The sequence below is a fragment of the Vulpes vulpes genome, chromosome X, assembly GCF_048418805.1.
Source record: "Vulpes vulpes isolate BD-2025 chromosome X, VulVul3, whole genome shotgun sequence".
Taxonomy (NCBI): Eukaryota; Metazoa; Chordata; class Mammalia; order Carnivora; family Canidae; genus Vulpes; species Vulpes vulpes.
The window spans coordinates 72718540-72790628 of NC_132796.1; the positions used below are offsets into that span (position 1 = coordinate 72718540).

General features: G+C 38.9%; 2 protein-coding genes and 1 pseudogene across 2 annotated transcripts in view; 1 reads left to right on the plus strand and 2 right to left on the minus strand.

The window, feature by feature from the left end:
* Positions 1–16280: 16280 nt before the first annotated feature.
* On the minus strand, positions 16281–54411 carry LOC112925705 (nuclear RNA export factor 2-like). The gene is given in 22 exon segments (XM_026006499.2): positions 16281–16325; positions 16464–16524; positions 25639–25821; positions 26352–26424; positions 26996–27038; positions 27327–27442; positions 27540–27598; positions 27719–27826; positions 27975–28030; positions 28634–28670; positions 30355–30460; positions 30547–30550; positions 30627–30702; positions 30704–30732; positions 30850–30938; positions 31067–31136; positions 31257–31337; positions 31455–31559; positions 31669–31752; positions 32325–32454; positions 53639–54090; positions 54304–54411. Coding segments are annotated over 22 exon segments (2115 nt in total).
* On the minus strand, positions 22467–24124 carry LOC112925677 (aspartate aminotransferase, mitochondrial pseudogene; annotated as a pseudogene).
* Positions 54412–66138: 11727 nt separating the features above from the next.
* Positions 66139–72089, plus strand: part of LOC112911548 (breast cancer metastasis-suppressor 1 homolog) — a 16791-nt gene continuing 10840 nt past the window's right edge. Inside the window, exon 1 of the mRNA XM_072743510.1 lies at positions 66139–66150. Within this exon, the coding sequence (XP_072599611.1) occupies positions 66139–66150 (12 nt within the window). The remainder of the gene's footprint in view (positions 66151–72089) is intronic.

Here is a 72089-nt window from a genome sequence, read left to right on the forward strand (position 1 = left end):
TAACGGAATTGAAGAAATGCTTCATCTTTTCCCCAGTCTCTGTCCTAGCCCAATCTCAAAAGCATTTTCTGTGGTGAACCATTTATCTAAATCAGTGATTCTTAAACTTGTTTATGCATTGGAATCACCTGGAAGGCACGTTAGAGAACTAGAGAACTAGACCATCCCCCCTGGTTCTAACTTAGTAGGTCTAAGATGGGGCCTGGAATTTGTATTTCTAAGTTCTCTGGTGAAGCTGATGCTGCTGGTTCAGAGACCACACTTGGAAAACAAGTGACCTAAAGTAAAACTCCTAGAACCTAATTACTCCATCAAGACATCACTCTTCTCAAGACATCAATAATATTTACCTATATCCAGGAAAAAAAGATCATACATGAAAGAGACCCAGAAGACAGATGTTGGAAATAGAAAAACAGAGAAGTGGTCACATTTACACTCTACCTTTTTAAGACTATGACATAAGAACATCCCTGGACTAACTGAATCTGAATTTCAGTGATCAGGGCCCAGGAATACTGATTTATCACTAAGGATGATTCTCAGGCTCCTAACTCAGGGACCAGACTTTAAAAGTTTCACAGTATATATTCACAAACAGTTACCAAACACCTGAGTAAAGTTCTGTACATTATCCTAAATTACCTTCTTTTCTCTGCTGTGTGACCTAAAAACTGTCTCTTTTCCTGAGTCTGTTTCTTCACTTGCCAAACGCAGCTCTACCATGCAGCATGCTCTAGTTCTGCTCTAGTCCCTGCCATCAGGTAAATTCCCATAGAAGTGACTGCTTTGGTGAGAACTTAAGGATGTTGATTTTTCAATTTTTCCAGATTTATTGAAATATAATTGACATGTAACATTGTATAAATTTAAGGTTTACAACACAATAATTTGACATATCTATATATGGTGAGATAATTACCACACTAAAATTAGCTAACACATCTATCACCTCAAACGCTTATGTTTTTAATATAATAACTTTTAAGATATTTAATAACTTTTAAGATCCACATCCTCAGCAACTTTCAAATATACAATATGGTATTATTAACTAGAGTCATTATGCTGTTTATTATATCCTCAGAACTCATTCATTTTATAAATGAAAGTTTGCATCCTTTGATCACCATTTCCTCCCACATGCCACCTACCCCCCTGGGGCCCTAGCAACTACCAATAGGCTCTATTTCTATGAGTTTGTTTTTTTTCAGATTGCACATATAAGTGAGATCATACAGTATTTGCCTTTCTCTGTGCCTTATCTCACTTAGCATAACGCCTTCAAGGTTTATCCTTGTTGTCACACACGGCAAAATTTCCTTCTTTTTTAAATAACAAAATAACATTATATATATATATATATATATATATATATATATATATATATATGATTCCATTATATGTATATCACATTTTCTTTATCTATTCATATGTCAATAGACACTTAGGTTGTTTCCCTGTCTCGGCCATTGTAAATAATGTTACCATAAGCAAGAGGATGCTGCTAGCTCTTCTTTATTTATTTCCTCTGGATATATACTCAGGAACGAAATTGCTGGATCATTGGGTGGTCCTACTTTTAATTTTGGGAAAACTCCACACTGTTTTCCATAGTAGGTGTATCAATTTACATTCCCACTAATGTAATCAAGGTTTCCTTTCACTTCACACCCTTGCCAAGACATGTTATCCCTTGTCTTTTTTATAATATCCATTTTAACAGGCGTCAGGTAATTTATTATTGTGCTTTGATTTGCATTTCCCTAATAATTGGTGATATTGATCATCTTTTTATGTGTTTGGTAGCCATTCAAATATCTCCTTTGGAAAAATGTCAATTCAGCTCCTTTGCCCATTTTAAATCAGGTTATTTGCTTTTATACTATTGAGTTGTATGAGTTCCTTACATATTTTGGAATATTGACCCCTTATCAGATATGTACTTTGCAAATACTTTTTTCCAACTTTGTAGGTTGCTTTCTCATTTTATTATTTCTTTTGTTGTGCAGAAGCTTTTTAGTTTGATGTGTCCTACTTGTTCACCTTTGCTTTTATTGCTTGTGCCTTGGTGGCATATCTATGAAATTATTGCCAAGACCAATGAAAAGAAGTTTTTCTTATATTTTCTTCTAGGCAGTTTATGGTTTCAGATTTTACATTTAAGGTTTAATTCATTTCAAGTTATATTTGTGAATAGTATACAATATGGATAAAATTTTGTTCATTTACTTGGTTATCAATTTTCCCAAAGCTACTTATTGAATAGACTATTCCCAATTTAGTGTTCTTGGCTCCCTTGCCAAATATTAGTTGACATATACACGGGTTTATTTCTTGGGTGTCATTCTATTCCATTGGTGTGTCTATATTTATGTAAGTCTAACTGTTTTGATTGCATAGTTTTGTAATACAGTTGGAGATGAGGAAATGTAATATCTCCAGATTTGCCTTTCTTTCTCAGGATTGCTTTTGCTATTTGGAGTCTCTTATGGTTCCATAGAAATTTTAGGATTTTTTTCAATTTCTGTGAAAAATGGCATTGAAATATTGATACAGATTGGATTGAGTCTGTAAATGGATTTGGGTAGTATGGGCATTTTAAGAATATTAATGCTTCCAATCCACGAACATATCTTTCCATTAATTTGTGTCTTCAATTTCTTTCATCAATGTATTATAGTATTAAATGTATAGTTCTTTCATTTTCCTCATTAAATTTATTCTTAAGTATTTTACTGTTTTTGATGCTATTATAAATGGGATTTTTTCAGATATTTTACTGTTAGTATTTAGATACAAAACCAATTTTTCCATGTTGATTTGGTTCTTTTTTTTTTTTTTACAGATTTTACTTATTTATTCATGAAAGACAGACAGAGAGAGAGAGAGAGAGAGAGAGAGAGAGGCAGAGACACAGGCAGAGGGAGTAGCAGGCTCCCTGCAATGAGCCCAATGTGGGACTCGATCCCAGCACTCTGGGATCATGCCCTGAGCTGAAGGAAGATGCTCAACCACTGAGCCACGCAGGCCTCCCATCCATGTTGATTTTGTATCCTAAAACTACTGAATTTGTTGATTAGTTCTAACAGTATTTTTTTGTTAGATTTTTAAAGGTTTCCTATGTACATGTGCACATTAGGGTTTTCTATGTAGAAGATCATGTCATCTGTAAACAGGGACAACTTTTCTACTTTCTTTCCAATTTGGATGTCTTTTATTTCTTTTTCTTGCCTGACTTCTCTGACTAGGACTTCTAGTACTACTGTTGAATAGAAGTGGTGAGAGTGGAAACCTTGTCTTATTCCTGACCATAGAGGAAAAGCTTTCAAATTTTCACCATTGGATATAATGCTATGTGGGCTTGTCACATATGGCTTTTATTATGTTAAGGTAATTTCTCTATACCCAGTTTGTTGAGAGATTTTCTCATGAATGGATGTTGAATTTTGTCTGATGCTTTTTTGTGCATCTATTGCAATGATTGTTATTTTTTTCATCTTTCATTCTATTGATGTGATTTTTTTTTAGATAATTGATTTGCATATGATGAACAATCCTCACATCCCTGGAATGAATCCCCTTGACTATGGTGTATTTTAATGTGCTGTTGCAAAAAAAATGTGCTGTTGACTTCAACTTACTGGCATTTTGTTGAGCTTTTTTGCATCTATAATCAACAGTGATATTTAGGTTCATTTTCTTTAATTGTCTTTATCTGGCTTTGGTGTAATGATAATGCTGGCCTCATAAAACAAGTTTGGAAAAAAACTAAAAAATAAAACAAGTTTGGGAGGGCCCATCATCTTCAATTTTTGGAAGAGTTTGAGAAATATTGGTATTAATTCCTTTTTAAATGTTTGGTAGAATGAATTAATGAAGCTTTCTGGTCTTTGGCTTTTCTTTATTTATTTTTTGTTTCTAGGAATGTTTCCATTTCCTCCAGGATGTCCAGTTTGTTGGTGTATAATTGTTCATAGTAATCTCTTGTGATCCTTTGGATTTCTGTGATAGCAGATATATTGTCTTTTCTCTAATTTATAATCTTCTTTATTGGGACTCTATTTTTCTCTTGGTTAGTCTAGCTAAAGATTTGTCAGTTTTGTTTATGTTGTGAAAGAACCAATCTGTTTTGTAAATCTTTTTGTTGTTCTTTTATTCTCTAATTTATTTCTGCCTAATCCTTATTATTTCCTTCCTTCTTCTAACTTTGGGCTTGGTTTGTTCTTTTTTCTAGTTCCTTGAGGTGTAAAGTTACATTACTTGAGATTATTCTTTCTTCTTGATGTATGCATTTATCATTATAAATTTTCCTCTTAGAACTGCTTCTGCTGAGTCCTGAAAGTTTTGGTATGTTGATTTTCCATTTTTCTTTGTCTTAAAATAGTTTTTTATTTCATTTTTCGATCCATTGTTTGGTCAGTAACATAATGTTTAATGCCCATATATTTGTGAATTTTACAGGTTTACTCCTGTCATAGATTTCTAGTTTTATACCATTATGATTGCAAAAGTTACATAATTTCTTTCTTCTTGAATTTGTTGAGATTTGTTTTGTGACCTAACATATGATCTAAACTAGAAAATGTTCCATGTCCACTTGAGAAGAATGTGTATTCTGATGCTATGGGATGGACTGTTCTATATACGTCTTTTAGGTCCATTTGGTCTATGGTGTTCAAATTTGCTTTTTTCTTCTTGACTCAGTCTGGATGATCTGTCCATTGTTGCAAGTAGGGTATTGAAATCTCTATTATTGTATTGATGTTTATTTCTCCTTTCAGTTCCATTAGTATTTCCTTTATATAATTTGGTGCTTCAATGTCAAGTGCATAAGTGTTTATAATTGCTATAGCTTCTTAATGAATTGACCACTTTATCATAACATAATCACCTTCCTTTTCTCTTTTGATCATTTTAACTTAAATCTATTTTGCCTTCTATATGTAAGGCTACTCCTGCTTTCTGTTACCATTTGCTTGAAATATCTTTTTCTAATTCCTTCACTTTCAGTTTATGTGTGTCCTTAAACCTAAAGTGGATCTCTCATAGGCAGTATTTCGTTTGATCTTTTTGTATTTTATCCATTCATCCATTGTATGTCTTTTAATTGAAGAACTTAATCCATTTACATTTAAAGTATTTATAGGCAAGAACTTACTACCATTTTGTTGTTTCCCAACTGTTTTGTAGATCTATTGTTTACTACTTCCTCTTTTACTGTCTTCCTTTGTGATTTTTTTAATAATAAATTTATTTTTTATTGGTGTTCAATTTGCCAACATGCAGAATAACACCCAGTGCTCATACCATCAAGTGCCCCCCTCAATGTCTGTCACCCATTCACCCCCACCCCTACCCCCTCCCCTTCCACCACCCCAAGTTTGTTTACCAGAGTTAGGAGTCTTTATGTTCTGTCTCTCATTCTGATATTTCCTACCCATTTCTTCTCCCTTACCTTCTATTCCCTTCTATTCCCTTTCACTATTATTTATATTCCCCAAATGAATGAGAACATATAATATTTGTCCTTCTCCGATGGACTCACTTCACTCAACATAATACCCTCCAGTTCGATCCACGTTGAAGCAAATGGTGAGTATTTGTCATTGCTAATGGCTGCGTAATATTCCATTGTATAAATAAACCACATCTTCTTTATCCATTCATCTTTCAATGGACACCAAGGCTCCTTCCACAGTTTGGCTATTGTGGACATTGCTGCTATGAACATCGGGGTACAGGTGTCTTGGCGTTTCACTGCATCTGTATCTTTGGGGTAAATCTCCAACAGTGCAATTGCTGGGTTATAGGGCAGGTCTATTTTTAACTCTTTGAGGAACCTCCACACAGTTTTCCAGAGTGGCTGCACCAGTTCACATTCCCAACAACAGTGTAAGAGGGTTCCCTTTTCTCTGCATCCTCTCCAACATTTGTGGTTTCCTGCCTGCTTAATTTTCCCCATTCTCACTGGTGTGAGGGGGTATCTCATTGTGGTTTTGATTTGTAGTTCCCTGATGACAAGTGATGCAGAGCATTTTCCCATGGGTGTGTTGGCCATGTCTATGTCTTCCTCTGTGAGATTTCTGTTCATGTCTTTTGCCCATTTCATGGTTGGATTGTTTCTTTGGAGTTGAGTTTAATAAGTTCTTTATAGATCTTGGAAACTAGCCCTTTATCTGATACGCCATTTGCAAATATCTTCTCCCATTCTGTAGGTTGTCTTTTAGTTTTTTTGACTGTATCCTTTGCTGTGCAAAAGCTTCTTATCTTGATGAAGTCCCAATAGTTGCTTTTTTCTTTTGTTTCTTTTGCCTTCGTAGATGTATCTTGCAAGAAGTTACTGTGGCCAAGTTCAAAAAGGGTGTTGCCTGTGTTCTCCTCTAGGATTTTGATGGAATCTTTTCTCACATTTAGATCTTTCATCCATTTTTAGTTTATCTTTGTGTATGGTGAAAGAGAGTGGTCTAGTTTCATTCTTCTGCATGTGGATGTCCAATTTTCCCAGCACCATTTATTGAAGAGACTGTCCTTTTTCCAGTGGATAGTCTTTCCTTCTTTATCAAATATTAGTTGACCATAAAGTTGAGGGTCCAATTCTGGATTCTCTATTCTGTTCCATTGATGTATGTATCTGTTTTTGTGCCAGTAACACACTGTCTAGAAGACACAGCTTTGTAGTACAACCTGAAATCTGGCATTGTGATGCCCCCAGCTATGGTTTTCTTTCTTAAAATTCCCCTGGCTATTCGGGGGCTTTTCTGATTCCACACAAATCTTAAAATAATTTGTTGTAACTCTCTGAAGAAAGTCCATGGTATTTTGATAGGGATTGCATTAAACGTGTAAATTGCCCTGAGTAACATTGACATTTTCACAATATTAATTCTGCCAATCCATGAGCATGGACTATTTTTCCATCTCTTTGTGTCTTCCTCAATTTCTTTCAGAAGTGTTCTGTAGTTTTTAGGGTATAGATCCTTGACCTCTTTGGTTAGGTTTATTGCTAGGTATCTTATGCTTTTGGGTGCAATTGTAAATGGGATTGACTCCTTAATTTCTCTTTCTTCAGTCTCATTGTTAGTGTATAGAACTGCCACTGACTTCTGGGCATTTATTTTGTATCCTGCCACACTGCTAAATTGCTGTATGAGTTCTAGCAATCTTGGGGTGGAGGCTTTTGGGTTTTCTAAGTAGAGTATCATGTCATCGGCGAAGAGGGAGAGTTTGACTTCTTCTTTGCCAATTTGAATGCCTTTAATGTCTTTTCGTTGTCTGATTGCTGAGGCTAGGACTTCCAGTACTATGTTGAATAGCAGTGGTGACAGTGGACATCTCTGTCGTGTTCCTTATCTAAGGGAAAAGGCTCCCAGTGCTTCCCAATTGAGAAATATATTTGCTGTGGGCTTTTCGCAGAAAGATTAAAGATGTTGAGGAATGTTCCCTCTATCCCTACACTCTGAAGAGTTTTGATCAGGAATGGATGATGTATTTTGTCAAATGCTTTCTCTGCATCTAATGAGAGGATCATATGGTTCTTGGCTTTTCTCTTGCTAATATGATGAATCACATTCATTGTTTTACAAGTGTTGAACCAGCCTTGTGTCCCGAGAATAAATCCTTCTTGGTCATTGTGAATAATTTTCTTAATGTACTGTTGGATCCTATTGGCTAGTATCTTGTTGAGAATTTTTGCATCCATGTTCATCAAGGATATTGGTCTCTAATTCTCCTTTTTGGTGGGATATTTGTCTGGTTTTGGAATTAAGGTGATGCTGGCCTCATACAACGAGTTTGGAAGTACTCCACCTCTTTCTATCTTTCCAAACAGTTTTAGTAGAATAGGTATGGTTTCTTCTTTAAACGTTTGATAGAATTCCCCTGGGAAGCCATCTGGCCCTGGACTTTTGTGTCTTGGGAGGTTTTTGATGACTGCTTCAATTTCCTCCCTGATTATTGGCCTCTACAGGCTTTCTATTTCTTCCTGTTCCAGTTTTGGTAGTTTGTGGCTTTCCAGAAATGCGTCCATTTCTTCTAGATTGCATAATTTATTGGCGTATAGCTGTTCATAATATGTATTTAAAATCGTTTGTATTTCCTTGGTGTTGGTAGTGATCTCTCCTTTCCCATTCATGATTTTATTAATTTGAGTCTTCTCTCTCTTCTTTTTAATTAGGCTGGCTAATGGTTTATCTATCTTATTCATTCTTTCAAAGAACTAACTCCTGGTTGGTTGATCTGTTCCACAGTTCTTCTGGTCTCGATGTCATTGAGTTCTGCTCGAGTCTTTATTAACTCTCTTCTGCTGGGTGTAGGATCTATTTGCAGTTTTTTCTCCAGTTCCTTTAGGTTCGAGGCTAGCTTGTGTATTTGAGGTTTTTCCAGTTTTCTGAAGGATGCTTGTATTGCAATGTATTTCCCCCTTAGGACTGCTTTTGCTGTATCTCAAAGATTTTGAATGGTTGTATCTTTAGGTTCATTACTTTCCATGAATCTTTTTAATTCTTCTCTAAGTTTCTGGTTGACCCATTCATCTTTCAGCAGGATGCTCTTTAACCTCCACATGTTTGAATTTCATCCAAATTTCTTCTTGTGATTGAGTTCTAGTTTTAAAGCATTGTGGTCTGAAAATATGCAGGGGACAATCCCAGTCTTTTGGTATCAGTTGAGACCTGATTGGTGACCCAGTATGTGGTCTACTCTGGAGAAAATTTCATGTGCACTTGAGAAGAATGTGTATTTAATTGCGCTCAGATGCAAAGTTCTGTACGTTTCTGTGAAATCCATCCTGTCCAGTGTATCATTTAAAGCTCGTTTCTTTGGTGATGGTCTGCTTAAAAGATGCGTCATTTGCAGAAAGTGCCATGTTGGAATCTCCTACTATTAGTGTATTATTATCTAAGTATGTCTTTACTTTGGTTATTAATTGATTGATATACTTGGCAGCTCCCACATTAGGGACATAAATATTCATGATTGTTAAGTCTTCTTGTTGGATAGACTCTTTAAGTATGATACAGTGTCCCTCTTCATCTCTTAGTACAGTCTTTGGGATAAAATTAATTTATCTGATATGAGGACAGCTCCCCTAGATTTCTTTTGAGGACCATTGAATGGTAAATGGTTCTCCAACCTTTCATTTTCAGGCTGGAGGTGTCCTTAGGTCTAAAATGAGTCTCTTGTAGACAGCATACATATGGGTCTTGCTTTTTTATACAGTCCAAAACCCTGCATCTTTTGATGGGATCATTTAGCCCATTCACATTCAGAGTAACCATTGAAAGACATGAATTTAGTGTCATCGTAATACCTATTCAGTCCCTGTTTTGTGGATTATTTCTTTGGGCTTCCTCTTTCTTTTACAGGGTCCCCCTTAATATTTCTTGCAGAGCTGGTTTGGTGGTCACATATTCTTTCAGTTTCTGCCTATCTTGGAAGCTCTTTACCTCTCCTTCTATTCTGAATGAGAGCCTTGCTGGATATAGTATTCTTGGCTGCATGTTCTTCTCATTTAATACCCTAAATATATCCTGCCAGCCCTTTCTGGCCTGCCAGGTCTCTGTGGAGAGGTCTGCTCTTAACTTACACAGGGAGAAATATTAGGTTAAGAATCTCTTGTCTCTCACTGCTTTAAGGATTTTCTCTTTACCTTTGGAACTTGCAAGTTTCACTATTAAATGTCAAGGTGTTGAATGGTTTATATTGATTGCGGGGGGGTGGGGGGAGACCTCTCTATCTCCTGGATCTGAATTCCCGTTTCCATCCCCAAATTAGGGAAGTTCTCAGCTATGATTTGTTCAAATATGCTTTCTGGCCCTCTGGCCGTCTTCGTGCTTTCTGGAACCCCAATTATATGTAGATCTTTCCTTCTGAGGCTATCATTTATTTCCCTTAACCTTTCCTCATGGTATTTTGTTTTTGTCTTTCTTCCTTGACATCAACTTGTCTTCTATGTTGCTCACGCTTTCTTCCACCTCATTAACCCTCATTGTTAGGACCTCCAATTTGGATTACATCTCCTTTAATTGATTAATTTCGGCCTGATTAGATCTAAAATCTGCAGTCATGAACTCCCTTGAATCCTTTATGCTTTTTTCCAGAGCCATCGGTAGCTTTATACTTGTGCTTCTGAATTGGCTTTCTGACATCGAAGTGTAATCCATATTCTGTAACCCTGTGGCAGAGAGTACTGTTTCTGATTCCTTCTTTTCTGGTGAGTTCTTCCTTCTAGTGATTTTGCTTGGTGCAGTGTGGCTATATGAGTGGGCTGAGTCAAGCATATCCACCCTGACCTGAGTAAATTTCACCCTAGATGATTCTGACAAGGTCAGAGACCAGAAAATATAGATCATAGCAAAAGAAACAAAAGGACCACTAAAGTGAAAAAAATATTTTAAATAAAGTAGTAATAAATAAAAGGTGAAGAATCCTAAAGAAGAAGAAAAAAAGAAAAAAGAATAAAAAGAGAAGAAAGCAAAAGTAAAGAGAAAAAAGAAAAAAGAGAAGAAAAAAGTGGGGAGGACTGGGAGATGGTGGTGGTGATGAAGTTGTAGTGGAGGGAGAATGTAGTCTACCTGAGTCCTAGAGGGCGATCCTCTTGGTTCTGAGTATATTAAGTTCTGTATGTTAGAAGATGCTTAGTCCCAAATTTATATAAACCAGCAGTACTTGTAGAAAGCCCGAACATTGAACCACCAAAACATAAACGAGACAATAGAAGGGGGCCCGATGGGAATGAAGAGAGAATATAATCTCACAGAATGAACCAGCACAGTATACCACATGGTTCTGGGTGCATGCTGGTCATGTTTCAGAAGGTATTAACCTCCGCCATTGCAGAACAAAATGAGGCAGAGGAAACAAACACAAAACAAACAAAAATCTCGTATATCTCCCAAAATTAAATTGAGTATGTTGAAGGGAATCTAGAAGTGGAAAATATATCTAAGACATGTAATTGTAGACATATGAAAGTCAAAAAGGAAGAAACTTAAAAATGAAGAGCTGATAAAATATTGTAGTTAAGGTGGGAATAGAGAAAAAAATATTGGAAATTTTTAGTCTGATATAAAAACGAGTTGTACTGTATAAAGGGAAAAAAAGAATAAAAGAAGGGTTGCTCTCTAGTTCTATATACTATAAATCCCTCGACTTCCCCCTGGAGCTTTCCAGCGCTGCTTGGTCAATAACTTGCTCTTCCCGTGTTCTTCCAGCAGGTCTTCTGGGGGAGGGGCCTGCTGTGCTGTTTCTCTGGTTTGTGCACCTGGGGGAGCTGCCCCGCCCCCTGCCAGGTGCCAGGCTCAGTTGGAGCTGTTTGCCCAGGAGGCCTCTGCTCCCTGGCGTCTCTGCCCCTCCCAGGCACAAGGTGAAACAGGGAGGAAAAACAACAATGGCGACGGCCAGGTCTCCAGCTCTGGACTCAGCTTCCTGATAGTAACTAACGCAGTCTCCCAGTCCGCACTGGCCTAGATGCTCCCAGGGCGGTTGCAGGTGCTCTGATCTGCACAGCTTGCAGGGCACCCAGTGGCAGGAGAGTCCTCGCTGTCCAGTGCCCCCCCCCCCCGCTTCTGTCTGTCCTGGAGGGAGTGCAGGATCGTGGTCTGTGCCTGCTCGTTGCCCTGGAACCGGGGCCTGTGCTGCTGGAATTACGCTCCAGGGGCCGGGGCTCCCGAAGGCAGCAGGGCGCAGACACCTCCATCTGGAGCTGCCCACCTAACCGACCAACTTTTCCCCTATGCCCCGTCATGCGCACTCCAGACCTTTACTGAGATCTGCCCACTGTGTGTGGTGTTCTTTCCCCGGGGCAGCACTTCTTCCATTAGTGACTCCGGGAAACTGGAGGCTTCACTGCCCCTCCTGTGATTCTGCCCGTTTTCCCTGCTAAGCACTTTTCCGTGGGAGAAGAATCTGGTGCAGATATTTAAAGTTCCTGGTTCTCCGTGGCTGGGTTTTCCTGTCCCAGAGGCTTTCGCCACCGGGCTTTATCCTGGCTCCTCATGGTGCCCCTCCCCCACTGGATTTTTTTTTTTCTGCCTTCCTACCTTGCTAGAAGCAAAAACCCTTCTCTCTGTATTGTTGTGGCTGTTCTCTATTTAAATCTCAGGTTGGATTCGTAGGTGTTCAGGATGATTTAAAGTTATCTAGGTAAGTTGGTGGGGCCAGGTGAGTTGAGGACCCCTACTCCTCTGCCATCTTGCCCTGCCCCATCTCAGTTTTTATATGCATTTTTAAAACCTGTATATTTTTAAGAGTCAGCATTATTTATTTGAAATATATAATGGCTGGCTATGGGCACCATTTTTTTTAGCTTGTCACAATTATTTATATGTAAATCATAGTAATCTTCTGACACTAAAATATGTTACAAATGTTTTTTCCAGGCTTTTACTTGATATTAATTACTGAAGTTTTTTTTTTAGGGATAATAGAATACATCTCTTGAACTTTAATATTTCTAATTAAACTTAAAGCAATTCGCTGTAAGAAAAAATTGAACCTAGCACCAGTGTTCATTTATCAGTCACTGATTGCCGAAGGCATTGTCATGAAGAAAATTTGGTGACCCTTCAGAAATTCCATGGAAACTGAGTATTTTGCCTAGAGTGTACATGAAGATATTTAGCTTGTAATCAAGCTTTGAAGGGAAAGAAGATGTGAAAAGGCCCCTCAAATTTGGAGAAAGTTAGAGGTATCAGGTAATGGAAGGTTAGTGTGACAGCATTAATAATTAAATGAAATATGGAAAACCATAGGAACAATTAATCTTGGCAGTGTCTATCTGGAAACCTTCAGTTCATTTATATTTTTTCCTTTCTCTGCCACTTCACCCTATAGCTGAATATAAAAGTAGCAGCTTTCCTGTTATGCCCAGAAATGAAGAGACAGTACAGAGGAACTGAAGATCAAAGTAAAGAAAGAGATATTCCAAGAGCATATCCATCCTGGACCACAGGAACATGGCTGAGTTACTCCCCGTATTCTCCATAATTTTTTAAAAGTTTATTTATTCATGAGGGAGAGAGAGAGAAAGAGAGAGACTCTGAAGCTGACTCTGTACCTGGTGCAGAGCCCAATGAGGGGTTCAATCCACAAATGCAAGATCATGACTTGAGCTGAAATCAAGAGTCAGACACTTAACTGATGAAGCCACCTAGGTACCCCACTAAGTATAATTTTTATACTGAATATGAATCTATATTAGAGTTGAGGTACAGGGGAAGTAATGATTTACTAAAATCCTGAGCTCTATTAACTACTTCACTCATTTCAGCCAAATTTTTCTTTTCCTTCAGATGGAAATAACACTAATACTCATGAAATATATTATTTTGGAGGTTAAGTAAAGGACTAGTGGTTAACTGAGTGTGTAGCCATTTTATACTCAGACGTTGGGCCTCAATATCAGATTGAATATCTCCTTTCTGATACCAAGAAACACTGTGACCATGAGTATACAGACATGTTTATGAGGAAGAGCATTTTCCCATAATCAGGGTACCAAGGGATTTGAGGAAATTAGCAGAAGAAGGAATAATTGGAAGACTGTGACATCTGAACTGGATAGAGAAGGAGGCTAAGGATGTGGAATCCTGGTGATGTAGGGAGAAGAAAGAGAGAGGCCATGTGATGGGTTCTGTGGTCTCTTCCCATGAAAGAACTCAGTTTGGAGAGTATAATTTCAGCCAGATACTGCAATTGCACACCAACATGTGAGACTGCCTCTATTCCTCGTGATGTGACTGGGAGTGTGCCCTGTGGTCACTGTTCTCTAGGTGAGGAGACTGAGACCTGGCTTTTATCCATTGAGCCATTACCACTGAGCCACCTCATGGAATGGCATGGAATTACTTCTTATGTAATGGCAATTATTCCCTTAATTAATTTTTCAAAGAAATTTACACACACCTGTATGGATTCCTTGTGTACATGTACATAAAGAACTGAAAAGTGGCAAGTGGCAAGAAATAACTTATGTGAGACCTGTTAATAGCATAATTTCTAAACTGGTGGTATCTCACATGTGCCATCATTTATAGGATGGTAACTTGAAATTTTGTACTGCTATTATTTTAACTTCAAAAATTCTGCCTGCTTATGGTCTAAAGTCCAAACATACAGAAGGCATGGAAAATAAATTGCACAAGTGTCCCTTTCAACTCTTGCCTGTGATTCTGAATTGCTAATTGCTGATCATTGAAAGAGGTCCCACAGTACTGACCATAATGTGAGATTCTGTGCTATTGTTTGCGTGGAAGTGAAACTAAATGTTTGAACCTCCTCAAGCACATGGACCCTTGTCAGCTCTTTGACAAATGCACTGGGCCATTCTCTTACATCATACACAAAGATGAACTCAAAATGGTTGAAAGATCTAAATATGAGACAAGAATCCATCAAATTCATAGAGGAAAACACAGACAACAACCTTTTGAACCTAGCCACAGCAACTTCTTGCAAGATACCTCTGTGAAGGCAAGGGAAACAAAAGCAAAAATGAACTATTGGGACTTCATCAAGATATGAAGCTTCTGCACAGCAAAAGAAACAGTAAACAAAGCTTAAAGCCTACAGAATGGGAGAAGATATTTGCAAATGACCTATCAGATAAAGGGCTAGTATCCAAGATCATAAATAACTTACCAAATTCAACACCCAAGAAACAAACAATCCAATCATGAAATGGGCAGTAGACATGAACAGAAATTTCTCCAAAGAAGACATACACATGGCCAACAAGCACATGAGAAAATGCACCGCATCACTTGCCATCAGGGAAATACAAATCAAAACCACAATGAAATACCACCTAACACCAGTGAGAATGTTGAAAATAGCAAGACAGAAAACTACAAATGTTGGAAAGGATGTGGAGAAAGGGGAACCCTCTTGCACTGTTGGTGGGAATGCGAACTGGTGCAGCCACTCTAGCAAACAGTGTGGACGTTTCTCAAGAGGTTAAAAATAGAGCTACCCTATGACCCAGCAATTGCACTACTGGGTATTTACCCCAAAGATACAGATGTAGTGAAATGCCGGGACACCTGGACCCCAATGATCATAGCACCAATATCCACAATAGCCAAACTGTGGAAGGAGCCATGATGTCCTTCGACAGATGAGTGGAAAAAGAAGATGTAGTATATATAAACAATGGAATATTACTCAGCCATCAGAAAAGATGAATACCCACGATTTGCTTCAATGTGGATGGAACTGGAGGGTATTATGCTGAGTGAAATAAGTCAATCGGAGAGGGACAATCATCATATGGTTTCACTCATACGTGGAATGTAACAGTGAAAAGAGATTACAAGGGAAAGGAGAGGAACTGAATGGGAAAAATTAGAGAGGGAGACAAACCATGAGAGACTCCTAACTCTGGGAAACAAGCAGAGGGAAAATGGGTGACAGGCAATGAGGAGGGCACTTGATGGGATGAGCACTAAGTGTTATACTATATGTTGGCAAATTGAACTTAATTTTTAAAAAAATTTTTTAAAAAAAGTGTACCAGGCAAACAGGCTGCCTCTTCCTCACTCTCAGGAGCTAACGTGAGATCCCTCCCACCCACAGTGCACCTTCAGAGCCAGGGTGCAGGCAGTACAGTAGATGGATGAGAAGACAAATGCAAGCATGGTGAGAGGTGTGAAAGGCCCATTTCCCATTCACCTGTGTGCAAATCATAAAATTGTTGGTGGTATGCCTTTGAATGAATTTAAATGATTAGGAATAAAAAGTAAAGTATGTGAGTCCTTATCTTCCTTTCCACCACCCTCACTAGCAGGAAACCCTTGTAAATCCCCTGTTGTTCCAGGTCACATATCTGCTTCTAGAGACCACCAAATAGAGCATGTGACTGAGTCACACTCTTTCCAAAGGCCAATCCCTGGGAACAGCATGTGTCCCCTCTCATCAGAATTTACTGAGATACTACCTATGGAGTCAAGCCTGGTGTACCTGTCAGGGACTGCCAGGGTGAATAATGTGGGAGAGAGGGCAAGGCCTTTCAGTCTCAGACCCATTAGCTCATGTTGGGACAGGCGACGAGTGATCTAGGACACACAACATTTAATCTACAGCATCACTCTTTATTATGAAAATAAACAGCAAACATGAGTGGGGAAAATACATGGAACAACTGATCCTGCAGGTGGTTATGATACCTGGCCTGCAAGGTAATTTTGGCTTCTTGGTCAGCCAGGCCTATATCCCCAGTTATGGGCATGGCCTTAGACTAGAGAAAAGAGAAACAAAGATGATATGAACATCCAAGGCTTCTTTTAGGTAATTTGTTTGAAGGCCTCCTCTGGGATCTTGCTTTCCTTCTGGAGGGAAGGAGTTGAGACATCAGAAGAGCCAGATCCCAGAGTTTCATCCCCAAGCCAACCAGCCTCCATCTTCTTGGCTTTTCCATGGCCCAGAAACACCCTCCTCTAGCCTGCTTAATGATTTCCACACCTCACCTTGAGCTTTGTGAAGACCTGACCAGCTTTGGTGTAGTCCCACTCATTGTCCTCAAGGTAACTGGAGTGGGAGAACAGGTGATCTCCATTAGTACTGCAGCATAGACATGCTGACCACGCAATGCTTAATCTATGCTACTTTTTTTGATGGGATACATATACTGGTATGAGCACAATGTGTAAGGATGAAGAAAGACCTAGTGAAAATGACTATTACTAGCTTCCATACCCACTAGAATTAAAAAGTAGAGTTGTTAAATATGTATATATATATGTATATATAAATATACATATAAATGTATATATGTTAAATATGTATATATACATATATACATTTAAAACTTAACAAGTCATTTTAAAATACAATCATTTTAAATTGATTTTTATTTTTCTTTTAATTTTTTTTTTAATTTATTTATGATAGTCACACAGAGAGAGAGAGAGAGAGAGAGAGAGGCAGAGACACAGGCAGAGGGAGAAGCAGGCTCCATGCACTGGGAGCCCGACGTGGGATTCGATCCCGGGTCTCCAGGATCACGCCCTGGGCCAAAGGCAGGCACCAAACCACTGCGCCACCCAGGGATCCATAAATTGATTTTTAATATACATACCAAAGTATTCACCATTCTAAGGTGAATCAACTGCATTTCAGTGGCTTTCTAGTATATTCAGAAGATTTTGCGATAATCACAAACCCACAATCTAATACCAAAGCATTTTTTGTCACTGTAAATAAAACCCATTACTCAGTAGCAGTCACTCCCTAGTCTCCCTTTTTCCTTGACCTTGATAATAATTAATCTGATATCTGTCTCAATGGATTTGTCCATTTGGATTTGAAATATTTGGGTATTTCATATAAATCGACTCATACAATGTGTGGTCTTTTGTGCTTGCCTTCTTTTACTGAGCATAATAATTTTAAGGTCTATGCATGCAAAAACATATATGAGAGCTTCATTCTATTTTATTGTTAAATAATATTCCATTGTATGGGCATAACACATTTTATTCATCCATAAATAGTTGGATGTTTGGTTTGTTTTCAATTTTTGGTTGTTATAAATAATACTGCTATAAATATTTTAATATGTTTTTGTATGAACATATTTTTTTCAATTCTCTAGTAGTAGACTGGCTGGGTCATATGGTAAACATATGTTTAATATTTGGAGATACTACCAAACTTTTTTAAAGTGGATATACATTTTCCACTTCTACCAGCGATATATGAGGGTTCCAATTTCTCCACATCTTTACCAACATTTATTTCCAGTTAAAAATTATAGCCATCTTAGTGTGTGAAATGGTATTTTGTGAAATGATACAATGGTATCATTGTATTTTGATTTGTATTTCCCATATGACTAATGAACTTTCCATGTGCCCTTTGGTCATTGACATGTCTTTTTTTTTTTTTTTTTGATGAATGTCTTTTGAGATTTTTGATCATTTTAATTGAGATACTTTTCTTTTAAAAAAAAAAATTCTAAGAGTTCCTTCAATCACAAAAGGAAATTTGGAAGGAAATAAAATACTTGGAGATTAAAGAGCATCCTATTAAAGAATGAATGAGTCAACAATGAAATTACAAAAGAATCAAAAAATTCATGGAAACAAATAAAGTGAATACACAACTGTTCAAAATCTTTGGGATACATCAAAGGCAGTCTTAAGAGGGAAGTACATAGCAATACAAGCCTTTCTCAAGGAACAAGAGAAGTATCAACTACGCAATCTAAACACACACCTTTAGGAGCTAGAGAAATAACAGCAAATAAAGCCCAAACCAAGCGGGAGATGAGAATTAATCAGATTAGAGCAGAAATCAATGAAATAGAAACCAAAAGAATAGTAGAACAGATCAACAAAACTAAGAGCTGCCTCACTGAAATAATTAATAAGATCAATAAATCCCTATCCAGACTTATCAAAAAGAAAAGACAGGATGGAGATCCCTGGGTGGCGCAGCAGTTTAGCGCCTGCCTTTAGCCCAGGGCACGATCCTGGAGACCCGGGATCGAATCCCACGTCGGGCTCCTGGTGCATGGAGCCTGCTTCTCCCTCTGCCTGTGTCACTGTCTCTCTCTCTCTCTCTCTGTGACTATCATAAATAAATAAATTTAAAAAAAAAAGACAAAGGACCCACATTAATAAAAACATGAATGAAAGAGGAGAGATCACAACCGACACCAAAGAAATACAATCTGGAAGAAACGAATGCATTCCTAGAAACATATGCACCAAAACTGAAACAGGAAGAAACAGGAAACCTAAATAGACCCATAAGCAGCAAGGAAATTGAAGCAGTAATAAAAAATCTTTCCCCCAAAAAGAGTCCAAGGCTGGATGGCCTCCCAGAGAATTTTACCAAATATTTAAAGAATTCATACCTATTCTTCGGAAACTGTTTCAAAAAAAATAGAAATGGAAGAAAACTTCCAAACTCTTTCTATGCAGCTAACATTACTTTAGTCCTAAAACCAGACAAAGACCCACCAAAAAGGAGGATTACTGACCAAAATTCCTGATGAACATGAATGCCAAAATTCTCACCAAAATACTAGCCAATAGGACCCAACAGTACATTAAAAAATTATTCAATCACAACCATCCTGGAATGCAAGGCTGGGTCAACATCCACAAATAAATCAATGTGATATACTACATTAATAAAAGAAAGGACAAGAACCATATCTTTTCAATAGATACAGAAAAAGCGTTTGACAAAGTACAGTATCCTTTCTTGATTAAAACTCCTCACATTGTAGGGATAAAGGGAACATAACTCAATATCATAAAAGCCATCTATGAAAAGCCCACAGCAAATATCATTCTAAATGGGGAAAAAGAGAAAGCTTTTCCCCTAAGGTCAGGAACACGACAGGGATGTCCATTCTCACCAGTGCTATTCAACACAGTACTAGAATTCCTACTTTCAGCAATCAGACAACAAAAAGAAATAAAAAGCATCCGAATTGGCAAAGAAGTCAAACTCTCACTCTTTGTAAATGACATATTCTATGTGGAAAACCCAAGAATCCACCCCCAAATTGCTAGAACTCACACAGGAATTCAGCAAAGTGGCAGGATACAAAATCAATGCACAGAAATCAAGTGTATTTCTATACATGAACAATGTGACATAAGAAAGAGATATTGAGGAGTCAATCCCACTCAGCACTTGGGTGCCTGCCTTCGGCTCAGATCGTGGTCCTGGGATCTGGGATCGAGTCCTGCATCGGGTTCCCTACATGGAACCTACTTCTCCCTCTGTCTGTGTCTCTGCCTCTCTCTCTCTCTGTCTGTGTCTCTCATGAATAAATAAATAAAATCTTTAATTTTAAAAAAATGTTTGATGAAGTCTAATTGGTCTAAATTTTCTTTTTTATTTTGTACTTTTGGCATTATACATCAGAAAATGCTGCCTAACAAAAACAGACACATAGATCAATCGAACAGAATCCAGAATCCAGATGTGGACCCTCAACTTTATGGTCAACTAATATTCGACAAAGGAGGAAAGACTATCCACTGGAAAAAAGACAGTCTCTTCAATAAGTGGTGCTGGGAAAATTGCACATCCACATGCAGAAGAATGAAACTAGACCACCCTCCTGCACCATACACTAAGATAAACTCAAAATGGATGAAAGATCTAAATGTGAGACAAGATTCCATCAAAATCCTAGAGGAGAACATAGGCAACACCCTTTTTGAACTTGGCCACAGTAACTTCTTGCAAGATACATCCATGAAGGCAAGATAAACAAAAGGAAAAATTGGGACTTCATCAAGATATGAAGTTTTTGCACAGCAAAAGAAACAGTCAACAAAACTAAAAGACAACCTACAGAATGGGAGAAGATATTTGCAAATGACCTATCAGATAAAGGGCTAGTATCCAAGATCTATAAAGAACTTATTCAACTCAACAGCAAAGAAACAAACAATCCAATTATGAAATGGGCGAAAGACATGAACAGACATCTCACAGAGGAAGACATGGACATGGCCAACAAGCACATGAGAAAATGCTCTGCATCACTGGCCATCAGGGAAATACAAATCAAACCCACAATGAGATACCACCTCACACCAGTGAGAATGGGGAAAATTAACAAGGCAGGAAACAACAAATGTTGGAGAGGATGTGGAGAAAGAGGAACACTCTTGCACTGTTGGTGGGAATGTGAACTGGTGCAGCCACTCTGGAAAACTGTGTGGAGGTTCCTCAAAGAGTTAAAAATAGATCTGCCCAATGACCCAGCAATTGCCCCGCTGGGGATTTACCCCAAAGATACAGATGCAGTGAAACGCCGGGACACCTGCACCTGATGTTTATAGCAGCAATGTCCACAATAGCCAAACTGTGGAAAGAGCCTCGGTGTCCATCGAAAGACGAATGGATAAAGAAGATGTGGTCTGTGTATACAATGGAGTATTACTCAGCCATTAGAAATGATAAATACCCACCATTTGCTTCGACGTGGATGGAACTGGAGGGTATTATGCTGAGTGAAATAAGTCAATCGGAGAAGGACAAACATTATATGTTTTCATTCATTTGGGGAATATAAAAAAATAGTGAAAGGGAATAAAGGGGAAAGGAGAAAAATTGAGTGGGAAATATCAGAAAGGGAGACAGAACATGAGAGACTCCTAACTCTGGGAAACGAACTAGGGGTGGTAGAAAAGGAGGTGGGCGGGGGGTGGGGGTGACTGGGTGATAGGCACTGAGAGGGGCACTTGACCGGATGAGCACTGTGTGTTATTCTATATGTTGGCAAATTGAACACCAATAAAAAATAAATGTATATAAAAAATAAAATGTCTAATTCAAGGTCACAAAGAATTTACCCTTATATTTTAAGATTTTTTTTTAAAGTAAGCTCTATACCCTATGTGGGGCTTGAACTCATGATTCTGAGATCAATAGTTGCATGGTCTACTGACTGAGTCAGCCAGGTACCCCTCTTTTAAGATTTTTTGGGGGTCTGCAGTAACTTTAACAGAGAAACCAGGCTGCAATAAGTCTATGTGTTTGGAGCAGATGGTGGTTATCTTTTCAAAGGGTGAAATGTTGTTATCCCAGTTGCCAGCACACAAAGATCAAAACCAATGCTCAGATATCCTCTTTCTTGGTTCTGCCCTACATCACCAGCTCATGACATGAGATGAGAGACTACACAACCTCACTGAATTAAGTAAGAGGTCCAATTGGGTAGAGGCGACATCCTGACAGGAGACAATTAAATGATCATTGAAGAGGATGCTGACTATAAAGTACAGTTACCTACTCTCTGATACTCTTTGATGAGGAAGGTGAGGATATTGGATGAGAAGTAAATTATATTCTTCATTCTTTAAATAAGTTAATCCTATAGGATTGGGTTGATGGTTAATCAAGCAGTAGAATAGGATGAAAATCTAGACTAGTTATATAGATCTCTGTGCTTAAAGAAAAGAACAGCAATGATAAAGAAGAGAGGAACATTAAAATGCCTGAAAGTATTAAAAAGAAGAGCACTTTTTTCTTAAATAAGACAGGAAACAGCATCTTTTATTTTCCTCACTGCAATGGCAGCAGACTTACTGGTTTTCATGAATCATGATTTCTGAAAGTTTGTTGATAAGATTGCTCAATCACAGGAGGACAAACATGAGGCTGACTGCTAAAGTTAGAACTACATCTTCCCACAAAGCCTCTTGTAGGTGCTATTCTCATGCTGGCTCTACAGAGGTACCCTCAGCACCATAAGGTGCTTCAGTTAAAGCCTCTGCAATGACATGATTGACAGTTTTTTTGTGGGCTATGTCTTTCTTGTACATGTAAACTCTTTTGGTTCAGCTGGAGTTAAAGATGAGCAGGAGTTTGGTTTTGAGAGACAAAGTTTCAGACACCAGCCACACATGCCTCTGCCCTATTTCATTACATGTTCTTTTCTGAGAAACACATTCAGTGATTGAGTGCTAAGTCCTGTGGTGAGAGAAATGACCTGCTCACCACCATCCAGCCCCCGTTTTTCCCTCCAAGTGAATCTCACAACAGTGAAGGCTATAGATAGGAAAGTTGTCTGTGTTTCCTTTTAACCAGGGAAATAACTTGGTGACCTTGTGAATGGCATGGGCAAGATAGTCCATGTTCCCCAAAGTGACCCTTGCCACAGAGATGTAGATCCTTTGTCATGTAGATGGGAACTCCTTGGTCATCCCCTCCACCTGTTCAGGCTTTATTCTTATGAAACAAAACCTGCCAATCTGGTCAGTGATGTGCTGTCAGTAGTGGGGGGAGCCTTCCTTCTTGAGGTTGGAGACCAGCTGAGTCCACATGCTAATGATGTGTTGGGCTATGCCTTTTACTTCCTGAAACTATTATTTTGGGGATCCCTGGGTGGCTCAGTGGTTTGGCGCTGCCATCGGCCCAGGGCGTGATCCTGGATTCCCGGGATCAAGTCCCATGTCAGGCTTCCTGCATGGAGCCTGCTTCTCCCTCTGCCTGTGTCTCTGCCTCTCTCTCTCTCTGTGTCTCTCATGAATAAATAAATAAAATCTTTAAAAAAATATTGTTTTCACAGGTCAGGGCTGATCGGATGGTCAAGGCAATCCAGGCTCCGTTGATTGGAGAGTTGGAATACATGAGATGAAACAAGATCTTCAACTGTTACTCCACCCTTTTGGCTTCATCAGTGTCTTTGCAGACCACAGTAAAGGCTCCCACATGTTTACTGTATAAGCCCAGGTTCTTGGTATAGGTTTGGTAGAGACAAACATTAATGCCCTGCTCAATGAAGATGAAGTGGCATATAGCCCAGGCTTCCTTGTTGCAATCACCACTGGCAAAGTCTTGGCAGGCCATGCCAAAAAATGCAAAGAGATTATTTTTCTTCATGATTGTTACTACTTCCTTCTATTGCCCAGGATGAAGTCCACTCCTATGTGATTGTGGGCACAGGCATGCAGGAGAAGAACATTTTACTGTAGCATTTTTGAAATGTCCTTTATAGTGCCTATGAAGTCACAGATGCATGTCTTGGTTCTTAGTGTTGATAACCATGTAGCTGCATATCAGTGTCCCTAAAGAATGGATGTATGATTTCCTAGAATTCTTTGGGCAGAAAGACATCTCTGCTGAACTTAAAAAATCTTTGCAATAAACTGTCTCCAACCTTCAAGTTTCAGGTTCCAGAAACGATCTGCATAGTGACATATTGTCTACTTTTCAACACTTCATTGTTCTCAACCAGAGCTAATTCTGCAGATGCCTTACAAAATTCAGCTAGTTCCATAATGGGCAGGTATTCTTTGTCCAAAATTTTTTCAGCAATGTGGGTCTTTGCCTTCTGTACACTAAGGAGCACATAAGGCTTTCCATTATCATCCTGGTAGGCACCAACTCCCAGATTCTTTTTTTTTTTTTTTTTTTTTTTTTTGCTGTTGGTGTCTCTCTTAAAGGCTTCTGTGACTCCCAGGATGGGCTCTGGGGGCACAATCTCCATATGGATTCACCGGGAGCTGGCTCTGGCAGAAGTCATGGCAGTGAGGCCTGGGTAGAAAGCAGTGATGATCCCAGAGAGGATGTAGCTGGGGTTTGTAGGAGGCCCATAGTGGGTGGTGAGAAGATAGTGGGTAGCTGAGAATGGAGCAGCAGGCACAGACATCGTTTTAAATATTTTTAGTAATTTGTTTGTATATGGTGTGAGATAGGGGTACAAATTAATTCTTTGGTGAGTGGATGTCCAGTTGTACCTTAACTAGTTGTTGAAAAGACTATTCTTTACTCTGAATATTTTTAGTCCTCTAGTTGAAATTAAATTGTCCATAAATGTGAGGGATTTTGTGTGTGTGTGTGTGTGCACATGTGTGTATACTTTAATTTTATTACATTAATTTATATGATATCTTTAAGTCAGTACCATATAGTGTTGATAATTTTCGCTTTGTAGTAAGTTTTGAAATAGGGAAGTATGAGTCTTCCAACTTTGTTCTTCAAGAACATTTTGTCTATTCTAGGTCCATTTCCTTTTCATATGAATTTTAAGATTAACTCATCAATTTCTATAAAGAAATTAGCTGGGATTTTGATATGAAATACACTGAATCTGTATATTAATTTGCGGTATATTGCCATCTTAACGATATTAAGTCTTCTGATTCAGGAGTATGGGATTATTTCTACTTACTTAGGTCTCTTAAAATTTACTTCAACAAGGTTTTGCAGATTTTGGAGTATACATTTGGTATTTCTCTTGTTAAATTTGCTTCCTAAGTATGTTATTTAAATTTTTTATTGAAGTATGGTTGACACACAGTGTTACATTAGTTTCAGGTGTACAACATAATGATTTGATAAGTCTATACATTATGCTATGCTCACCATAAGTGTAGCTACCATCAGTCACCATAAAATGCTACTATAATACCATTGACTATATTTCCTATGCTGTACCTTTTGTCTCTGTGACTTATACATTCCACAACTGGAAGCCTGTACCTCCCACTCCCTTTCGCCCATTTTTAAAAAAGATTTTATTTATTTATTCATGAGAGAGAGAGAGAGAGAGAGAGGCAGGGACACAGGCAGAGGGAGAAGCAGGCTCCTTGCAGGGAGCCTGACATGGGATTCGATCCCGGGACTCCAGGATCACATCCTGGGCCAAAGGCAGGCGCTAAAACATGGAGCCACCCAGGGATCCCCCCTTCACCCATTTTGACCACCTCCCCACTCCCCTCCCCTCTGGTAACCATCAATTTGTTATCTGTATTTATGGGTCTTTTTCCTAAATATGTTATTTTTCAGTGCTGTTATAAATGGAATTATTTACTCAATTTCATTTTTTGATCATTCATTACTAGTGTATAGTAATAAAATTTATTTTTGTATATTGATTTTATATCTAGAAACAATGTTGAACGTGTTTATTAATTCTAATAGTTTTTTATTTTCCTTAAGATTTTACATATATATGCTCATGTCATCTGAACATTATATTATTTAAAAATTATTTACATATGTCACAATAAAATTAATATGTATTTTTCATGAGATTATTTTTTGGAAGCACAACATCCAAATAGTTATTTTGTTCAAATTAACTACAGTTCCTATTATTCAATCCTTCACTTTTTCATTCTTCCCAGCTCCCTCCTATCCCTAGAGACTCTAAGCACTCACTTCTGAGACCACTGGAGGTTTGTTCCAGACTGAGCAGAGAAAGCCTGCACCATTTCCTGATGCTTCTGGGAGAAGGTAGGCATGGAGCTTGTGGAGGGCATGGGCACTGGAGTGGAGAAGGTGCTTTGTGTTTCTTTGGTCCTGGCATTTCCCACAATGAGTTCATCATTCACGATGCGCAGACTAGAAGAAAGTTGGGTCCTCAGACAACTGGAGAAATGGATAAACTCCATCCCCAACAACCCTCCTGCTCCCAATGCCACTCAGCAACCAGATTCCTTCCATATCCCTACTGTGCCTGATCCCTGGATTCCTTGGTTGATACCTCTGGCCTCCCACAGAGCCCACTTTTGGAGGGACTGTCTACCAGATTCACCAGATTTATAGATTTAATTCTAATGTATATGCCCTTTATAGCAGCACAAAGAATGGTCACTCCAATCCCTATTTTCAGAACAATACATTGAGTCACTGAGGTATTATAACTTGACAAGATCATTCAGCTAGCTAGTAAGTGTTGAGGTCAGGAAAAGAATCTGGTATTCTGACTCCAGAGTCCACACTCTTAACCACACTCTTAGACCTTTCCTTGGGTCTGCCTGTTGGCTTTCCACTGAGGAAACCTCTAGGCTGTACCACTATATTCCTACGCCATTGTCCTCAGGCTGGGATGGGTGTTTGTCCCCATGCTGTACCCACAATACAGCACTTACCTGGAATTGCTATCAGAAGTCAAGATGAAGGTCCGAGTGAAAGCATGGACAGAACCTTGAGAATTTCCTTCTACTTCAATGACAACAAACAGCAACATCCCTTTAGAGTTGTACTTTTCACACAACCAGTATTCCCCTTTCAGGGACTTACTTGATAATCTTGTAGCACCCTTATGGGAGCCAACTTTTCACTGGGAGGTAGAAGGGGGCTTTAAGGACTGAGAGGGCAACAATAGGGATAATCAACTCCCAGGGATAGGACCCCCAATATGTATCAGATCCTCTGACAAATACATGTTCACTTGATTCATTTATTTTAGAGCAGCCCAAGATAAGGGTATTATTAGCCTCTTTTGCAAATAAGGAAACTGAAAGGTTATATATTTGACCCAAGGTCACAGAGTAAGGAACTGAAATGAGAGCTATAAAATGCCACAGCCTGTGCCTCTAACATGTGAGCTGTGTTGGGTCAGAAAGGCATGGATGTATGTCAGACCAGGATAGTCTGTGGGCAAGGTGGGATGGAAGAACACAACGGGAAGGGATGAAAAGGAAGCAACTTGGAAAGCTGGGAGAATTGGGAGGTAGTCCAGCCAGGAGAAGGACATAATGGGGGATCTGGGGAGGACTCTACAGATACTTACCGTCCTTAAAAACCCCATTGACAGAAAAAACGAGCATTGTTTCCTGAAAGGGGAGAACAGTTACTAAGGCTTTCAGTATCCTTCTTTTTTTTTTTAATTTATTTATGATAGTCACAGAGAGAGAGAGATAGAGGCAGAGACATAGGCAGAGGGAGAAGCAGGCTCCACGCACTGGGAGCCCGACGTGGGATTCGATCCCGGGTCTCCAGGATCGCGCCCTGGGCCAAAGGCAGACGCCAAACCGCTGCGCCACCCAGGGATCCCCTCCTTCTAAACCTCCTACCCACTTCTGACTTCCTTGGTTGGCCCAAGGTAGGAAACCCATGCTCACCGTCTGGACGCTCAGGTCGACCACAAAGGAGTTAAGGTCATGCTGAGTTTTGGGCAACATATTGAGGGAGTCAACAATGTCGTATTTTGTATGCTTTAGCAGTAGAACTCGCAGGACTTTGGGGGAAAGAAGGAAAGGTCAGGCCCATGGCCCCTATATATGTTCCCTTCACACCCCCTTTCCCATGTTGATCTTTTTGCTTTTCACATTTACCAGGGTCCTTGACCTTCTTAATATCCCTGCTATCCTTGAAGTATTCTTCTAAGCCATTTCTAGGAAAAATAGAGGAAAAGGTGGTGGTGGCCCAGGCAGTGTAGATGTTTACAGGAACTGATATGTGTTTGCTAGGGAGACACATGGCCCAGGAGCAGAGTCTGAGCTGTGATACTCACAAGGCTGCATCTTCAGGGTTTAAGGGAGTGGTCAGGGAGAAACAGGCCTCATCATGGTAAGCATTGAGGAGACCCTGTCGGTCTCCAGAGTCAAAGATCAAGTAATACCTGAAGAAAAACAAAGATAATAGGCTATTTCTGTGGTCTGAGCACCCAAAGGGACTTGAAAGCTCCTCTTAATCCATTAGCATACCTATGCTTGGGTGGCCTGTCCCATTCCAACCCTCTTCTGCCTCATGGCCCCAAGGGTACTTACTGAAGCAGGAATTGAAGGATTAGATTCTTAAGAATCTCGGATCCTTTATAGCTTTCCTGGAATCAAAAGATACCTTGAAACTATGTGGTAGACAAAGCTTCCATTGTAATATCCTAAATCATGCTTGATCCATCCTCACCTTACAATGTTTTATTATTTAGGGGGCTTCAGTGCAAATTACAGTTCTTGCTGGTAACACCTGGCCATCCTGAATAAAGGAAGAGGAAATCAGAAGTGCAGACCATGGAGATTGCAATGGGTGAAAAGGGGCATATATAGGTGCAGGGGAAACAAGAGCTAGGGTCAGGTGTGAAATGGCCCCCAAAATTCTATCAGCAAGACTACAGTAGGAGCAGTAGGAGTCTTCAAAAGAGGGTCAGTCCTGTAAGCCTCTATTATTACATGCAACTTTGGGTAAATAAGTGAATGACAGAAAGTTTGTGAGTAAGAGTGTGTGTGTGTGTGTGTGTGTGTGTGTGTGTGTGTGTGTGTGTGAATGGGCATTTTCTAGGAAGAATGGTCATGCTTTTTTCAGGAGTCTATGCACCCCAATGGGTCAGACACAAAAACATAACCTATGTAAGTCCGCCAAAGCTTCCCGCTGGTGTGAAGGTCATCACTGTTAAAAAGAGGAGACAATGATGAATGTAGGCACTTACCAGGTGTAACAATGTGGGGAAACAATCCCTGATAGCACTGTTCAAAACCAAAAATAGAAAGAAATGAATTGCAGCTTAATTTTAAAGGTTTTCTGTCTTTCCTTCCTCCTAGGTAACTCATACCTAGACTGCCCTTACTCTCTTCCCAATATCTCAAGAAGCAAGATTTGGAGCCCATGCTCTAGGGATGCCTTCCCCTCCTGGCCTCCCTTCCCCTCCGCAAGTTCCAAGTCCCCACTAAAGGCTCAAGAGAGAAGAGGGAATGGGGTGGGAGCCCAGGGCTCTGTTACCTCACTAGGGGTCCAGCATTCTGCAGGACCATGATCTGCCAGCCCCAGTGATGGTCCTGGATGTTGGGCCAGGTTGGTGAGTGAGGCAAGACCCAGGGTACAGGGAGAGAGAGGGAGGGGGAGGAAGACAGAAAAGGTAGGAGGACAGAAAGGTAAAGGTAGGAGGGGAGAGGTAAGAGAGACATAGGGGAGTAGAGACAAAGGATGAAGAGAAAGCAAAGTAAAGGGAAAGGAAAGAAGCTCTACCATGGTGGTAGGGGTCAGGAAGGAAGGAGAATGAGAAGAAGAAGAAGGAGAAAATGGCTCCATGGCTGCATCCCTTTCCTTCATCTGTCCTGGCAGGCCCTGGAACCTGAGGTAGGAATGGAAAGCATGCCAGTGTTGGCTGGGGGCCCATTGGTGCTGTCTGAAACTGTTACCTATGTGAACTCAGTGTGAGCTGGGCATGGGGAATGAGTTAGCTATTTGGGCAGACCTTCCCCAGGAGTAGAGGGTGAAGTCCCAGATCAGTATGGTGATGAGGGTCTGTGGCCCTGTCTTATGATCACTGCCTTCCTTCCTGATGGCCCCACTGCAACTGTGCCAGGGGACACATTTTCCCACATTGTTCCTGGCACAATTCATGTCCAATTCCTAGACTAAGGGATTATACCTGTGTCAGGTTATCTAGGGCTTCTCTGAAGGACCAGTCAGGATTATGTGATGTGTGGAGGGAAGAAAAGGGGAAGTACTTCTGAGAGGTTTGTCTTCTCTCCTTAAGCACCTCTGCCATCCACCCTTCATTTATGCCTCAGGAAGCCCTCTGCTCATTGGCAGTCACCCACTTCTAGCCTCTCGACTCAGGGAACCCTGGTTTCTCTCAAGGAGAGGCCAGCTCCTGACATTGGGCGAGAGGAACATGACCTTGAAGAACAGCCCCCTAGGATCTTAGCCCTCAGCATGAGGCAGAAAAGCCATCATGGCAGCCTGGAATTAGAGAGTGGACCCATTTGTTTCAAGGGAAAGAGGGCTCCTCTTGGGGATGAGGAGGGAACCCCATCTCAGCAGGGAGTAGGAAGGCCTGTATCAGCATGAGGCCCTGGGCTGGAGGACCCTTGTCAGTTCAGGTCACAGTATCTGGCTCAAGGTGGTCACTTCTGGTCCTGGAGAAGATGATCCTTGCTTCCTGGAGCATTCTCATGGGAAAGAATGCTAGAGACAGCTGGGTGCAGAGTGAGGAAACAGAGCCCAGGCCAGGAGAACAAGTGAGTAGGTCATAGGAAGGAAAAGACCTCTAAGCACAGGTAAGGGACACAGAGAGAAGTGTGAGGGGGCCTATGATCCTCCTAGAGGACCAGGGCTGCCACCTCCTGCAAGGGGGCACTGTCAAGGGTAATTTAGGCTCCCAAGGTAAAAAGGTCCCCAGGAGGGGTGACAAAAGTTACCACAGACCTTACATAGGTGTACTGGTTTGGGAAAGTGTTGCACAGAGGGTTCCCTTTCGGCCACAGCTCTTCAAGCTTCAGCCCTTTTATCTTGCATAACTCCCAGACTGCACCTGAAAAATATGGGAAAGTAACTAGAAAAATGTTCAGGAAATAGACACCCTTGAACACCTAGTCTCCACCCTCCTACTCAGGTAACTTCTCTTGACACCTGTCATCACTCTGATGAGCATTACCACCCACTCTCAACCCCAAATTTAATATGCACCCCCTTCCTACCTCATTTTTTGAGAGGTTCAGACTCTTGATTGTAGGGGACATCTCCACAATGTCAGACAAGCCATCCAGCTGGTAGTTTGTTCTTGCATAAGTTCAAGGACAAGAGCTTTGGGGGAGGAAGTTAGAGTGACATTTACTATCTAGGGATTCAGAGACAAATCTTCTCTCCACCTCATGTGTTCCATCCCATATCATAATACCAACACTGGGCAAAATGCCTCACCTCGGAGAAATTCTCTTTGATGATCTGCACGGTGGCAGCCATGCAGTTTCTTCGATTCAGGATTATATCCATATCATGGTCCATCAACTCTTCAAAAAGGTGGGAGGAGGCATCAGAAGGCTGAGAGGGGTCAAGGGCCAGTACCCAACTTACCCTCATTACCATCCCTAAGTGTCACACCCAAGAAGACCCCTAGAATTACTGCTGTCATTCGTACCTGGGTCAAAGCGGAGTTTATGGATGTCAAGAGCTTTTTGGGAGATATCATAGTGTTTGCTCATGGTCAGCTGCAGAGAGGGATGGTAGGAGCCACTGTGAGTCTGTCATGGTGATAGGGAAACTGGGGGCTGGGAGAAGAAGAGGTAGGTCTGGGTGTTTGCACACAATGGGCCTTGTGTCTTAATTACCTTTAGCTACTCCATTTCTTCTGGATCCAATTTATTCTGTACAGAGTAGGGCACAGCAGAGGGACTGACATGTATAGATAGCTACAAGAAGGAGAGGTGGGATAAGCACTAGGAATTCTCATTTAAGGAAGATGATCAGCCACTTTGGTCTATGTTCCTGCCTTGGGACCAGGTATGGGTAATATCCTCAACACATACCTTTTGATTTTCCTCATCAGAAATCTTGCAGCTGATATCCTTCAATGCAGAGGCAGCACAAGCATCCTGGATAAAGAACTGGGCCCCGTCTTTTAAGTAATGGAACTACAGGGATTGAAGGCAACGGCAATAGTGTCAGAGGCCAGTGGCCTCTGCTTAGCTGTCTCTCCCCCTTCCCTGAGCCCACTCATCTGACTTCACCATTCTTTCTTACATCAACCACGGTGAAGGGGACACTGCAATGGCTTTGTATTGAATTTATTATCCATGTCTTGTTATACTTTATTCTGTAAGGAATCTTAGGATAAAAAGAAGGGATGGGAGAGAAGGGAGACAACAGGGCATTAAGACTGTAGAACAGACTCAATCTGGTGTTCTATTCTGACCTTCTACTGAGCTTTAAAAAGGCTTCCAAAGTAGGAACTATTGACATGATTTTAATTTTTTCTTTTGCTAGACATGGATTTTCTAATTTTTCCGTTCCCCCTATTTGAATATTTAACTCCCAAACAATCAAATTTAGATATATAAAATGATATTCCTTTAATAAGTTTCCAGGAAATCCTGTTTATCCAACCAGGAATTTAGAGTCTACACCTTCACACTCATCCTGAGCCAAATTGTGACATCTGGTGAGGAGTTGCTCCATATCCTTGGCAGTAGTCTCCACCTTTGCCTTTAGTCAACTTCCTGTGACCTTCCTTCAGTTAACCTGTTCCCTTTGTATTGTTTGTGTGAACCTGCCCTCAGGTCAAGGATGTTAACTTCTCTTGTCCTCAACAAAGTTCCCAGCATCTCTATATGAGACCAACACAACTCTCCTTGACCTGCTTCTCCTGCACATTCCCTATTTTTTGTCAGGATACTTACTGTGACCCTGAACCAGCCCCCTGAGTTTCCATCCTACTTGTTCTCCATATCTCTCTCTGGAAATGCTCTGTCTTGGCATTCATTATGCCATTTCACACTGCTATTGTTGGGATGGAAGGTAGAGACAGTGCTGTGGGGAAGTGGATAAAAGGGAGTGTCCATAAATATATAGAAATGCAACGAAATCTTCTATATAATTTCACTTCAATAATACCAGGTCTACAATTAGGATTACTCAGTTGTTATTCCAGTCCTATCACTCTTCACTTTCAGTGAGAGGAGAAAAAGACCATGGAGAACAAAAACTTTGCAGAGTCCCAGGGGCTGCTGCATGCAAACCAGGCTACCTGGTCACTTATTGTCTTATTTAGGGGTCCTACTGGGAACCCCTCATTACCATGTTTCTATCATCCTCCTGAAGGTGGAAAGGATGAAGCTCATATCCACATGTTCATAATTAAAGTTCCCTTTGCCAAAATTACCCTGGGAAGAATCCCCACCTTTATTTTTCTTTGAGGAGAGCTACCACCATCAATTTTATTTTAAATAAAAAATAAATTTAAAATCAAATTTATTTTAAAATTGAGAAAAAATAACACTTTGAAGACACATTAGTGGTCTCATACCATTTACTTCATCTTGGCCTAACATCATGGTAGGGCAAGCAAACTGTCAACCTGCTGGATAGAACAATCATACAAATAATGTATCAGTTGGTAGTAATACTAGTGGTTCTGCAGGGAGGGAGGATTAAGGCAATTAGATGATTAGAAACCAGATTTTCTTTTGGTTTTAACATTTAAGGTTCTCTAGGCTTATGTGTTGTACATTGTACATTAATTACTCTGTATTGTCTCAGAGCATGGTTATAAGGAAAGATCTATTCACTCCTGGTCATTCCATGATTTACTGATTATGAAGAGGCCTTGGATTAACTCTTTGGGTTACTTTCACTGTGTGGCCTGGTGTCAGAAAAGTCCTGTGAAACTTTCACTGTGGTTACTTTCATTGTGTGAAAATATCTCACAACTTTTGATATTTTCCTTATATGGCACATGGAAGTGAAATCATTCAAACCAGAAATTCCACTCAGTGGAATGCTCAGTATCCAAAACTTGGAGTTAGCCTAAAGTACTCTCTCTCATACTCCACACCTAACTTATCAAAAAGTTCTCTTGGCTTGCCCTCAAAATATGTCCAAAGTCTAGCTACTTCTTAACTCCTCTATTGCTACCAACCTGGTTGTTATCAACATCAATCTTCTGTATTATATTGCCTTCCAAATGGTCCCTCTGTTTTCATCCATGCTTCCTCACTATCTATTTTTAACTCAGCAGGCAGAGTGAAATTTTAAAGTATAAGTCAAATCTTGTCACTCTTTTGCTATAAAAATCCTATAAAAGGATTTGAAGTCCATCAAAATGTTAAAAGGTGAGTTCATCATGATAACAACATCAACAAAAAGAAATTTCATTGGTGACATTTGGAGAAGGCCAGCAAATGAACTTATTTTTATGAAAATTTATAAATAAAGAGGAAGAATCAAATATATTTGTTCTTTTTTTCTGTATAAGGTATACATAAAGATAGCCAATTTATTGATGATAGAGTTTCTCTTTATATGTGTAATGTAGTTAATATAAGAAGAAGGCATGATAGAATTTGAGTATCATCATTTTAAAACTTATAATTAAGTAAAGAACCTATATAATGGTGATAAATGGCTGGTAAATATCACACACATACACACACAGACACACACAACAACAACAAAAACCAGGCATCATGTACTTTGTTATAGGCACTGACTATGCAGAATTTTTGTCAAAAGCATCAAATCTGAATCTGATCAAGTCTTTTAGTTCTTATTTCAACATTGGGATGCAATTTCTTAAACAAATGAGGGGGGGAGATATGTGAATGTGTTTAGTATTTTATGTTTGTATGGTATGGGATACATTATGCATTTATGCAAATATATATGTTAAATTTTGAGACAATTATATACTCATGTAGAAATAATGATTTCTGATTTTTATATAATTTGTATATTAGATTATCATTTCAGTTAACATCCTAATCGTCACAAACTTTAACCTACTAATACAGTTGCAATTTTACAAATCCAAATTTTTGCTACAATAAGCTACTATGAAAAAGGATATACATACATTCCATATATTTTATAGTTTTCCATGCAATAATTCCCATAAGTATTTTGGTCAAAACATGAATATTTTTAATTTCAAGAAATTTTTATAAGTAACATTTATAAATATATACATATACACATATATATTTATTTATTTACACCTATTTGCATGCTAATCAAGAGTGAGGGGGATGCCTGGGTGGCTCAGCAGTTGAGTGTCTGCCTTGTCTTCCAGATTACTGGAATCAAGTCCCACATTGGGCTCCTTGCATGGAGCTTGCTTCTCCTCCCTTGGCCTGTGTCTCTGCCTCTCTTTCTGTGTCTCTCATGAATAAATAAATAAAATCTTTAAAAAAAAAGAGTGAGGGAACAAGCCTATTTACTCACCTCCACAAACATAAAAAGTTTACATGCTGATAAAACAATCAGCCTTTTTTGAATTTATATTTGGAATAGCATTGCCTCTTAGAATATAGTGGTGATTCAGAATCTGTTGTCACTGGAATGGTTGAAATATGAGAGTGGCTGAAGGCTGGAACTGACCCGAGGGCCTCAGAAGCAGGAGCAAATAGTCAAAAATGGGAGGATAAGATGATGATGTGCACTTATAATAAAATAAAACAAGAAAAATATTGGAGGTACTGATTCTATGCTAGCCAGACATATCCATCTGGAAAACTTAATGAAAAGCATATTACATGTGTTTTCCTATTTTTGTTACCTTATCTTCCAGACATTAGAGAAAGCATAGTACAGAAGATAGCAATGATAATAAGGAGTATGCTAAACTCAGCATGAAAAATAAATAAATTTATTTTTCAATTTATTTTTAAATAAATTTAGATTAAAATAGATTTTTGCTTCCAGCATTGACAGATGAGCTAAGTTGGATCAAACATCCAACTAAAAACAACTAGAAGAGCGTTACAAATCATTTAAAATAAAATATTATTTGAAGGCATCAAACAGCTAGCAATGCTGTACGATGGTACAGAGCAAGGATTAGAGGCTACAAAATAATCCAGAAGACAATCCCAATGTTTGGGGTTATTTTTCTTTTAGAAGCAATTGATGATTCCTAAGGAGTCAAGTTAAATGTTTAAATGCTACAAATTTGTGTCAGATTTTCTACAGAGTCATAGGGCTGAGTACATAAATGTTGAAAGTGGGGCTTCCAAGGGGAGGTAACCATGGCAAAACACTCAGACTTAATAGGTTACCTTCAAGAGTTATGCCAGGCAACTAAAGGTAAACTAGAAATAGGTCAGTACCTCAAGGGACTGAAGTCCAGTTTAATAATCTCAACCACCAATGGGATTAAAGGGATTTGGGGCTGTTTGTTGCTGCCTGGCAGTTTATCAGGAAAAATAAACAAAAATCTTTTTCATTAAGAAAAATAACTTCATTCTAGGACTGAAGTAAATAAATCTACAACCTATTACATATAGTCCTTTGGCTTATAAAGGAGATAAGACAATATAATTGACAATCAAGGAATGAAAAAAAAGACATTAAAAACGACTCACATGAAACCCAGATTATTGCATTATTAGACATAAACTTTAAAATAATCATGCCTATAGTTGTCAAGAAAATATAATAAACTGAAAATTTTAGCCAAGAATTGAAAATATAAAAAAATAAATGAAATTTCTAGAACTCAAAAGTGTAATATCTGGAATTAAGAACAATAATGGTATTAGCAGCATATGAGGTGCACTGAAGGGAGAGTTAGAGAAACAAATGAAGGGCCTGAAGAAAATATCCAGAATGAAGTATGGAGAGACAAAATGATGAATGACAGAAAGAGATGGAACAAGTTTAAAAGAATGCAACATAATACCCTCCAGTTCCATCCACGTTGAAGCAAATGGTGGGTATTTGTCGTTACAAACAGTGTATGTTCTCATTCATTTGGGGAATATGAATAATAGTGAAAGGGAATATAAAGGAAGGGAGAAGAAATGTTGGGAAATATCAGGAAGGGAGACAGAACATAAAGACTCCTAACTCGGGGAAACGAACTAGGGGTGGTGGAGGGGGAGGAGGGCGGGTGTTGGAGGGGAATGGGTGACGGGCACTGAGGTGGACACTTGACGGGATGAGCACTGGGTGTTTTTCTGTATGTTGGTAAATTGAACACCAATAAAAATTAATTAAAAAAAAAAAAAAAGAAAAATGGAAAAAAAAAATAAAATAAAAAAAAATAAAATAAAAGAATGCAACAAATATATCAAACACGCTTAATTGGAGTCCTATAAAGGAGAGAGAACTGTGCAGAATAGTATTTCAAGATATAATGTTTGAGAAGTTTTGAAAAGTAACATAAGACATCAAGTCACAGATGTAAGAAGCAGTATATATGACAGTATATATGCATGGTGGAGTGTGAGGAAAATCAAACCCAGGCCCATCACAGAAAGGCTTTTGAAACCCAAATAAAGAGAGAAAATATTTATAGGACAGAGAAAAACAACAGATTATCTTAAAATGAGCAAAATTAAGACTGACATATAATTTTTAAACAAATAGCTTAAAGAAAATGAAATTCAAAAAAAAAAAGAAAATGAAATTCTATCTTCATAGTGTTGAAGCAATATAATTGCATACTCAGAATTTTCTGTCTATAAAAACTTATCTTTTGAAAATGGAAGTCAAATAAATGGACATTTTAATGCAAACAAAAACTATGCAAATTTTTCATCAGCCAACTCAAACTAAAGATTTATGCTTAAGTCAAAAAATATGATCAGAGATGAAGGCACATAGATGCAAGAAGAATGAAGAATGACATTTAAAAATATGGAGGAAAATTAAATGAGTATTGACTGTATATTATAGTGATAATTTCTTTGATGAATTTAATATATAATTATATAATATATTAATAATATAATTAATAATTATATATTATAGTTTATATAATATAAGTTATAGAATAATATAAAATATATAATTATATTATAATTATAATATATAATATATAATATGTAATATGTAACAATATATTAATATTGATATATTAATAATATATAAGATATTATATAATTAAAATGTATATCAGTAAATCAGTAGGGGCATTAAACATTACAAAATAGAGGAAAAGGAAACTAGAACAGAAAAACAAATGTAGGGGAAAGAATAAGATAAACTAAATTATATCTGGAATTACATTATATATAAGTGGCTTGAAATTTTCAAATTAAAAAATAGAGATCATAAATCTATATTAGGGGCATCTAGGTGGCTCAGTTGGTTAGGTGTTTCACTCTTGATTTTGGCTCAGGTCATGGTTGCAGGGTCATAATATCAAACCCCACATCAGGCTCCGTGCTCAGTGGAGAGGCTGCTTGAGATTCTCTCTCCTGCTCCCTCTGTCCCTCCCCTCTCAAATAATTAAATGAATCTTTAAAAAGAATCTAGATTAAAAAATCATTCAATAGAATGCTCCTTAAAAGGGACATATGTAAAATATAAGAACATAGAAAATTTGAAAAAAAAAAAAAAGATGAGAAAGATATACCACTTTAACACAGAGTGTCTGAGAGCTGGTATAATGACTCATAAGAGAAAAAAATATACCTCAAGTAAAAACATTACTACAGAAAAAGGGAGACTGCAAATGATAAAATGTTTAATTCAACAAATAATATTAAAACAATTTTAAATTTGTATGTACTTTTTAATATAGAGCCCAAATATACATAGCAAAAACTGATAGAAGTAAATGGAGAAAATATACACAGTAAGAAATGACAGAAGTAAAGGGCAAAATGGATAAATCCACAGTCCCAGTGGGAAATTTTAGTACACTTCACTGAATGACAAAATAGGCAAAAAATCAGTTAGATAAAGAAGATTTAAACAACATGAGTAGCAAAACTTCCTTAATTAACATAAAACACTGCTTATGACAACCCATATAATATTCTAGAATATATCATATATGGCCCATAAACCAAGCCCAGAGAAACCTCTACAGGGATAATACAATATACCATGAATGGTTGATGGGAAAATTCAAGGGTAATAGTGGGCTCTCTGCCCCTCCTCTTCCTCTAGTATTCATCCCAATAATGTTAATTTCCAATATTTTTCCCCAAGTGATCCTCCTCAGGCCTCAAATACTGGATCAGAGAGGATCACATGACTCAGCACTTTCCCTCAACCAAAGGGAACATCTCAGCTTAGTCAGAGCATAGCTACCTCAGCACAGCCACAGGTGGGTTGGTTTTCCATGTGGAACCAGGATGTGTTAGGGCTCACTTAGTCCATTTCTCCAAAAGAGTAAAAAAATACTCAGCCTAGGCCCTTGCTACCCCCCCAGAGAGGCCATTGAAAGAGGGCTGTTCTGTGCCTTAGGGTGTGTGTGTGGGGGGTGGCAGCTAGAATCCTTCCAGCTCTGTGAGGAGCTGAGGCCAATGCCTCATGTTGAACAACTCACCCATGGTGCGAGCTGAAGGCAGTCACCTGTCATCACTGTCCACACAGGGTGTTCCTGAAGAGAATATGTAGGGTCTGGAGCTGGGAATTTGTGGCAGATCTGATTACAGCTCTTGAGGAAAGTGAGAGCAGGCCCTAAGTCCTTGTGAAGGCTACACAAGTAAGATGGAGTCCTTCCAGGAAATTCCTTCCCCAAGGGCATAGAGAGAAGAGTCCTGGCAGCCAGAGAAGACAACTTCCTGTTGTTACTGCCCCCCTGAGTTCGCTACCAGCCTAGCACTCAGGGAACTGTTTTCAACAAGGCATCTCCACAGAGGCATTAAATAGAGTTAGGAGGACTGGGTCACAGGTATTTGTAGCTGCAAAGGGAGAGAATTTTGAGAGTCAGCGGTGGCCAGGCTCTGTATGGGCTACATTACATTGTATTCCTTCATGAATTCCTCACAAGGAGACTCTTATCTGTAGAATTACCACTCTTTGCCCTCCTTGAAGTTGCTAAGGTTTAAGAAAATACAGAAACTGGAACTGAGCTTTATAGAATGAGCATGATCCCACCATGCGTAACTTTAATAAGCTCTCTGTACAATATATCAGATTAACTTAAGAAAGAGCAAAGTTCAACATCTGAAAATAGCCACATGGCAGGAAATAACTCCAGTGCATCTTAGAGAGGTCATAGTAGAGTCTGACTCAGTAATTTATAAAGGAAATTGCAAACAATTTGGTGGGATACTGGAATGAGAATAGAAAAAAAAAACCTTTTTCTTTGGGGGGAAAAAAGTTTTGTAGAAACCTTCTCCCTGGTGGTCAGGGCCAGAATTGTAGCTCTGAAGGTTTGAATAGAAGGCTTTGTAAAGGAAAAGAAGAGAGACAGGGGCCTGGACTCTAGTGCATCAGCCAGAACTTTCTGGTATTTTTCACCCTCTTGGCAGCCGTCCCTTCCTGGGTTTCTATGCCCTGAGAGAGGACATCCAGCTTCTGAATGAGCTGAAGAAAAGTAAGCATTTAATAATTACATTATTTTTACAAAATTTAGGGGGAGAGAAGCATTAGGACAAAAACATATATACATACATAGATAAACTGTCAAGATGTATTTTTAAGTACTTCTCTCAATAAATTTGCCCAATTGCAAAATATTAAACCCTATTAAATATATATTTAAAAAACAAAATCATCCTGCATCTTTCTATTTCATCTATATTGTCATGATCACCATGACCCAAAGATATTCTCTGTAAAGAGACCTATGCACATTTTCTAGATGTGCAAGATAGGTGTTTACCTATCTTAAAATATTTGTTAAGTATTATATATACACAAACAAATGTATATACGTGTATATACACATATGTATGTATATATGCACATATATCCTTTTAAATTTTGCGATCACATAAAAAATTTTCTGCAAATTAGATTTTTCACTCATTGAGACATCTCTGGATTTTCATTTCTTTGGACTATGTGCTCTAGCCTCTTCAGACACTTATTGGACAATCATTTTGCTTTTCATTTTTAATTTTTTTTAAAGATTCTATTTATTCATGAGAGACAGAGATAGAGGCAGAGACATAGGCAGAGAGAGAAGCAGGCTCCCTGGAGGGAGCCCGATGTGGGACTTGATCCCAGGACTCTGGGATCATGCCCTGAGCCGAGGGCAGATGCCCAACCACTGAGACACCTAGGCGTCCCTCATTTTGCTTTTTAATTAAATTAACTATTGATATTTTTGTCTCTCTCACTCCTGATTTGCCAAAGTCCCTTATGTATAGGCATATTAGTAGAAGTCTGAAATACTATTTAGATATGTGTTTCCCTGCTTTTCACATTTTTTTCTTTTGGAACTATAGAAAGTATTTCTAGATTTTAATTAAATTTATGATTTAAAAATAACATACACCATCCTTTGGGGCAGAGTGGGGACTGAAAAACAGAGGGAATAGAAAGAGAAAGGAAGGGATATGAGATGCTGGAAGGGTTCTCAGAGGCCCAGCCAGGGGTGCAGGGAGCAGTGGGGCATTAGGGAGGGGGCGCTATGCACATTCACCTTCCTTGAACACCCCATTGACAGAGAAACAGAACACCATTTCCTGAGAGGGAAGAGCCCAGGTGCTCAGTCACCACCTAAACCCCCTACCCACCTGTGGCTTTCTGTGGCTGCCTATGGGAAGAAGCAGGCACTCACCATCCTGAGCCACATATCTACCACAAAGGAATGGAAGTCATGCTGAGTTTTGCATAACACACAGAAGGATCCCATAATGTCGTTCTTCTTCTCTGTTTCAGCAGGTGAATCTTCAGGCCCACCAAGCGGAGCAGGGGAGAAGCAAGCAAAGGTCAGGGATTGTGACACCCTGGGCCCTATGATTGGCCACTTCAAATCCTCTTTCCCCGCCCAATCTTGCCCATCACACACTTAAACACACACCAGGTTCATGAACTTATTCATATTCCTACTATCCTTGAAGCATTCACACAAGCTGCTTCTATGAGAGAAAAAGGAACAGAAAGTGGTGGTCTGGCCAGTATAGGTATTTTGCACACTGTATGGTGGGAAGTCACATGGCTCACAACCAGAGTCATGGATCAACTAGTAATTGTTGGGGAGTAATGAGAACAGTCTACCTCTGTGGTCTGGACACCAAATGAGATTTCAAATACCTACTCAGCAGTTCTGAGCTTGAGTGACCTAACCATTCTGATGGGCACTACCACCCACTCTCAACTCAGTTTTCATCTGATTTCCTCTCCTGACCTCACTTTTGGAGAGGTTTAGGGGATGCCTGCATGGCTCAGTGATTGAGCATCTGCCTTTGGCTCAGGTCATGATCCCAGGGTCCTGGGATCGAGTCCCACATCAGGCTCCCCACAGGGAGCCTGCTTCTCCCTCTGCTTATGTCTCTGCCTCTGTGTGTGTGTGTGTCTCTCATGAAAAAATAAATAAAATCTTTTTTTAAAAATAATCTTGATTGTATGGGCCATCTGTATACTAACGGACAGGCCACCCAACTGGTATGGTTTGTTATTTTGCAAGTTCAAGGACAACAGCTTTTGGGGAAGAAGAGTTAGAGTGACAGTTATTAAGTAAGACCTTGGAGATAAATCTCTCTTCTTTCCTTTGCATTTCATTGGTGTAGTCCTGTCCTCCTCTCCCCCATTCTTTGACCTCAGAGGACCTCTAAGGAACTGAGGACTGTCAAAGAAAATAGTGTCTTGATTTCTCTGGAGGCTGATTAAGAAAGATATTCAGCAGAATAAATGGTTAATGAGAGTCTACATAGAGAGAGCACTGGAGTGAAAACCAACCTATTTCTTTTTACAGGACATTGGGTAGATCCCTTTCCCTCTCATGTCCTCCAGTCTTATATAGGACAGGCAACACATACAGCTATATTTGTGTGTGTGTGTGTGTGTGTGTGTGTGAGAGAGAGAGAGAGAGAGAGAGAGAGAGAGAGAGAGAGTGTCTGTGTAGTCATAAAGATGTAGAAAATTGCTGATATTGCTGAGTAGAGGAGTAATCATGCTTTTAAATTTTAAAAGTTTATTGTATTGTATGTTTATTCATAATATACATTATGTTTGAAAAATACTCACGCACTTATATTTTATATACTTTATAGACCTCAAAACTTGCAGAAATATTTCTAGGAACTCATCATACATAAATTTTTATTTTCTGAATTATATTAATAAAAATATTATGAAAAATTTAACATACACCAAATAATATAGAACTACACTCTCCAATAAAACAGCCACTATCACATATGGTTATTGAATATTTGAAATTTATCTTATTTGGATTAAGACATGTTTTAAATGTAAAACACACACCATAAAAGATTAACACTTATTTTGCATCTAAGTCCTGAGATGGTATAGTATATTAAGTTCTACTTAATTTGGAATGGGTTTTGAAAAGCCAATTTTTGGAAAGTTGATAGGGCTTACAATTATATAATCACGTAGTAATGTCAAAATATTTCTAGTTATTCCAGACCTAATGCTTTCCTTCGATGCCATTAGTCAACAGACCTTCAATGGGCATTTTTATGTTTGGGGGGATAAAGTTTGGTGACTAAGGGCAGATCTATTTTTAACTCTTTGAGGAACCTCCACACAGTTTTCCAGAGTGGCTGCACCAGTTCACATTCCCACCAACAGTGCAAGAGGGTTCCTTCCCCTTTCTCCACATCCTCTCCAACATTTGTGGTTTCCTGCCTTGTTAATTTTCCCCATTCTCACTGGTGTGAGGTGGTATCTCATTATGGGTTTGATTTGTATTTCCCTGATGGCCAGTGATGCAGAGCATTTTCTCATGTGCTTGTTGGCCATGTCTATGTCTTCCTCTGTGAAATTTCTGTTCATGTCTTTTGCCCATTTCATGATTGGATTGTTTGTTTATTTGCTGTTGAGTTGGATAAGTTCTTTATAGATCTTGGAAACTAGCCCTTTATCTGATACATCATTTGCAAATATCTTCTCCCATTCTGTAGGTTATCTTTTAGTTTTGTTGACTGTATCTTTTGCTGTGCAAAAGCTTCTTATCTTGATGAAGTCCCAATAGTACATTTTTCCTTTTGTTTCTCTTGCCTTCGTGGATGTATCTTGCAAGAAGTTGCTGTGGCCAAGTTCAAAAAGGGTGTAGCCTGTGTTCTTCTCTAGGATTTTGATGGAATCTTGTCTCACATTTAGATCTTTCATCCATTTTGAGTTTATCTTTGTGTATGGTGCAAGACAGTGGTCTAGTTTCATTCTTCTGCATGTGGATGTCTAATTTTCCCAGCAACATTTATTGAAGAGAATTTTTTCCAGTGGATAGTCTTTCCTCCGTTGTCAAATATTAGTTGACCATAAAGTTGAGGTCCACTTCTGGATTCTCTCTTCTGTTCCATTGATCTATGTGTCTGTTTTTGTGCCAGTACCACACTGTCTTGATGACCACAGCTTTGTAGTACAACCTGAAATCTGGCATTTTGATGCCCCCAGGTATGCTTTTCTTTTTTAATATTTCCCTGGCTATTTGGGGTCTTTTCTGATTCCACACAAATCTTAAAGTAATTTGTTCTAGCTCTCTGAAGAAAGTCCATGGTGTTTTGATAGGGATTGCATTAAACGTGTCAATTGCCCTTTGTAACGTTGACATTTTCACAATATTAATTCTGCCGATCCATGAGCATGGAATATTTTTCCATCTCTTTGTGTCTTCCTCAATTTCTTTCAGAAGTGTTCTGTAGCTTTTAGGGTATAGATCTTTGACCTCTTTGGTTAGCTTTATTCCTAGGTATCTTATGCTTTTGGGTGCAATTGTAAATGGGACTGACTCCTTAATTTCTCTTTCTTCAGTCTCATTGTTAGTGTATAGAAATGCCACTGACTTCTGGGCATTGATTTTGTATCCTGCCATGCTGTCAAATCGCTGTATGAGTTCTAGCAATCTTGGGGTGGAGTCTTTTGGGTTTTCTATATAGAGTATCATGTCATCGGAGAAGGGGGAGAGTTTGACTTCTTTATATGGTCTCATTCATTGGGGGAATATAAAAAATAGTGAAAGGGAATAAAGGGGAAAGGAGAAAAATGAGTGGGAAATATCAGGGAGGGAGACAGAACATGAGAGACTCCGAACTCTGGGAAACGAACTAGGGGTGGTGGAAGGGGAGGTGGGCGGGGGGTGGGGGTAACTGGGTGACAGGCACTGAGGGGGGCGCTTGATGGGATGAGCACTGTGTATTATTCTATATGTTGGCAAGTTGAACACCAATAAAAAATAAATTTATATTAAAAAAAGATTTTCATGATGGCCTAAGGCATGGTCTGCAATTTTAATTGGTCCCTGTTAGACTATAAGCTCTGTGGAAATCAAAATTAGAAAATTTTAATTATGTTGACATACTTCAGTTATAAAAATGTGGGTTAAATCGTATTTATGGACATATGTACTTGAAAAATGCAAATACTCTGTTGAAAATTTTCTTCTCAGCAAGACAAAAAAATTGAAGGAGCAAGAATATATACATCTTGTAACCACAGTAATATAAATGAAGATGTAGCCAGATGGAAAATGGCTTTTTGAAAGATGAAATTGTGCATGCTTTGTTTCTTGTCAATGTTGATTAAGAGGCCTTTTTCTTTTTTTTATAAATTTATTTTTTATTGGTGTTCAATTTGCCAACATACAGAATAACACGCAGTGCTCATCCTGTCAAGTGTCCCCCTCAGTGCCCGTCACCCATTCACCCCCACCCCCTCCCTCCTCCCCTTCCACCACCCCTAGTTCGTTTCCCAGAGTTAGGAGTCTTCATGTTCTGTCTCCCTTTCTGATATTTCCTACCCATTTCTTCTCCCTTCCCTTCTATTCCTTTTCACTATTATTTGTATTCCCCAAATGAATGAGACCATATAATGTTTGTCCTTCTCCAATTGACTTCTTTCACTCAGCATAATACCCTCCAGTTCCATCCATGTTGAAGCAAATAATGGGTATTTGTCATTTCTAATTGCTGAGTAATATTCCATTGTATACATAAACCTATATCTATCAGTAATTGGTACAACAACATAAGACTTTCTGAGAAGGATGAAAGCCTGACTACACATCTTCCAAATGTAAGAGTTTAAACAATTTTGTCAAGCATGTCTGATAGGTTATATTTGTTCATTTAAATTATATATTTGCATTAAAATCTGAACTTCATCTCTCACTTGGTAAAAAAAAAAAAAAGTTAGTTCTTTTCCTTCCTCTTCCTGATATTTCACATAATTTTTGGAATTTAAAAACACTTTTAAGAAGATGAAAGTCCTGATTTGTGAGCCACAGATGTCCAAGGCTGTGAAGCTAACTGATACTCTGTTAAGCAGCCTACACAGTAATTGGGGATGTGGATCATCTATCTGTACAAGCTGGTTTTTCATTATCATTCTAAATTGACCACAACTTATTTTGGAGTTGAATCCTACATATAAGCTTTCATAAACCTGGTTGCTGTAGGAGGTCATTTCTAAGCTGGTATAATGGTGTTGTTTAGAAACAACCTTGTATTATTTTCTTTATTTTCCTGTTAACTAAGTCTCCTTTTGTTTAGAGTCTGATTAGCAGAAATTTTCAGCACATTTAAAAAATCCATTAAAAAACTGAGAGCCAAAGAATATTTGAGAAAATTCCATGAGCTCATTCAGAACTTGCTTATACTATCTAAGACATAGTTAGCAAGAAATACTTCCCTTTTGAGTAAAGAGTAATCTCAAAGGTGACTTTGGGCTCTAAAATTTTATTTTAAGTAAATAGGATTTTAAGAGATTAAGCTTTTAAATCATATGGACAGTGAATATGAAACTGTAATCTGTCCTTCAGAAATTCATTTCAAGGTATTTATTTATGTCTTCATTATCCATCAAAGTCCACATCTGTACCTAATCCATGGAGAAAAGCATCTTTAGAAGGTGTGCCATTAGCATTTTTGACCTAGGTTCACAATATTGGTGAATAAGAAATGTTTTTAGCTGATCAAATGTTCACTACCCCCTTTCACCCCAGCTTAGTATAAGAAATGAAATGCAATGTTTTCTGATTTTTAATTGTACTTTTAATCAAAATTCTTATTTGTTCTCAGATTCAATTCTAAATTTAAGCTCATCTTAAATACTTTCTACACAGAATTCCTGAGTTGCTTCAGATAACCAATACACTTAATGATTAACATCAAAAATGGTAGTCAGAGTCAAGTTTGGATGATCCTCTCAAAGAAGCTCAGCTGTAATGAAGAAACTGAATTAAGACAGAATAACAATAACTAACATGCTAGACACTGTTCTAAGTGTCATACCCAAATTCTTTTAATCTTCATAATTATCCTAGGAAGTAAATACAATTAATATCACTATGTTACAGATGAAGAAAGGTGAGGTAGTTTCCCGAGGTTACACTGCTATGAAATTGTAGAGTCTAGTTACAAACCTTAGGGTCAAACACTACAAAATCTCTGTGTGAGACAAGTTTCCTTTGTGCCTATCCCCAGAGATTCTGATTCAATTTTGTGGGATTAGGATTGGGGTAGAGGCAGCGGTCCACTGAAGTCAACTCCTACTGGCTCAGGAGATCTGGTTAGACCAGCTGATTGAATTCACTATTCCACATCGATAGGTTAAAATTGGCCATCATGGGATTGTTCATGCCCTGAAAATCAACAAAGGCTTATAAATCGGCCTCTCCTATAGAGCAGTTATTAAACATTTAGCAGCAGACCGCTGGGTAGAAGCCAGATATCAGCATTTTAAAAAACTCTTCAGGTGATAATAAGATGCAGTTGAAATGGAAAACTACTGCTTGTATACTATTAACTGTCAATTTTTGAAGGAATGACATCAGAGATGGGAAAAGATGCAATGCTCGCTTTTTATCATATAATTTACTTGATAAGCACAACATTTTTTCCATAAAATAATATACCACAATTAAAGATACAAACAAAGAAATATCTTTTTCAATATTGCCTCTTTCTTCAACTTGTAGATATAGAAATAGGAGCTGATGGTAATTTATGTTATGGCAATGGTGTGAATGTAGTAGGTAATCACGGGAAATTCCTTACCATAGTCTATAAAGAAAAGTTAAGAGTAGAAGAGCCAGTTTTTTGAAGAGTCAAGAATGGATTCTGGTCAGCAGATAGAGTACAACTCCAGGGAACAGACTTTGGCTTCAGTTAGGAGATGAGATACAGAAAAGTAGGCAGTGAAATATAGGGAGATTTAATACTAGGGAACTAGAGCCCAGAAATAAGAGACTAGATGGTATTATTGGCAAGACCCAGGAGGAAACTTGGTCATGAAGAAATTTGGTCCTAACAGCAATGCAATGGGAAAAAATATGGGTAAGTAAGGCTGAGTCAATTTCTTAGAGCTGGAAGACAAAAGTTCAATTAACTAGCCAAGATCAGGTGAGCACCAGCAACAAAGGTAGCCTAATTATGAGCCTTAGTTTGTATCATGGCTGTAGGAACAAAGATGATATGGCTACCAGAATTAAAAATATGTGGAAAAAGAGTGATTGTAAAATTTTTTACATATAACCTCATGTAAACAATTGTGATACCCCAACACTTATAGTTTTACCTTAAGGTGTGACTTCACTTACATAGACCAAAAAGAAAATGTTGCTACTACAAATGCTCCACAAAATGAGGCTGCCCCGTCCCCATTACACTCTGCCTTTAATGCAACAAATATCTTTATTTTGATCTCATTTCATGATTTTTAGCAAAGACCAACTAGTGTAGTAAAGTGAATAAATAAAAAAGGGTAGGTTAAAAACAGAACACTCTAGACTTGAAAGATAGGGAATATATATCATATAAAAGCCAGGATATAGAGGGGATGTTATGGCCTCATTGTGTTCATATAATAATGAAGTCATTCTTAAATTTACAATCAACACAGTAGAGGAAACTTTTGAGACTGTAAAAGGACTACTAATGCTGAATTCTAATAAGAGATATGTTGATAGAGAAACAACCTTATTGGTGAAACTTTTTTCAGTAGTCTATTCAGATGCATCCTTTAATGCTGACACATTTGCTTAAAGGCAATAAGTGGTAATGATAGATCAAATAAACTTAATGCCTGCAAAACCTCAAATTTATGGAGCTTCTTAGACACTCCAGTAGTACCTACCACATTGTAGATATTCAATAAATTTGTATTGAACTGAAAGAATGGTGTGTGGGAATCTGTATATTGAAAATCACTAGAGCAGACTTGTTAAAGTAAGTTTTAGAAGGAATTTAGTTGGTCTTCAGAGAGGGTTCTTGATGAAGGCATTTTAGTTACTGTGATATGTCAACTTGGCTAGAAACTCTGTTGCAAGACTGCAGCATTAATTCCTGCAAGAGCATGCTGCCCCACTCTGTGGACTTCAGATTTGCCAGTCCGCACAGTTGCATAAATCAATTCCTTGAAATAAATGTAAAGAAATAAAATTCTTTGAAAGAAATATATCCTACTGGTTCTGTTTCTCTGAAGAACCCTGACTTACACAAGTCCTTGGCTTAACACTTAATAGAATAATATGTAGTTCAGACCTTTACAGTTTTTTGAAATGATATTCTCTCCAGTCTTTTAAATCTTTGACTTGGTTCATGCCATATATTGACTTATTTCCTTATTAATTTATTTAATGACATAGTTATCTAAAACCAACTTTACCAAAAAATTTTTCCAAAATTTATTTTTTATGGTAGGTTTAATTACTCCTGAGATTTTAAAATATCTTTTTTAGTTTTCTTTTTATATTTTGACAATCCAAATAATCCCAAAATGTCTTTAGTCAATGTTAGGACACAATGGCTTTATTTTCTTATTTCTAAAAAGCATTTAAAACTTACCATAATTCTGGGATGCCTGGGTGGCTCAGCAGTTTGGCGCCTGCCTTCAGCCCAGGGCGTGATCCTGGAGACCTGGAATCGAGTCCTGCGTCAGGCTCCCTGCATGGAGCCTGCTTCTCTCTCTCTGCCTGTGTCTCTGTATCTCTCATTAATAAAAAAATAAATAAAATCTTTAAAAAATAAAATTTAACAGAATTCTATATATACTAGCACATTTTACAGTTCCTTGACATTTCTGGCATCCTTTCAAGGATATCCTTTTCTTTTTAACTCATATTAAATATTTTTGGCTAATCATAAAATAACATTTTTGTGATTGTTAATTTTATGTGTCAACTTGACTGGGCTTAGGGATGCTCAAATCTGGTAAAATATTATTTCTGAGTGTGTCTGGAGGGGTGTTTCCAGGAGAGATTAGAGTTTAATCTGTAGAATGAGTAAAAATAATTGCCCTCACCAATATCAGTGGGCTTCATCCAATCTGTTGAGAGCTCAAAGAGAAAAAAAAGTGCAGAGAAAGGTCAAACTTATTCTCTCTGCTTAAGTTAAGACATTTTTCTTCTCCTGCCCCTGGCATTAGTACTCTTGGTTCTCAGCCCTTTGGACTTAGACTGAGATTTATACTTTTGCCTGCTCCCTGCCTCCTACCACCATCCCCTGGCCCTAGGTACTCAGGCTTTCAGGCTTGGACTAGTTCATCACTAGCATTCCTGGGCATCTCGCTTGCATTTAGTAGATTGTGGATCTTCTCAGCCTTTGTAATCACATAAGTCAATCCCTCATAATAAATCTACATATCTATCTCTATATATCCTACTGGTTCTGTTTCTCTGAACAATTCTGACTAATAAAGATATCAACAAGAAGGCTATGTATACACAGATGCAGGTGTGGGTAGGTGAAGTGATGTGGTGGTAGAAGTCAGTGAAAGTTCTCTTTTGATAGATACAATCTTCTAGTAAAATAGAAAGTAACAAAAGTTAGGGTGGGATTTGCTTTGATGTAGATGGAACTGGAGGGTATTATACTGAATGAAATAAGTCAGTTGGAGGACAATCATCATATAGTTTCACTCATATATGGAATATAAGAAGTAGTGAAAGTGATTATAAGGGAAAGTAGGGAAACTGAGTGGGAATGAATGAGAGAGTAAGACACACCATGAGAGACTCTTAACTCTGGGAAACAAACAAAGGGCTTTGGAAGGGGAGATGGGTGGGGAGATGGGGTAACTGGGTGATGGGCACTAAGGAGGCTCTTCATGGAATGAGCACTGGGTGTTATACTATATATCGGAAAATTGAATTTGAATTGAATAAAAAAACTAAAAAAAAAGAAGAAAAAAAGAGAGAAAAGTTTGGGTGGGGAGGTGGTGTTGGGCATTTGGGGAGAGAGAAGGTATGAAATCATAACTTGGAACACTTGGAAAGTTAAGGGACCAGAGGCCTATTGAGTAATTGGCAGCATTATGGGCCAGATTGAAGTTCATGTTAATAAAGTTCAAGTTAGTCATGTGGTGGTGCATTTTCCTCCAGCCCGGTTTAGCTGGTTGTTCTTGGGGCACCTGGGTGGCTCAGTGGGTGAGCGTCTGCCTTTGGTTCAGGGTGTGATCCTGGGTCCTGGGATCAAGTGCCGCATCGGGCTTCCCGCATGGAGCCTGCTTCTTCTTCTGCCTATGTCCCTGCCTCTCTCATGAATAAATAAATAAATAAATAAATAAATATTTATTGGAGTTCAATTTGCCAACATATAGCATAACACCCAGTGCTCATCCCGCCAAGTGCCCCCCTCAGTGCCCATCACCCAGTCACCCCAACTACCCGCTCACCTCCCCTACCACTATCCCTTGTTCATTTTCCAGAGTTAGGTGTCTCTCATGTTTTGTCACCCTCACTGATATTTTCACTCATTTTCTCTCTTTTCCCTTTATTCCCTTTCACTAATTTTTATATTCTCCAAATGAATGAGACCATATAATGTTTGTCCTTTTCCGATTGACTTATTTCACTCAGTGTAATACCCTCCAGGTCCCTCCATGTCGAAGCAAAAGGTGGGTATTTGTCGTTTCTAATGGCTGAGTAATAAATAAAATCTTAAAAAAAAAAGATTGGTGGTTGTTCTTGAACTCACCAGGAATCAAGACAGTTCTACTTCATTGAGAGTGACCATGTTCCAGCAACTAAAATCTTCAAGAAATAAGGAGAGATGGGAAACTGAAGTTTGGTAGATGACAACAACCATTAAAGCTAGTTGGTGACAAGTTGCCAAAAGCTGACGGTTTTCAAGGATGCAGGAGACGAGTTACCTAAAGCAGCAATGAAAAGCAAGAGAAGCATTTATTCAGCCTTCAGGCTCTGTGGTACAAAGGTGGTAGGAGAGAAAAATCATCTGCTCCTCTTGAGTTGGCTTCAGGGGCACGAATCCTCAGGGGAGAGCCTGGTTTCTGTTAGGGAAAGGCAATAAAGGGCATATTTACAGAAGAGGTTGAAGATATAGGGGATTACTGAGGGTGCATTATGCTTTAGGAATAAAGAATGGGTGTGAGAGGTGAACTAGAAAGGGAATGTGGTCACAGCCTTATGGAGGTTAAAATGAGGGCATTGAGGGGTATCATGGGAGATTCTCAGGATTGTTGTGGTAACTGGCATAAATGAGGATAAACAAAATAATTAGATGAGTTCTGATGGATTCAAGACAGATTCAGGGCATATTTTAAACTGTGGGCTATGGTGGGGTGGGTGAGTGTCTGCGACGTCCTTGATGACTCCAAGTAATATGGAAATTCAATCTTACACCTGGACACAATGCATCATGTCATTCTTGGAAACAGAGATTGCATAAATCTGTGATGATAGCAAAATGGCCTAGAAACTACATTTCACATTCAAGATAGGACTACCTCTGAGGAAGTGGAAAAGTAAATGGACACATGGAAAGGGTCAAGGGAACCTCAAATTTTCTGTATTATTTTTACTCTTAAAAAAGACAGTAAATAAACCCAAATGTTAAAATCATTCAACTCTGAGTCATGGAAACATTGGTGTTTATTATATTTAGTGCCTGTGACAATGTAGGTATTCAATAAATATTATTTGTTGAATGAAGGTGGCCTTCTGCTTTAAAAATTTCTCCAACAAAAGCACAAAATTCTCAAATTAACATGAAGTGCTACAAGAGCACAGAAAAGGGAATGGATGTTTTGTTCTATGTAGAGTATTTCTACCACCATAGATGAGCCATATGGAAAATACAGGAGACAAGCTATAATCCTATCTCCATCTTACTTTAATGCTCTAAGGTTCTGGGTTAGTATCCAGAAAATAACTTTGGGCATTTAGTCCTTTCAAGTAACTATGGAATCCTCACTTTTCCCCTCCAACATGGACACTGGGTGGTGCTGCTGTCCAAAATTACTGCTCTATAATGGATGTATTACTTCAATCTATAGACAGGTATTTAGTGTTGCCTGTGGGCCAAAGTGCTAGGGATTGAGGAGATATAGATGAATAGCCTCAGTAGATCCTCCTGTGATTACCCTAAACTGACTACTACCATGTTCAGTGGCTGAGAAAATTGAAAATGTGACTTTTATTTTTTTATTTTATTTTTAAAAGATTTTATTTATTTACTTGGGAGGGAGAGAGAGAGAGAAAGAGGGAGCAGGGCAGAGGCAGAGGGAGGAGCAGACTCCTCGCTGAATAGGGAGCCCCATGAGAGGCTCCATCACAGGAACCTACGATCAAGACCTGAACCAAATTAGATGCATATCAGACTGGGCCACCCAGGTGCTCCCAAATGTGACTTTTATAAAGGAGAGCACCACTGTCACAGAAATGCTCAACTGTGAGAGTGAATGACTCTGAACTGCCCACCCTCTCAATGAGCTCCCCTCCTCCATGACCTGGTCAAGGATTAGAACAGATGCTACTGAGCGTTGCTTCCAAACCATTGTGTGGTTATCACAGCGTACTTAGGCTCTCTGGCTATAAAAAGCCAGTTCCACATGTTGGAAGCTAACTGGGAAAGAAGTGTTTGCTTATTTAGAGGTCCCAGTTACCTTGAAGGAGTGAGAAAACTTGGGAAGAAGGGAAGTGGATCCTCAGCACAAGAATAATGGGAGAGACCAGGGTCTATGTAGGCGGCTCTGTTATGACGTCATCAAGATACTGAGGCAGGGAAGAGGTCTTGAGTAGAGGTGAGACCAAGGGCTCAAGCCTACAAGACAAAGCAGGGGGTAGGGGCGAAGGGGCGGGCCTGGGATCCATCAGCCAATCAGAGATGGCTGGGGCGTGGCCTGACCCACAGCTTATCACTGCAGGGTCCCGGGTGGGAAGGCTAACCTCGTCCTGTGTGTGGAGCCGCGTGGGTCCGAAGTTCGGCTTTCTTTTGTCTTCAGGCCATCAGGCGAGGAGGACATGTGGTCCTGCTGGAGCCAGAAGACTATGGGGTCAGGAGGGCACAGTGGCTGCGGGGCCGGGGCTGACGGTCCCTCGGGAACTGGAGGAACCGGGTTGGGACTAGCGTTTTGTAACTGCGCCTCCTGGAGAGTCCACGTTTTTGTTTTCTGCAGCGCTGCCTTCTGCACTTTACAGAGTCCTCGCTGGGTGGGTCCTTGGAAGGCCCAAAAGGGCGGCCCCTCAGAACTGCTGGTACACTGTGGCTGCCAACTGGAGGATGGGAGGACGAGGAGTTTGGGGGGTGCCCGGAATGGGCCGTCTGGGGCCCGGCCCTTCGTGCTTTTCCTTCTTGTGGTCAAAAGGTGGGCTTCGCACCTGACAACAATGATAGTTATCTTAAAATGTAAGCAAACTGCTCCGGACAAACGGGCCCATGCGCCCAGCCTTTTATGGTTTGTTAGTCCCTGTTTCCCTCCCTCTGGAGATGGGCATCTGACAGCTCGTTAGAGGAGGGTCTTAGGGTGACCTTGATGGAAGGGAGGCATATTCAGGACTTCTGGCTGCTTGGGGGCCTCACCATTCTACTCTGGGCACTAGATGTGCCTTACCCCTACCAGGATGGGACCAGGCACGTACTGGACAGCTCGTTTTCCAATCTCTGGGGTCTTCTGTTGTCTCAGCTCAGAAAAATCCAGGATGGTCACAGGGCGCCTCATTTCCTAACCTCTCCTTTTTCAAAGAAAACATGATGTAATAAAATCAACTCTATTTGGCTTATCCTATTCTGCTGAAGTCATTGGGTCTGATCCTAATTAGCTGTGCCTTCTTACAGCATTGACAAACCGGCGCCATAAGGAGCTATTATGAGACATGTAATTAGTTACAGCTGGATTAAATACCCTCCCTCTCTTATTGTAGCTCCTGAATCTGCTATCTTTGGGCAGATAAAGTGGAAAGAAACTAATACAACTTATGCTACTCTTTTTTATGTACTGCTTCCTACTGCCCAAGAAAAATACCCCCCCCATTAATTGAATACAAAGTGAATTTGCTCAAATTGATGCTATTTTCTATTAAACCTGGATTTTAGAGCATCTTGGTTTGTAGTGCATCCTGATTCTGTGGCTTCTACTGCCTATCAGAAATGGGGCAGTGGGTGGTCCTGTGAAGATGGTGGAGAAGTAGGGAATGTCAACTCACCTGGCCCCACCAACTTACCTAGGTAACTATCAGATCATCCTGAACACTACGAATTCAACCTGAGATTTAAAGAGAGAACAGCCAGAATGCTACAGAGAGAATGGTTTTTGCATCTAGCAAGTTATTAAGGCAGAAATAAATAAAAAAGAATCCAGTAGGAGAGGGACACTGCGAGGAGCTGAGCTGAGGCCGGGAGGCGAATGCCTCCAGGAGAAGAAAGACCAGCCCCAGAAAAGTGGGAACTTTAAAAATCTGCACTAGATTCTTCCTGGATGGAAAAGCACTTAGCAGGGAAATCAGGCAGAGTCGCAGGAGGGGCAGTGAAGCCTCCAGTTTCCCCGAGTCAAAATAGAGGAAATGTGCCCTGGGGGAAAGCGCTCCACAAACTGGACCAAACTCGGTAAAGGGAAACAGCGTGCACTTGACAGGACAATTGGGAGAAGTCACTTGGTTAGGTGGGTGGCTCAGGATGGAGGTAACTGCCCTGCTGCCTCTGGGGGCCATGAACCTGGGAGCACAAATCCAGCACAGGTCCCCAGATCCCAGGGCACTAGGCGGACACAGACCATGATCCTGTACTCCCCCCAGAACAGGGGGAGACAGGGAGGGCACAGGACAGCAAGGACTCTCCTGCCCCTGGGTGCCCCCAAGCTGTGTAGATAAGGACACCTGCACCTGCCACAGGAGTATCTAGGCCAGTGTGGACTTGGAGACTGCATTAGTAACTAGTGGGGAGCTGACTAAAGAGCTGGAATTCTAGCTGCTGCCAGTGTTGTTGTTCCTCCTTGTTTCACCCTGTGCCTGGGAGGGGTGGGGCCACCAGGGGACAAAGGCCTCACAGGATAAACAGCTCCAACTGAGCCTGGCACCCAAAGGGGGCAGACATCTTCCCCAGGTACACACACCTAATGATCGGCACAGCAGGCCCCTCCTACAGAACACCAGCTGCAAGAACATGGGAAGAGCAAGTTCTTGACCAAGCAGCAAAGGAAAGTTCCAGGGGAAGTCGAGGGATTTACAGTATATAGAACTAGAGAGCAACCCTTCTTTTATTCTTTTTTTCCCTTTATACAGTACAACTCGTTTTTATATCAAACTAAAAATTTCCAATATTTTTTTCTCTATTCCCACCTTAACTACAATATTTTATCAGCTCTTCATTTTTAAGTTTCTTCCTTTTTGACTTTCATATGTCTACAATTACATGTCTTAGATATATTTTCCACTTCTAGATTCCCTTCAACATACTCAATTTAATTTTGGGAGATATACAAGATTTTTGTTTGTTTTGTGTTTGTTTCCTCTGCCTCATTTTGTTCTGCAATGGCGGAGGTTAATACCTTCTGAAACATGACCAGCATGCACCCAGAACCATGTGGTATACTGTGCTGGTTCATTCTGTGAGATTATATTCTCTCTTCATTCCCATCGGGCCCCCTTCTTTTGTCTCATTTATGTTTTGGTGGTTCAATGTTCGGGCTTTCTACAAGTACTGCTGGTTTATATAAATTTGGGACTAAGCATCTTCTAACATACAGAACTTAATATACTCAGAACCAAGAGGATCGCCCTCTAGGACTCAGGTAGACTACATTCTCCCTCCACTACAACTTCATCACCACCACCATCTCCCTGTCCTCCCCACTTTTTTCTTCTCTTTTTTCTTTTTTTTCCTCTTTACTTTTGCTTTCTTCTCTTTTTATTCTTTTTTCTTTTTTTCTTCTTCTTTAGGATTCTTCACATTTTATTTATTACTACTTTATTTAAAATATTTTTTTCACTTTAGTGGTCCTTTTGTTTCTTTTGCTATGATCTATATTTTCTGGTCTCTGACCTTGTCAGAATCATCTAGGGTGAAATTTACTCAGGTCAGGGTGGATATGCTTGACTCAGCCCACTCATATAGCCACACTGCACCAAGCAAAATCACTAGAAGGAAGAACTCACCAGAAAAGAAGGAATCAGAAACAGTACTCTCTGCCACAGGGTTACAGAATATGGATTACACTTCGATGTCAGAAAGCCAATTCAGAAGCACAAGTATAAAGCTACCGATGGCTCTGGAAAAAAGCATAAAGGATTCAAGGGAGTTCATGACTGCAGATTTTAGATCTAATCAGGCCGAAATTAATCAATTAAAGGAGATGTAATCCAAATTGGAGGTCCTAACAATGAGGGTTAATGAGGTGGAAGAAAGCGTGAGCAACATGGAAGACAAGTTGATGTCAAGGAAGAAAGACAAAAACAAAATACCATGAGGAAAGGTTAAGGGAAATAAATGATAGCCTCAGAAGGAAAGATCTACATATAATTGGGGTTCCAGAAAGCACGAAGACGGCCAGAGGGCCAGAAAGCATATTTGAACAAATCATAGCTGAGAACTTCCCTAATTTGGGGATGGAAACGGGAATTCAGATCCAGGAGATAGAGAGGTCTCCCCCCACCCCCCCGCAATCAATATAAACCATTCAACACCTTGACATTTAATAGTGAAACTTGCAAGTTCCAAAGGTAAAGAGAAAATCCTTAAAGCAGTGAGAGACAAGAGATTCTTAACCTAATATTTCTCCCTGTGTAAGTTAAGAGCAGACCTCTCCACAGAGACCTGGCAGGCCAGAAAGGGCTGGCAGGATATATTTAGGGTATTAAATGAGAAGAACATGCAGCCAAGAATACTATATCCAGCAAGGCTCTCATTCAGAATAGAAGGAGAGGTAAAGAGCTTCCAAGATAGGCAGAAACTGAAAGAATATGTGACCACCAAACCAGCTCTGCAAGAAATATTAAGGGGGACCCTGTAAAAGAAAGAGGAAGCCCAAAGAAATAATCCACAAAACAGGGACTGAATAGGTATTACGATGACACTAAATTCATGTCTTTCAATGGTTACTCTGAATGTGAATGGGCTAAATGATCCCATCAAAAGATGCAGGGTTTTGGACTGTATAAAAAAGCAAGACCCATATGTATGCTGTCTACAAGAGACTCATTTTAGACCTAAGGACACCTCCAGCCTGAAAATGAAAGGTTGGAGAACCATTTACCATTCAATGGTCCTCAAAAGAAATCTAGGGGAGCTGTCCTCATATCAGATAAATTAATTTTATCCCAAAGACTGTACTAAGAGATGAAGAGGGACACTGTATCATACTTAAAGAGTCTATCCAACAAGAAGACTTAACAATCATGAATATTTATGTCCCTAATGTGGGAGCTGCCAAGTATATCAATCAATTAATAACCAAAGTAAAGACATACTTAGATAATAATACACTAATAGTAGGAGATTCCAACATGGCACTTTCTGCAAATGATGCATCTTTTAAGCAGACCATCACCAAAGAAACGAGCTTTAAATGATACACTGGAGAAGATGGATTTCACAGATACATACAGAACTTTGCATCTGAGCGCAACTAAATACACATTCTTCTCAAGTGCACATGAAATTTTCTCCAGAAGAGACCACATACTGGGTCACAAATCAGGTCTCAACTGATACCAAAAGACTGGGATTGTCCCCTGCATATTTTCAGACCACAATGCTTTAAAACTAGAACTCAATCACAAGAAGAAATTTGGATGAAACTCAAACATGTGGAGGTTAAAGAACATCCTGCTAAAAGATTAATGGGTTAACCAGGAAATTAGAGAGGAATTAAAAAGATTCATGGAAAGTAATGAACCTAAAGATACAACCATTCAAAATCTTTGGGATACAGCAAAAGCAGTCCTAAGGGGGAAATACATTGCAATACAAGTATCCTTCAAAAAACTGGAAAAACCTCAAATACACAAGCTAACCTCGCATCTAACGGAACCGGAGAAAAAACTGCAAATAGATCCTATACCCAGCAGAAGAAGAGCAGACTTGAGCAGAACTCAATGAAATAGAGACCAGAAGAACTGTAGAGCAGATCAACAAAACCAGGAGTTGGTTCTTTGAAAGAATAAGATAGATAAGCCATTAGCCAGCCTTATTAAAAAGATAACACTTGGACAGCCTGGGTGGCTCAGCGGTTTAAGTGCCTGCCTTCCACCCAGGGCATGATCCTGGAGTCCCAGGATCCAGTCCCACGTCAGACTCCCTGCATGGAGCCTGCTCCTCCCTCTGCCTGTGTCTCTGCCTCTCTCTCTTTTTGTCTCTCATCAATAAATAAATAAAATCTTTAAAAAAAAGACTCAAATTAATAAAATCATGAATGAAAAAGGAGAGATCACAACCAATGCTAAGGAAATACAAACGAATTTAAAAACATATTATGAGCAGCTATATGCCAACAAATTAGGCAATCTAGAAGAAATGGATGCATTTCTGGAAAACCACAAATTACCAAACCTGGAACAGGAAGAAATAGAAAACCTGAACCAGCCACTAAACCAGGGAGGAAATTGAAGCAGTCATCAAAAACCTCCAAAGACACAAAAGTCCAGGGCCAGAGGACTTCCCAGGGGAATTCTATCAAACATTTAAAGAAGAAATAATACCTATTTTAAAGAAGAAATAATACAAAGATAAACTCAAAATGCATGAAAGATCTAAGTGTCAGACAAGAATCCATCAAAATCCTAGAGGAGAACACAGGCAACACCCTTTTTGAACTTGGCCACAGCAACTTATTGCAAGATACATTCATGAAGGCAAGAGAAACAAAAGCAAAAATGAACTATTGGGACCTCATCAAGATAAGAAGCTTCTGCCCAGCAAAAGAAACAGTCAACAAAGGTAAAAGCCTACAGAATGGGAGAAGACAATTGCAAATGACTTATCAGATCAAGGGCTGGTTTCCAAGATCTATAAAGAACTTATTAAACTCAACACCCAAGAAAAAAAAAAACAATCCCATCATGAAATGGGAAAAAGACATGAACAGAAATTTCACAGAGGAAGACATAGACATGGCCAACAAGCACATGAGTAAACGCTCCGTATCACTGGCCATCAGGGAAATACAAATAAAAACCACAATGAGATACTACCTCACACCAGTGAGAATGGTGAAACTTAACAAGACAAGAAACAACAAATGTTGGAGGGGATATGGAGAAAGGGGAACCCTCTTGCACTGTTGGTGGGAATGTGAACTGGTGCAGCCACTCTAGAAAATTGTGTGGAGTTTCCTCAAAGAGTTAAAAATAGAACTGCCCTACGACCCAGCAATTGCACTGCTAGGGACTTACCCCAAAGATACAGATGCAGTGAAACGCTGAGACACCTGCACCCCAATGTTTATAGCAGCAATGTCCACAATAGCCAAACTGTGGAAGGAGCCTCAGTGTCCATCGACAGATGAATGGATAAAGAAGATGTGGTTTATGTATACAATGGAATATTACTCAGCCATTTGAAATGACAAATACCCACCATTCGCTTAAATTTGGATGGAACTGGAGGGTATTATGCTGAGTGAACTAAGTTAACTGGAGAAGGACAAACATTATATGGTCTCATTCATTTGGGGAATATAAAAAATAGTGAAATGGAATGAAGGAGAAAGGAGAGAAAATGAGTGTAAATATCAGAGAGGGTGACAGAACATGAGAGACTCCTAACTCTGGTAAACAAACAAGGGGTAGTGGGCGGGGGTTGGGGTGACTGGGTGATGGGCACTGAGGGGGGCACTTGGGATGAGCACTGGGTGTTATGCTATATGTTGGCAAATTGAACTCCAATAAAAAAAGATTTTAAAAAACCCCTAAATTCTCAAGACTAAGCATCTTGGCCAGGTGAGGGATAACTATATTGATGGAACTTTTCTATCTCCTCACTATATCAATGTCAATATGCTGCTTATGATAATGTACTAATATTCTGCAAGATATTACAATTTGAGGAAACTGAGTAAAGGGTAAAAGGAATCTCTATGATTTTTTTATTACAACTACATGTAAATTTACAAGGATTTTAAAATGAAGTATTTAATCTTAAAAAGTGAGCGGAAAATAACCATGTTTTCTGATTATCAAAAAAGTAGTGTTAACATTCTGTAGTGGAAATGGGATGAGACAGATTTGTTAACTCAAAAGGAATATTGCAAAATGCTTTTCCAGCCTGTGTGTTTATGAAAAAACATATATATACAATTATACATATATAATTGTATAATACTACCATATATACCTTTACCATTATAGATATCCTCAGTAACCAGTACTTTCTGCAGATGATCTCATTTTCTCCTTACCATAATCCTCAATCATTTTTTGTCTTTAATTGCCTCCTCAGTAACAATAAATTTATTCACTTTATTATTTTTATTTTGTTATTTTATAAATATATATTACACATATACATGTGTTCATGTGTATATGTGTGTCTATGTATATACATTTATAAATATATATATACACATACATATCCTAATAAAAGTACCCACTTACTGAATACCTATTATAACAATGGTTACAGCAAAGAGGCCACAACCTTCAGGGACTACAATACCACAGCTAAAATAACAAGGATCACAAGTCCAAGCAGTCAATGCCAGGCAGTTATCCTCCTAAAACCACCAGCACCAGTCAAACCTCAGCAGTCACCAATCCAGTGCACAGCATAGAGCATTTACCTTCCAGTAGAAGCAAATGAGGGTACAGAAGAAGCCATCTGAATTCTAGGAGCCTTTTCTCCAATGCCAGGGCCAAATAAGCCACCAATGACTCTCATCTCCCCACCCCACCCTTCAACCATTTATGTGCCCAATATCATAATAGAATGACTTGGTGAATGGCAAGGCCATTGTGAGAAACTGGTTTGTCAACAGTACAGTCAGAGGGTAATGAACTAAGCAAAGCCGGGTGTGGATGGATCCAATGAGGATGGCCAAACCAGCTATACACAGATAAAGGCCCTACATATTTCCACATATCTGAGTGTACAGTAAGCAAACTGGAAGTACCAGATAGATTTGGCAATAGAGTTTTTCCTCTCACTCTCAAAACTCAATATATGAGTACATCACATTTAATCTAGTGTGTCCCTTTGATGCAGCCACTGGAAGAAATAGGATAGATCTCCACCTATAATTTGATGCAGATATCAAGACTGATGATGCCAAACATACAGCAAAAGGATATGTAAAAGTTTATTATTCATATAATGAGGCTACTAGGGAGAGCATGGTGGAACTCACAAGCATGTTAAAAAATGTATTGAGAAAATAAGGAAAGGAGACTGACTTGGGATTTTTAAGGTATTTAAGGGTTGGGGACAGAGTAAGGATTTCTTTATATAGGCTCATGTGGCTTGGTTCTCCACCTGGTGCTAAAGAAGGGTGCATTTAAAAGCTTATCAGATATGGGGCAGAAGAGAGAGACAGAGGTGAGGTTTAAAAGTTGTCATCAGTCAAATATTAAAAAAGGGAGCTTTAGCTGATTTTCCTAATACATGGAAACAAACACAGAGGGTTAAACAAAATAAGGAGTCAGAGGAATATGTCACAAATTAAAGAACAGGACAAAATCACAGCAATAGCATTAAATTAAATGGAGATGATCAATATGCCTGATAGAGAATTCAAAGTAAAGGTAATAAAGATTCTTACTGGACTTTAGAAATGAGTGGAGGATCTCAGTAAAATCTTCAAGAAAGATATAGAAAATATTTTAAAATAATCAGAAATGAAGAGCTTATTAACTGAAATTAAAAATACACTAGAGGAGATAAAAAGTAAACTAGAGAAAGCACAAGAATGGATCAGTGAGCTGGAAGAGAGAGTAATGGAAAGTAATCAAACTAAATAGGAAAGTTTGTTTAAATTATTTAAAAAATAAGAATATATTAAGGGAACTCAGTACCACCATCAAGAGTAATAACATTTGCATTATAAGAATTCCAGAAGAAGAGAGAGAAAAGAAGGTAGAAAACTCATTTGAAGAACAATCACTGAAAAATTCCCTAATCTAGGAAGGAAACAGACATCCAGATCCAGGAGGCATAGAGAGCTCCCAGCAAAATCAATACAAGGAGGTCCACACCAAGATATAATAATTAAAATGGCAAAAAGTGATAATAAAGAGAGAATTTTAAATTAAATAAAAGAACAAGAAAACAGTTACGCACAAGAGAAATACATAAGGCTATCAGCTGATTCTTCAGCAGAAGCTTTTCAGGCCAGAAGGGAGTTTTATGATATATTCAAAGTGCCAGAAGGAAAATAACCTGCAACCAAGAATACCCAATCCAGCAAGGCTATCATTCAGAATATAAGGAGAAAAAAATTCCCAAAGAAAAGTTAAAGGGGATTCCTGGGTGGCTCAGCAGTTTAGCACCTGCCTTCAGCCCAGGGCGTGATCTTGGAGTCCTGGGATCAAGTCCCATATCAGGACTTGCATGGAGCCTGCTTCTCCCTCTGCCTCTCTATCTCTCATGAATAAATAAATAAAATCTTTAAAAAAAGAAAAAAAAGAAAAGTTAAAGGAATTCATCACTAAACTAACCTTATAAGAAATGTTAAATGGGGCTTCTTTGAGTGGAAAGGAAAGGCCATAATCAGGAGTAAGAAAATTAAGAGAGGAAAAAAAACCCTCAAAGGAACATACAAACATAATGAATGTAATATATTAAGTACTTATAAAACCAGTACAGAGGTTAAAGCACAAAAGCAGTAAAATCAATCATATCTATAAAAATCAGGCAAAGGAGTCACAAAATAAAAGGATGTAAAGAATGACATGTGCATGAAACATGGAAGAAGGGAGTATAGATTTAGTGCTTTTAGAATGGGTTCAAATTTAAGTGACCATCAATTTAATATAGAGTGCTATATGCATAGGAAGTTATATATTAACCTAATGATAATAAAAAAAATCTATAATAGATATGCAAGAAATAAAGCCATCCAAACATATCACTAATGTAAGCAATCAAATTTAAAAGGAAGAGCATAAGAGAAGAAAGGAACAGAGAAGAACTACAAAGAAACTGTAAAAGAAGTAACAAAATTGCAATAAGGACATATCTATCAATAATAACTGAATATATATGGATTAAATGCTCCATTCAAAACACATAGAGGAACTGAATGAATAAAAAAAAATACAGCTATGAAACTAGAAATTAATCACAACAAAAAAAGTGGAAAGGACACAAATACATGGAGGTTAAATAACCTGCTACTAAATAATGAGATAACCAGGAAATGAGAGTAATGAAGAAATACATGGAGATGGATGAAAATGACAACACAATGGTCCAAAATCTTTGGGATACACCAAAAGTTGCTCTAAGAGAGAAGATGATAACAGTGAAAGCCTACCTCAAGAAGTAAGAAAAATCTCAGATAACCTAACCTTACACTTAAAGGAGCTAGACAAAGATCAAACAAAGCTGCTAGAAGGAAGGAAATAATGAAGATAGAGCCGAAATAATGAAATAGAGACTAAAAATACAATAGAACAGATCAAGGAAACCAGGAACTTGTTCTTTGAAAACATCAACAAGGTTTATAAATCTTTATACAGATTCATAAAAAAAGACAGAATCCAATAAAATCAGAAATGAAAGAGGAGAAATAACAACGGACACCACAGAAATACAAAGGATTATAAGAGAATATTGTGAAAAAATGTGTGACGACAAATTGGAAAACTAGAAGAAATATATAAATTCCTAGAAACATTTGGCCTTTGAAAACCAAATCAGGAAGAAACAGAAAATGTGAACATAATAAGTATTAGCTGTAAAAGTGAATCACTTATCAAAAAAACTGCCAGCAAACAAAAGTCTAGGACCATATGTCTTCACAGGTGAATTCTACCAAACATTTAAAGAAGAGTTAATACCTATTCATCTCAAACTTTTCCAAAAAATACAAAAGGAAGAAGAGATTCCTAATTCATTGTATGAGGCCAATATTGCTGATATTGGAGTTCTGATACCAAAACAAAATAAGGAAATTTCAAAAAAAGAAAAGAAAGGAGGGGCACCTGAGTGCCCAGTCAGTTAAGCATCTGCTTTCAGTTTAGGTCGTGATATTGGGGTCCTGGGATCAAGCCCCACATTTGGCTTCCCTGCTCAGCAGAGACTCTGCTTCTCCCTCTCCCTCTCCTTCTCCTCCCTGCTCATGCCAGTCTTTCTCTCTCTCAAATAAATAAGCAAAATCTTTTTTAAAAGGAAAGGAATTGAAAGGAAAAGGATAAAAAGGAAAAGAAAACTGCAGGCCAATATCTCTGACAAACATGGATGCAAAAATCCTCGACAAAATATAAGCAAATCAAATCCAAAATGCATTAGAAAATAGTTCACTACAATCAAGTAAAGTTTATTCCAGGGATGCAAAGGTGGTTTAATACTCTCAATCAACATGATACATCACATTAATAAAAGAAAGGATAAAAAACATATAATCTTTTCAATAGATGCAAAAAAGTGCTTGACAAAGTACGAAATCCATTCATGATAAAAACTCACATCTATCAAGGTTGCGACAATATTGTGTCACAATCCCTACATATACAAAATTCACTCAAAACATTGAGGTGGACACTTGACGGGATGAGCACTGGGTGTTTTTCTGTATGTTGGTAAATTGAACACCAATAAAAATTAATTAAAAAAAAACATTTTTGTCGTTGCCTAAAGAAATGGTAAATTTAAGTGAATGTCTGGAAAAGCTGTTGCATATATCTACCATTTGAAAAAGGAGAACAGTTAGTTCATAACTGATACTAGGATTCTGAAGCAGTGTCGGTAAAAACCTGCATTAAGTTGGCCTCCTAAAATTGTCATACCATCTCATGTAATAAAATTATCCATAAGAGAAAGTAGTTCAGTCTGAAAATAATTGGTGAGAAGGCATGAAGCTCTGTTTATATAAATCATCTTTGTATTTAAACAGAAGTTTGTAATAGAAAGGCTTTTTGATAACCAGAAGGAGCCCAAGACAGAGACAGTGGGTTGAACTCTGTACCAAAGGACAGTGTACTAGAAATAATTTACTCCAATGCCCACAGTGCTACCTGTGATGACCAAAGAGCTGAGGGGATAAGACACGTCTCAGCAAATTCCTGCTTTGGCAAAAGATTCAGAGACAAGAACGTAGCTCACCATGTCTTGACTCTTTGGAAGATCCCCTGGAAGTTTCCTCAGTCACATCCCTAGAAAATTAGAGCAAAGTGACATAAGCATATCAGTGACATACATCTGACCCAACATAGGCAATGTGTGCAAACTTATCAATAGAGACCAAAGACCCTGGCAGAACTTCTTTTTAAGAAGTAGAACATGTAGGGGGAAAAGTCACTCCATGGGGTTTATGGTAAGGTAATGGTGCCCTTCCTTAACACCTTCTCCTGACGTGCTCCCAATCATATCATTCTTTAAGAGTTTTAATAGTTAAGCTGTTTGTAAACATGGGCTGTTGTGGCTAGATTTAAAAGATGAGATTACCCATACATTTGTTTGGGTCACTAAGTAGAATGTTGAATGGGTTATTTTCTGCTTAAATTCACACCTTGCCACAGCAGCAAAGCCAAGTGGAAAGGAAGAAGCTGAAGAGTTCTCCCCTTTATTCTTGAGCTAATCTCTGTATCACACATATCCTCCGCCAAGTGTTCCAGATGATCTCAGAGGCATCTCTGCATTTAGATCCACACCACTTTCATGAGATATCTTGACATCAAAGTAGTGGAACTCAAAACTGCCAGGGAAGTTAGTCCAAGTATAATTTCTCCTATACAGAAGTCATGTCTATTGACAGAAACCTGGATCTAGACAAGGGAGAAACCTCAAGATGGCAGCCATGACATGCATGAAGCAGAGAAAATAGTTCTTTTTTTTGTAGAAAAGCAATTTATTATATTATAAGCACTTACACAGTCATGGAGAGTAACAGGACTGCTGGTGAAACAGGTCACCCAAAATAGAGATGGTACCAAACTAGTGGTCAAGGACTAACTCCTAAAAAAAAAAAGCAACTCTTATCCAGGATTAATTTAATTTTAAAAACAAATACAAGGTATCAATTCACTCCTCTCAACTGCACAGTCTACCTGTGGTATAACAGGTAAAATCATACATCTTTACAACTTGGCGGTCCCAAGTTTTTTAAAAACCCATTTCACAGAGAGGAAAGAAATATTAAAACAGCTCAAGAAATACACTAACAAGCAAAAATATATGGGGAAAGAGGAACACATAGTTTTGACTTAACTGAAAAAACTGAGAGGGGACTGGCCTACATAGGAAAATGTGCATTCTGGAAAGTCAGGTGTGAAGATTTTATTTTATTTTATTTTATTTTATTTTATTTTATTTTATTTTATTTTATTTTATTTTATTTTATTTATTTTATTTTGTTTTGTTTTATTTACTTTTTTAATAAATTAATTTTTATTGGTGTTCAATTTACCAACATACAGAAAAACACCCAGTGCTCATCCCTCAGTGTCCCCCTCAGTGCCCGTCACCCATTCCCCCCCACCCTCCGACCTCCTCCCCTTCCACCACCCCTAGTTCGTTTCCCAGAGTTAGGAGTCTTTATGTTCTGTCTCCCTTCCTGATATTTCCCACACATTTCTTCTCCCTTCCCTTATATTCCCTTTCACTATTATTTATATTCCCCAAATGAATGAGAACATACACTGTTTATCCTTTTCAGATTGACTTACTTCACTCAGCATTATACCCTGCAGTTCCATCCACGTTGAAGCAAATGGTGGGTATTTGTCATTTCTAATGGCTGAGTAATATTCCATTGTATACATAAACCACATCTTCTTTATCCATTCATCTTTCGATGGACACCGAGGCTCCTTCCACAGTTTGGCTATTGTGGACATTGCTGCTAGAAACATCGGGGTGCAGGTGTCCCGGCGTTTCATTGAATCTGAGTCTTTGGGGTAAATCCCAAACAGTGCAACTGCTGGGTCGTAGGGCAGGTCTATTTTTAACTCTTTGAGAAACCTCCACACAGTTTTCCAGAGTGGCTGCACCAGTTCACATTGCCACCAACAGTGCAAGAGGGTTCCCTAATCTCCGCATCCTCTCCAACATTTGTTGTTTCCTGCCTTGTTAATTTTCCCCATTCTCACTGGAGTGAGGTGGAATCTCATTGTGGTTTTGATTTGTATTTCCCTGATGGCAAGGGATGCAGAGCATTTTCTCATGTGCATGTTGGCAATGTCCATGTCTTCCTCTGTGAGATCTCTCTTCATGTCTTTGGCCCATTTCATGATTGGATTGTTTGTTTATTTGCTGTTGAGTGTAATAAGTTCTTTATAGATTTTGGAAACTAGCCCTTTATCTGATATGTCATTTGCAAATATCTTCTCCCATTCTGTAGGTTGTCTTTTAGTTTTGTTGACTGTATCCATTGCTGTGCAAAAGCTTCTTATCTTGATGAAGTCCCAATAGTTCATTTTTGCTTTTGTTTCTTTTGCCTTTGTGGATGTATCTTGCAAGAAATTACTGTGGCCCAGTTCAAAAAGGGTGTTGCCTGTGTTCTCCTCTAGGATTTTGATGGAATATTGTCTCACATTTAGATCTTTCATCCATTTTGAGTTTATCTTTGTGTATGGTGAAAGAGAGTGGTCCAGTTTCATTCTTCTGCATGTGGATGTCCAATTTTCCCACCACCATTTATTGAAGAGACTGTCTTTCTTCCAATGGATAGTCTTTCCTCCTTTATCGAATATTAGTTGACCATAAAGTTCAGGGTCCACTTTTGGGTTCTCTATTCTGTTCCATTGATCTATGTGTCTGTTTTTATGCCAGTACCACACTATCTTGATGACCACAGCTTTGTAGTACAACCTGAAATCTGGTATTGTGATGCCCCCAGATATGGTTTTCTTTTTTAAAATTCCCCTGGCTATTCGGGGTCTTTTCTGATTCCACACAAATCTTAAAATAATTTGTTGTAACTCTCTGAAGAAAGTCCATGGTATTTCGATAGGGATTGCATTAAACGTGTAAATTGCCCTGGGTAACATTGACATTTTCACAATATTAATTCTGCCAATCCATGAGCATGGAATATTTTTCCATCTCTTTGTGTCTTCCTCAATTTCTTTCAGGAGTGTTCTGTAGTTTTTAGGGTATAGATCCTTTACCTCTTTGGTGAGGTTTATTCCTAGGTATCTTATGCTTTGGGTGCAAATGGGAAATTGTAAATGGGATTGACTCCTTAATTTCTCTTTCTTCAGTCTCATTGTTAGTGTATAGAAATGCCATTGATTTCTGGGCATTGATTTTGTATCCTGCCACGCTACCAAATTGCTGTATGAGTTCTAGCAATCTTGGGGTGGAGGCTTTTGGGTTTTCTATGTAGAGTATCATGTCATCGGCGAAGAGGGAGAGTTTGACTTCTTCTTTGCCAATTTGAATGCCTTTAATGTCTTTTTGTTGTCTGATTGCTGAGGCGAGGACTTCCAGTACTATGTTGAATAGCAGTGGTGAGAGTGGACATCCCTGTCTTGTTCCTGATCTTAGGGGAAAGGCTCCCAGTGCTTCCCCACTGAGAATGATATTTGCTGTGGGCTTTTCGTAGATGACTTTCAAGATGTTGAGGAAAGTTCCCTCTATCCCAACACTCTGAAGTGTTTTGATCAGGAATGGATGTTGTATTTTGTCAAATGCTTTCTCTGCATCTAATGGGAGGATCATATGGTTCTTGGTTTTTTTCTTGCTGATATGATGAATCACATTGATGGTTTTACGAGTTTTGAACCAGCCTTGTGTCCCGGGGATAAATCCTACTTGGTCATGGTGAATAATTTTCTTAATGTGTTGTTGGATCCTATTGGCTAGTATCTTGTTGAGAATTTTTGCATCCATGTTCATCAGGGATATTGGTCTGTAATTCTCCTTTTTGGTGGGGTCTTTGTCTGGTTTCAGAAATAAGGTGATGCTGGCCTCATAGAACGAATTTGGAAGTAATCCATCTCTTTCTATCTTTCTAAACAGCTTTAGTAGAATGGGTATGATTTCTTCTTTAAACGTTTGATAGAATTCCCCTGGGAAGCCATCTGGCCCTGGACTCTTGTGTCTTGGGAGGTTAATGATGACTGCTTCAATTTCCTCCCTGGTTATTGGCCTGTTCAGGTTTTCTATTGCTTCCTGCTCCAGTTTTGGTAGTTTATGACTTTCCAGGAATGCGTCCATTTCTTATAGATTTCCTAATTTATTAGCGTATAGCTGTTCATAATATGTTTTTAAGATCGTTTGTATTTCCTTGGTGTTGGTAGTGATCTCTCCTTTCTCATTCATGATTTTATTGAGTCTTCTATCTCTTCTTTTTGATAAGGTTGGCTAATGGTTTATCTATCTTATTAATTCTTTCAAAGAACAAACTCCTGGTTCTGTTGATCTGTTCCACAGTTCTTTTGGTCTCGATTTCATTTAGTTCTGCTCGAATTTTAATTAACTCTCTTCTGCTGCTGGGGGTGGGGTCCATTTGCTGCTTTTTCTCTAGCTCCTTTATGTGTAAGGTGAGCTTTTGAATTTGAGTTCTTTCCAGTTTTTGAATGGATGCTTGTATTGCGATGTATTTCCCCCTCAGGACTGCTTTTGCTGAATCCCAAAGATTTTGAACAGTTGTATCTTCATTCTCATTAGTTTCCATGAATCTTTTCAATTCTTCCTTAATTTCCTGGTTGACCCTTTCATCTTTTAGCTGGATGGTCCTTAACCTCCACGTGTTTGTGGTCCTTCCAAACTTCTTGTTGGGATTAAGTTCTAATTTCAAGGCATTATGGTCTGAGAATATACAGGGGACTATCCCGATCTTTTGGTATAGGTTCAGACCCGATTTGTGACCCAGTATGTGGTCTATTCTGGAGAAAGTTCCATGTGCACTTGAGAAGAATGTGTATTCAGTTGAGTTTGGATGTAAAGTTCTGTAGATATCTGTGAAATCCATCTGGTCCAGTGTATCATTTAAAGCTCTCGTTTCTTTGGAGATGTTGTGCTTAGAAGACCTATCAAGGGCAGAAAGAGCTTGATTGAAGTCACCAAGTATAAGTGTATTATTATCAAAATATTTCTTCAGTTTGGTTATTAACTGGTTTAAATATTTGGCAGCTCCCACATTCGGGGCATATATACTGAGGATTGTTAAGTCCTCTTGTTGGATAGATCCTTTGAGTATGAGATAGTGTCCTTCTTCATCTCTCACTATAGTCTTCGGGGTAAATTTTAATTTATCTGATATGAGGATGGCTACCCCTGCTTTCTTTTGAGGACCATTTGAATGGTAAATGGTTCTCCAACCTTTTATTTTCAGGTTGTATGTGTCCTTCTGTCTATAATGAGGTCTTGTAGACAGCAAATAGATGGGTCCTGCTTTTTTATCCAGTCTTAAACCCTGTGCCTTTTGATGGGGTCATTAAGCCCGTTCACGTTCAGAGTTACTATTGACAGATATGAGTTTAGTGTCACCATGATATCTATTCAGTCCGTGTTTTTGTGGATTGTTCCACTTAACTTCTTCTTAAAGGGAAATTTTAAGAGTCCCCCTTAAAATTTCTTGCAGAGCTGGTTTGGAGGTCACATATTCTTTCAGTTCCTGCCTGTGTTGGAAGCTCTTTATCTCTCCTTCCATTTTGAATGAGAGCCTTGCTGGATAAAGTATTCTTGGCTGCATGTTCTTCTCATTTAGGACCCTGAATATATCCTGCCAGCCCTTTCTGGCCTGCCAGGTCTCTGTGGAGAGGTCTGCTGTTACCCTAATATTCCTCCCCATAAAAGTGAGGGACTTTTTTTCTCTTGCTGCTTTAAGGATCTTCTCTTTATCTTTGGAATTTGCAAGCTTCACAATTAAATGTTGAGGTGTTGAACGGTTTTTATTGATTTTAGGGTGGGATCTCTCTATTTCCTGGATCTGAATGCCTGTTTCCCTTCCCAGATTCGGAAAGTTTTCAGCTAGGATTTGTTCAAATACATATTCTGGCCCTCTGGCCCTTTCAGCGCCCTCAGGAACCCCAATTAAACGTAGGTTTTTCTTCCTCAGTCTGTCGTTTATTTCCCTTAATCTGTCTTCATGGTCTCTTAATTGTCTGTCTCTTTTTTCCTCAGTTTCCCTCTTTGCCATCAACTTGTCTTCTATGTCACTCACTCGTTCTTCCACCTCGTTAAGCCTCATCGTTAGGACTTCTAGGTTGGATTGCATCTCATTTAATTGATTTTTAATTTCTGCCTGATTGGATCTAAATTCTGCAGTCATGAAGTCTCTTGAGTCCTTTATGGTTTTTTCTAGAG